The 56199-nt window shown below is 51.0% G+C and overlaps 3 protein-coding genes across 4 annotated transcripts; 2 read left to right on the top strand and 1 right to left on the bottom strand.

Annotated features, from left to right (window-relative positions):
- Positions 1 to 5824: 5824 nt before the first annotated feature.
- On the bottom strand, positions 5825 to 12455 carry MPST (mercaptopyruvate sulfurtransferase). 2 transcript variants are annotated; one of them, XM_059186876.1, is made up of 3 exons: positions 12319 to 12455; positions 9135 to 9771; positions 5825 to 6351 (listed from the first exon to the last, which is right to left on the bottom strand). In XM_059186876.1, exons 2-3 carry the CDS (start codon positions 9727 to 9729, stop codon positions 6053 to 6055), a joined length of 894 nt encoding a protein of 297 aa, XP_059042859.1. In that variant the 5' UTR covers positions 9730 to 9771; positions 12319 to 12455; the 3' UTR covers positions 5825 to 6052. The 2 variants fall into 2 exon arrangements, with proteins under 2 accessions (XP_059042859.1, XP_059042858.1); XM_059186875.1 differs by having other exon boundaries at positions 12222 to 12337.
- A 98-nt stretch (positions 12456 to 12553) lies between these two features.
- Positions 12554 to 24956, top strand: TST (thiosulfate sulfurtransferase). Its single transcript, XM_059186874.1, has 3 exons — positions 12554 to 12694; positions 13374 to 13989; positions 24486 to 24956. The coding sequence occupies exons 1-3, from the start codon at positions 12599 to 12601 to the stop codon at positions 24782 to 24784; spliced, it is 1011 nt and encodes a 336-aa protein (XP_059042857.1). The 5' UTR covers positions 12554 to 12598; the 3' UTR covers positions 24785 to 24956.
- Positions 24957 to 27521: 2565 nt separating this feature from the next.
- Positions 27522 to 55350, top strand: CIMIP4 (ciliary microtubule inner protein 4). Its single transcript, XM_059186873.1, has 7 exons — positions 27522 to 27638; positions 27712 to 27814; positions 32414 to 32473; positions 36675 to 37117; positions 39160 to 39304; positions 54873 to 54983; positions 55184 to 55350. The coding sequence occupies exons 3-7, from the start codon at positions 32452 to 32454 to the stop codon at positions 55279 to 55281; spliced, it is 819 nt and encodes a 272-aa protein (XP_059042856.1). The 5' UTR covers positions 27522 to 27638; positions 27712 to 27814; positions 32414 to 32451; the 3' UTR covers positions 55282 to 55350.
- Positions 55351 to 56199: the final 849 nt, after the last annotated feature.

Below are 56199 nucleotides of genomic sequence, written 5' to 3'. Positions count from 1 at the left end.
TGGGAGATGCCAGAGTGGACACCACAGTGAGTCGGACCAAGGGCCAAGTCAAGATGGCAGAGCTGAACATGAGTATAGGGCCCATAAAGGGCAACCAGGCGGTGAGAAAGGGCTTGGGGCCAAGGGAGTGAGGAACCAGTGGGAAGTGTGAGGGTCGGCAAGCCGGAGGCCCTCTACTTCCCCAGGGCAAGTCTCCGGCTCTGCTCCCGGAGGTGCCCAGAGCAGGTCTTGATGGCTGGGAGCTCTTGGTGGGCCCACTGCTGTCTCCAGCTGCTGCTGTCTGTTGCCACCCATCACATCAGGCTCCTTGCCTCTCCCAGAATCCTGTGCAGCCACGGGCAGGGCCTTTGTCACCTCCGCCTGTCAGAAGACCAAGCACGGGTCTGCTACTGAATTCCTACCCTGACCCGCTCTGCACAGGTGGGAGGGAGCATTTACCTGACACTTTGTCCCCCAACCCCTTGGGGGACGAGAGAAGGGGTGCTTCCTGGAACTCTAGGGAAAGAAGTAAACCCAGGTAGACAAAAGTCATTATCTCCTTGCTTTCTTGCTTTCAAATTTGGAAAAGTCAACTGGGCAGCACCAGAAACAGCCCCTTCCTTGAGTGAGTCTTCCCCTTTTCAATGTTAGCTCTGGGGGGATTACACAAGCACCGAGTCCACACCCTGAAGCCCTTGGGCTCCCACTCAGGCCCCTTTATTCTTATTTGACTTGCTTTCTCTCATGGGCTTGCCACTGATTTTCAAGCCTTTTGAAAATGGGAAGAGGCTGTGGGAGGGGGTGGAGGCTGGCAGCGGAAGAAGGCAAGAAGGAAGCCTGGACACAGCCAGCCTCGCTGGGGTCATAACTCCCCAAGCACCAGCCCCCGGAAGCTACCTGGCTGGCCTGGAAGGTTCCACAAGCCCCTCCTGCCTCATTCTGGGCCCCATATTCTGCAGTTGGGCTCCTGCCTCCGACTAATGATAAGGGCCTGGTCCTCACGCCCTCCAGGACTGCAATCCTAGTCCTGACCTTCCTGTGACCTCTCTAAGCCCCCACCTTCCTTACCTGTAAAATGGAGAAGAACACTATTTTCAGGGTTGTTGGATTAAAGGAACACAAAAATACTTAGCATCCCTCCTGGAGGTCGTGGGGGAAGATTCTGGAGAAACAGGAGGGATTATTAAGGTCTCTCCTAGCCCTACCAGAGTATTTATGTGTATAGGTCAAACATTTACTAAGACCTGTCCATGTCGGTCACTGTGCTGGGGGCAGGAAGCGAACCATGAATAAGGCAGGTCCCCTCACGTGTGTTCAGGGCGTCACAGGGAGGCAGGAGTGAGGGGTAGGACAGAATGTTAGTAATAGTAAGTGACGGTTAAGCATCTGCCTTCGGCTCAGGTCAGGATCCCAGAGTCCTGGGATTGAGCCCCGCATTGGGCTCCCTGCTCAGCGGGGAGTCGACTTTTCCCTTGTCCTCTGCCCCTCTCATCTGCTCTCCCTCTCTCCCTCTCTCTCAAATAAATAAAGTCTTTAAAAAAAAAAAAAGTAGTAATGATGCATGTACGCAGTGCTTTCTGTCCTGGGCTTTGTTCCCAGTGTTTTGTAGGAATCTGATCCTATACAGTGGGTACTGGGTTAGCCCCACATCCCAGATCAGCATCTGGGGTACTCGCCAAACTCACGGCCAGGAAGCAGGACAGGAGGTCTGGGCTTGAATCCTGATCACTCTCACTTCTCTACACGAGGTCTGGAGTCGTGGTCCAGGGAGTCCCTAAAGGGGCTGCTGGCCCAATGCCTCTTGGAGCCAGAACCACCTACTCCCCTCTCTCCTGTTCCGTGTTCCGCCTCTTAGATGCTCCTCATTATACCTGTCGTGGTGTATCTGCCTCTCCTCCCCTCCCTACTGGCTCAGTTCCCGTCTCAGGGTCTGACTTTAGTCTCTATGCCCCCAGATTCTGGTCCAAGGCCTGTCTTGCAGTGGGTGCTGGAGTTCGTGGATGGGACAGGCTGCATCTTCGTATCCTGGCTGTGAGGTGGCAAGAGGTCCAAGGCCGTGGGAAGAAGGGTAGAGCTCCACAGTCCAAGAGAGGCAGAATCTGGAGACTCACTGCTGGGTCTGGACACAGCTGACCCCCTGGTGGTGGCTGTGTACACTGAGATGGGGGACATGGACAGGTAGGGTTAGGGCTCTAGTAGGGATCTGAATTCAGTGGGGATCTGGGTCCTGCAAGCTGCTGGCGGCCCACGTATGGGAGTGACGGGTTCAACAGTAGATTAAGCCACTAGATGAACTTGTTCATTATCCAGAGGGCGTGGGCCCACCTAGAAGCAGGCAGAGACTCTGAAGAATGTGACAGTCACCAGGGAACATGTCTACACCACGTTCCACCCACCCACCCTCCCCCCCAACAGGTAAATATGTTGAAACTTCCGGTACTTAAAATAAGAAAGCTTCAGTAACCTAAAAATTCCATCTCTTCCTGAATGACTCATTCCCCCATAAATTCAGAAATAAAACTCCATTGTCCTCATATAGCTAGCTGGGTTATTCCAGCAGGAGTGACACCTTGTACTGTTCCAAACTTGACCTTACCTGACGTCACCCCCAGAATTTGCTCCCATTTCTCAGACTAGATGACCGAGGTCCCGCCCAGAAGGATCTGGAAAGCAGGCCTTCTGGGGCCTCGTGCAGAACAGATTCCAAGCTCCAGGAGCAAATCAGTACATTGATTCATTATTCAGTCCACTGCGTGTGGGGCGTGGGCTTTGGGCCACGAACCCTCGTGGCAACCATCCAGGGAGTGAGCACACATTCCCGCGCAGCTGGTTCGACAAGGTTGGGCATTGTCCAGCTGTCCCTGACAGAGGGGTGCTCAGCAAATATTTGCCAGGTGGACAAAAATTTCATCACGCTTGTCCAGTGTGGCGAATTCCTGCCTGGAATACACAGGGTGGGTAGTCCAGCGCTGGCAGCGGCCGGGCACCCCCTCCCCGCCGTTAATCATTCTGGGAGTTGAGACTTGCAAGAGGCAGGGCAGAACCCAGTCAACGCCTCAAAATTAAACAGCAGCTCTGGGAATCCTAGAAAGGCAGGGCTCAATTTCCTTTCTCCCGCCCCTGGGCCATTCTCCAAACCTGTCCAGACCCATCTGGGACCTTCCCGGGAGGAAAAGCCTCAGCTTGGATCTGCCTGGGTTCCTGGCTGGGCGGAGGACGAGGATGGGGGAGGAGAGCCTAGCCAAACCCCTAGCTCAGATCTCGCAGCTCAGAGTGTCTGCTCCTTGTGGAGCTGGGAAACGCTTGGCCGTCCTCCCCAAGCTTGTCACTTGCGCTTCCAAACCCTGAGCAACGCTCCATTCTCTCCTTGATCCTCCAAATCTGGAAAACCCACCAAACCCGCAAGAACCCCTGGAGGGGCTTTCTAATTCCAGTTAGGCTCCTCTCTCAAACTAGCTGTGTGCCCTCAGGCAAATCACCCAACCTCTCTGAGCTTGTTTTTCTCACTTGTAGAATGAGTCTGTTGCCACTTCGAGGTCCTCCCCTCTCTGTGGAAATGATAGCACTGACCAGTTTCACTCTCTGGCTGGGAAGCTTTTTGAGGGCAGGAACACAGTTCTGGTTATTTGTTGCCCCCTCCCCCAATGCCGCAAGTACAAGAGACATTCAACATGCTGAATTAAGTAACAGTCTTTTTTTTTTTTTTTTTAAGAGTTTTTATTTATTTGTCAGAGAGAGAGAGAGAGAGAGAGAGAGCGCACAGGCAGGCAGAGAGGCAGGCAGAGGCAGAGGAAGAAGCAGGCTCCCGGCCGATCAAAGAGCCCAAAGTGGGGCTCGATCCCAGGACGCCGGAATTATGACCGGAGTCGAAGGCAGCGGCTTAACTGACTGAGCCACCCAGGTGTCCCAAGTAATAGTACTTAAAAAAAAAAAACAGGAGCACTCGAAGTCACTGTGCCCCGCAGCAAGCTCAACAGTTTCAGGGGATTCTCTCACGAAACCCCCATAGTGCTCAAGGCAAGTGAGATTCCTCCCATTTTAAAGATGAGGAAACAGAGGTTCAGAGAGGCTCAGTGGTGTCCGAGGTCGGGCAGCCCTGAACAGGGTAGCTGAGACAGGAGCCAGATCAGAACTCATCCGCATTTGCGCACAAACCCCTCTCCCTGGAGAGGCAGAGATGTTTCCCTTCCCGAGAGAGAAAAATGAGGCTTATCTGAGCATCAAAGGAGGGAGGCTTCTGGGCTGCTAAATGTAACCTCCAGGGGGAATGGGCTCGTGATGGGGAGAAAAGGTTCCCTCCACGCTGGGATTACCTGGCCACACTGTCCTGACTGCTGGGCTCAAGTGTTATTTGCCCCTAGAGCAGTGGTTCTCAACAGAGTGCTTGTTGCCACCCCTCCCCCCAGGATATTTGGTTGTGTCTGGGGACACTTTTGGTTGTCACAACTGGCTGATGGTCCTGGAGTCTAATGGGGAGAGGCCAGAAACGCTGCTCAACACCCCACAAGGTGCAGGACGGTCCCGGCAACAGAGAATGCTCCCCCCCCCCAAAAGTCAGCTGCACTAGAGTGGAGAAACCCTGAGCTCAAAAAATGGGACACTGCCGGGGCGCCTGGGTGGCTCAGTTGGTCAAGCATCGGGCCCCTTGATCTTAGCTCAGGTCATGATCTCAGGGTCCAGAGATCAATCCCCATGTCGGGCTCTGTGCTCAGCACAGAGTCTGCTTGTCCCTCTCCCTACCCCCCACTTGTGCGCGCTCTGTCTCTAAAATAAATAAAATCTTAAAAAAAAAAAATGGGACTCTGCCATGAGCTCTTGGTTAAATCTTCATCTGAAATCCCTTCTTCTGAAGTATGCGTCCTTCCCATTTTACAGGTGAGGAAATGGACTCGGAGAGGTTGGGACCAACTTTAGAGCTCTCACTCAGAAAACCAGGGTATTGTCCCATTGACTCCTTCATGGCCGTGGACTTGGGAGGTGACTCAGCGTCAGAGGGCGTGGGATGGGGATTGCAGGTACAAAGAAGAGTAAATTCAGAGTCAGGAAACCTGGGTCTGGTCCAGCTCTGTGGTAAACCCATCATGTGCCCTTGGGTAAGTCACTGTCTTCTCTGGTTTTGTTCTTCTGGGTTTCTCCCCAGTACCAACCGATGTTGCCTCTTTGCTACTGAGGGGTGCTTGGGGGCTTAGAGATGGGGAGATGTGACCCAACTTCAGACAGGGGCCACCTAGGGCTTTCTCAGACACCATGTCCATCTCTGCACAAAGGACAAATACAAGGAGGAGCACAGAGCTTCTACAGGAGGCAAGCCTGGGGGCAGAGGTATTCCTTTGAGCAGAAAGGATCAAACCCCCTGGCACCCCCCCACCCCCCTGCCCCGTTGCTCCAGAGGATAGCCTCCAAGTGTGGGATCCCAGGTGGCTGAACTCCAACCTGGATGAACTTAACCCCTCTCTTGAACATCCCAGTGGGGCTAGGACAGGCCTCCTCCATGTGGTACAGCCTCCTGCCGGTATCTATCTCTGGTACAGCCTCCTGCCAGACCTATCTCTGTCTTGACATTGGAAGCATTGTGGACCTGGGTGGGCCTTTGGGTGGCACTCTAGACATATCACAGCAAGATTCATCTTAAATGGCCCGGAAGCCAGCAGTGAGACCCCCAGCATTACGTGGTGGAAGACAGTTTGCTGGGTGCACTCTGGTCACAGGAATGGAAGGGTCCTGGGGCTCCTGTTCTGCTCAGAAGGCAGGGACAGGATCCCCAAACCCCTCAGGCTCCGCAGAGCTCCCTTTGCTGGGCATGCTGGAACCGTCGACTCATCAGGAGCACCAGGCAGACCCCCAGTTAGAAAGATTTAGCCCTTGGCTATTTTATTTCCTCAACAGTGAAACAAGGGACGGCCCCCACGTGGCGTGTGGGGCAGCCGCCTCCCCCAGTGCCCACCACCACCTTCTCTCCTGCCTCCACCGGGAGCCCACAAGTCAACTCCTGGCCTCGCAGGAAGAAGCGCACACTTGGTCAGAGCAGAATCAACAAGGAGGCTGGGCAGAGCTCCCTGTGTCCTGCCTAGTCTCAGTGGGTCTTCCCCCGGCCCTCGGAGATGACTTCTTCCGGCTGGGCGCGCATGTACCACTCCACCCAGGAGCCGTCGTAGATGGCCACGTCGGGTTTGCCGCAGAGGTAGGCCCCCAGAGCCACATGGCAGGCTGTGACGCCGGAGCCACACGTGGCCACCAGTGGCTGGGACAAGTCCACCTTCTTGTCCTGGAACATTCGGTGGATCTCCTCGGGGCTCTTCTCCAGGCCCTCCTTGGTCAGGAAGTCCGTGAAGGGGATGTTCACTGTGCCGGGGATGTGGCCGGGTTCGATGCCTGCAGCGGGACGGCAGGAAGGTGGTGACAAGGACAAGGCCATATGAGAAACGGCCACTGCAGTGTGAGAGCCTCCCAGGCAGCCACAGCACTGAACCCTCTCTACATGCACTGCCCCACGCAGTCCTCACCCCCCAGAAAACCCAGATACCACTTACAGATATCCCCAGTTTACAGATGGGCATGCTGAGGCTTGGTACTGTGCCAGGCCTGGCTGGAATGGGGATCTACGACTTAGACCCCAGCAGAGTCTCACTCTTCCCCTGGATTCCTGATCACCCATGTGCTGGGGGCATGATGGGGGAGGGGAACAAAGATAAACGAGCCCTCCGCCTGGCTAGGACTCCTTGTCTTTACAGTAAAGGAACCGATCGGGCCGGGTGGACAGGCATCGCTGAGCCATTACAAGGATGAGCGGTGTTACAAAGGCCCAAGGATGTCATGGGACACATTATAAAAGATATTAACAGAAACAATAATCCTTGACATGACTGAATACTTACTTTGTGCCACGCACTATTCAGAGCCCCTCCACTGTATCTTCTTCTTTAATACTCCCCCAAACCACGGGACAGAAATGACCACCCCACCCCCCGCCCCCCCCACCCTTTACACAGATGAGGAGACTGAGGCACACAGACTCAGCTGCCCAGGTCAGAGAGGCCCCAGAGCAGGTGCTGCTAACGCAGGGCCATGGGGGCGGGGAAGCAGGGAAGCTTCTCTGAGAAGGTGCTGTGAGTGAGTGGGGGTCTGACACATGGACGGGTTTGGGCAGTGGGTCTGAGAGCACCCCAGACTAGGGAAAGGGGGAGGGAATCGGAGGAGGCAGGAAATCACATGGTGTTTAGAGGGGTTCAAGGTCACTGGGCAAAAGCACAGATACAAGAGGCGCTTAAGGCCCAAGAGGAACCGCCTTGATTAAGACAGAGCTTTGACCATGACTACAAACAGAAACCAGACTTCCATTTTCAAAAAAGATCACTTCGATCATAGCATGTAGAATCTGGGCAAGGTTAGAGAGGCGTTCACTAAGAGGGTCACCTCCCTTAAACCTAATCACTTTGCTTTTACCATCCCCCATGAGGCAGGTGTCATTAATATCCCCATTTTCACGCCAATAACTGAGATTTGCAACAGAATCAACCCTCACAGCCCATGATTCAAAAATCAAGGCTGAATGCCACTGGGGTGGGGCTCTAGACTGGTGGCTTCTGTCCCGGCTTCCCCCTGCAGTGGGAAGACACTCCTCCAGGGAGCTGCAGACCCGTATGGGTAGCTAGGCAGGACTTAGCATACAGGCAGCACTCCAGGTCCACGGGGAGGGGGGAGTGCATCGTGCCTCCCCACGAAGGAAGCGGCTCCATGGGAGACTCACATAGAGACCAATGCGGAGGAAGCAAGAAGAGCAAGCTCTCCCGTCGGGTTGGTCACCGTCAGAGCCGGGCTGTCCCTGTGCCTTGAATCCCCACCAAGCAAAGCATGCTTCCTGCTACACTACCCCACCAACGGTGCCCCTCACTGAGGGGCACACTTGTCCAGGTCTCAGCCCGTGCAGCGGGAACAATGACCATGAGGGGATGTCTGCCACCGAGCTAGATCCAGCCATTGCATGCCCTGGCTGAGGCCAGCTCCACGATGAGCCTGCTAGGGGCATCCCATCACCTCCCACTTTATCGATGAGCCCACTTTGCAGATGACCAAGCAGGACTGAGGTAGCGTCAAGTACTTCTGGGAAGAGTTATAACCATAGAAGCACACAGTCACTCTGTCACCTCCCATCTCTTAGTGACTTTTATGTATGAGACTGGGAGCTGAGCATTTCATCATTTGTTCTCATTTGACATTTGACCCTCATGGTCCCCCAGGCCTGACGCAGGGGCATGGGGGAGGCAATTCAGGGGCAGCCCCCCAGAGGAAGTGGCAAGTTCTTTGCATCCTCCCCAAAGAACACAAGCAGAGGAAAGACTCGGTGATTACTGGTTGCTCACGGCAGTTAAATGAACTGCCTCAAATCCCCCGCCTGCCCCGGGCTGCCTCCTGACCTAGAACGAGGTAGCCATCCTGAGAGCACCCACCTCTCTAAATCACTGAAAAGTTCACACCAACGTGGCCATTGACCCACTCGTTTGTGGGGACCCCTGGCCCCGTCCCCCTGATACAGGGCTTTCCTGCAGTCTCCTTTCCTGGGGAACCAGCTCATAGGCTCGGCCCCCACTCAGGCCAGCAACCACCTCTATTTAGTTTCTCTCCAGCCTGGGGCAGCAATCCCTCCCTCTCTCTTTAGTGCCCCCTCCATCCTGCCCTCTGCAAGCCTTGGTCCCTCCCAGAGACGGTCTACTCACTCTCCCGCCCCCAGACTCCTCCCCTTCCTGTCTGCCTTCGTCTCCAGCAGGATGGCATACACCCAATCAAACCCCATCCCTTTGGGCTTTTCCGAAACTAGGCCTGCCTGCCACCCCTCCGATTCCACAGAGACGCCCCTACTTCCACAGAATCGGGGTAGGGCTGTTTGGTTTCTCCCTCTTATCCAGGGAGCCCTGGGTTCCCGGTGAGTTTGGGGTAGTCCCTGCCCGCAACACGGGTGAAGGTGGGGGTGGGGCAAGTACTACTGTGCACTCTTCAGGAATAAAGCCACTGAAGCTTACGGAGGGAGGCAACTAGAACCCAAATCTCAGGCCTCCACCCCATGCGATGTCCTTTAAAGGCAAGGAAGAGGCAGAGCCCTGGGCGCACCTGGGCCCGCGCCCCAGCTGACCACCCGCCCCTTCGCGCAGGTTTGTTACCGTCTCGAGGCTCCGGCTCGGTGCCCCTGAACCGACCCGCGGCGCGGGCGTCCACCACCTGGAAGCGTCGGGATTCGAGGTTCTCCTTGATGTCCTCGTACGTCTTGATGAAGGCGGGGTCGAGCGTGGCGCGGAACTCGGCGGGCTCCGGACGAGTTTTGCCCGAGCTCAGCGGGAGGCCCAGGCGCAGCCAGTGGCGGAGGCCGCCATCCAGCAGCGACACGGCCCTGTGGCCGAAGGCGCGGAACATCCACCAGACGCGCGGTGCCGCGTAGAGGCCCTGGTCGCTGGCGTCGTAGACCACAACGTGCGTGGCGGCGCCCACGCCCAGGCGGCCAGCGTACTCAGCGAAGTGCGCGGCGCTGGGCAGCATGTGGTCGTAGGGCGACGTGCGGTCGCTGCACTGGTCGATGTCAAAGAAGGCGGCGCCGGGGATGTGGCGCTCCTCGAACTCGTGTCGTGCGTCGCGACCCAGCTTGGGCAGGTACCAGGAGGCATCGAGCAGCTGCAGGGGCTGCCCCGCGCGAGGGGCCCTCAGTGCCTCGGCCACCCACTGCGCTGACACGAGCGCACGGAACAGCTGCTGTGGGGCCATGGTGGCAGCGGCGGCAGCGGTGGCGACACGGGGGCTGCAGGCCTGGGAGAGAGGGAGAATGTCAGCAGGGAACGGACGGAGGAAGAGGCCGGACCGATGTCTGGGAACCGCCTGCACCGCTGGGGCCGGCCCTAGCCCGCAGGGGCGGTGGAGCCCCGGGGAGGGCAGAGTCCAGGGAGCACAGAAAAGCCACGGTGGTGAGCCCAGGTGAACCCAGGTGCAGACTTCGCTCCGGGGGCCTCTCCTCCCCTCCTCCTGTGAGGACAGACACAGCACAGAGCAACAGAATGACCCTGACCCCTTCCAGGGTGCCGCCTGCCCTTCACCGCTGCTGGCTGGAGGTGAGGTGGGGAGGAGCCCCTACCTGCCTGGGCTCAAGACCCCAGGCAGGTAGGGGCCAAGTTTCAGCCCCTCCCCAAGATGCAGCTCTGCTTCTCCTGCCACCCAAGGTCCCTGGTGGGATTCATTCTCTCGTTCATTCATCAAACGTTTATACAAGCAGCCTCATAGGGATAGTGGCCGGGATTTACCGACTCCTGAGCCTCCTTTAATCTCACAATACCTCAGAACACCACAGGACACAGTGTAGGCTCTCAATTAATTAGTGGAACAATTAGCCCCAAGAAGGCTGGCAACATTCTGTTTCACAGAGGGCAACACTGAGGGTCACATAAGTGCACTGAGTTGGCCAAGGTTGGTGGCTAAAGACCTCACACCAGGCAGTGGGACCCCAGACTCCACACGCTCACAGGCAAGCACTGTGCAGGCTCTGGGGGCCCTGCAAGGGCAGATTTGGCCCCTTGAGCCTGGACTTTGTCTCTGAACGTTCATGCAGCAGCTACAACAGTGGTCCTGCCTCACCCCCTCTCCCCGCCGCTCCCCTGCTGGGCCAGCAGATAAGAGTACACAAGCCCATGACAAGCCAAGTCACTGCCTTCCGGGGTCAGGATGCTCTGAACATGCTGAGTCCCTGTGCAACGGCCCCTGGTCCATTAGATGGCTTCCTGCAGGTCTGAGAAGGGTGCCCCCTCTGCTGGGGTATGTGACCAGGTGAGTGGGATGTGAGTGACAGGTCGGCCCCCACTTCCCCTTTCAGCAGGGCACCACCTTAAGATCCATACCCAGCAGTCCTGCCATGGTGGGGGGGGGTGGTGGTAAAGAACAGGTGCTTTGTGGGCCCCGCCCCAGGCTCAGCATCGAAGCCTTTAGAGGGTTTCTACGAGGATGCCTGTTTTCTGCAGGAGGCGACTGGAGATGGGAGTGCCTTGCCCTTCCTCACACAGCTGGTCATGGGCAGCCTTGGGATCTGAAGCCAGAGCTGGGCTATTGATTGGCAGTTGTCCCATAGGCCTGAAGGAGGCAGAGGAGGGTCTGGGAGAGCAGGCTGTGTGTCACTTAAGGGCGCAGACCGGGGCCTTTGGGTGCTGGCCAGGCCTGGTCCCCTGCAGATGCTCTGGGAGTGAAGGAATCCAGGACACACGGGACAGCCCCAGGCCCATCTCAAGAGCACACACACCTACACTAGGGGAAGCCTGGGCAGGGCCAAACACGAAGTTCAGAGATTCTCCACGGAAATGCCTGTCAAAGTACACGTTTGCCAATCTCCTGTGAGGATATGATGACTTCAGAGTAAAAAGAATTTTTAAAGAGGGGGGGGGGGTGAGAAAAGCATCCAGGCATATGTCACACATCTGTATGCAAAACGCTGAGCAGGGAGCAGGGGTGGCCCACCAGCTTGGAGGAAACAGTTGTTCCCTTTTCAGGAATGATGTGAAGTGGTTATGAAACACAAACACAACCATTGTTAAAAAATGTAATGATACAAACTTATAATCAAATAGATTCATTAAAAAGAAAGGCTTTTTTTTTTTTTTTTTTGGAATTATGAGTCTTTGGGGGTGAGCCAGGTAAACAAAGGCAACAAGCAGGCCACGTGGGCTTCAGATCTGAGAATTAACAACTGCGAGGGGGTCGGGGTCTCAACCCCACTGTGAGCCCCTGGGGTAACTCACTAGGCCCGTCTTTCTGGTCTTTAAATAAGTTTCTGGCCTGTACAACAAGGTTGTCGTGGGAAGTCTGAAAACCTTAGAAGCAGCAGGCCTTGACCAAGGCTAGTTTCGTTTCACTACAGCAAGTTCTTTGCCAGTTACTTCCCTTGGAGCCTCTGGGTCACTTGGCATTGTCTCCCTGGCCTCTCTGTGGGGTTTTATTAGTCCTCCCCCCTCCCTCTTGCTCTGTCGGGTGACACCAGCTGACCCGACCCCCCCACCCCCCTACCCCAGCTTCCCACCTGCCGCTCACGCCTAGGCCACGGGGCAGGCCACCCCGAGCGGCCTGCGGACAGCCATGCTTAGGGCGAACCCAGGGCCGCGCCTTCCCTCCTGGACTACAGCCCCCTACTCCGCTCAGACCGCGCAGGGAAGCCCCGCGCCGCGCACCCCAGTGATCGACCTCCCCCTAAAGAAAGGCAAGCGCGATGCCGCAGCAGTTACCCGGGTCTCGGGCTCTGGGTTTCCGGGATCGGTCATGGCCCCAGCGCAGGGCGCCCCCTCCCCGGGCCCGAAGCCGTCCCCTCCTCCCGCCACCAACCTGCGACCGGCCAAAGGGAGGAGACTCGGGCACAGCCCACCGCGGTGGCCACTTGGAGCCGCCGCTGCCCGCGCCTTCCACTCGCCCACCCGGGGGGGACACCCGTGCCGCCGCGCCTCGCCCCGCGTCGGCCCCGCGCCCCCCTGGAGGGTCCCCGGGGTCGGAGGGGTGCGACGCGCCGTGGGTGGGGGGCGGCAGGGGGCGGGCGCGGCGGGGCGGCGCGGCGCTAGGCCGGGGATCGGCGGGACTGCACGCCGTACCCCCCTCCGGCGGCGGTGCGATGGTGCAGGCCGGCCAGGGAGGTGTGGGCTCGGGGTTTGAACCAGCCAACTTCTCCAGCGGTCAGGGACGAGCGCCAGGGCGGCAGCGAGGGCGAGTGAGTGCGGCCGGGTGGGGCGGCGGCCAGGCGCCCGTGCCGCTCGGGATTGGGCCACCTGTCTGGCCCCTGCGACCTCGGGAAGGGTACCCCCGGCGAGAGCAGGGCAGGGTGCCCGGGGAACCTCGGACCCAGCAGGGGCAGAGGGCACCGAGCTGGGGCTGGGCGCGGGCTTTCTGGAGGCGGGCGAACCCTCCCGGGCTGCTGAGATTGGCTGTGGGGGGGCTCGCCAGAGGTTCGGGCGAGCGCGTGTGCGAGCCCCAGCGACCCCTCCCCCGGGCTCCCTCTCCTCTCCCCTCCCAGCCAAGGGGGTTCCAAGTTCAACAGGTTCCCCCCTCCCCCGTCCTGGGCATCTTTTCGCCGCTCTTTTCTGGCAGGATCCCGAGGACGAGAACTGTAGCTCCCGGGACTGAGCGCCCTCCCCGCCAGCTCCCCCTTCTGGGGAGCTCCGAGGCTCTTGCCCGCCCCCTTCTGCGCGGGGAGGGGCGGAGCGGCCTTTCCTGGGACAAATGGGCAGACCTTTCCCGCAGCCTGCCTCGAGCACCGCAGGCGGGGTTGCTGGGCTGCAGCGAACACACCACCCCCGGGGAGTGCGGTGGGAAAAAGCTCCTCCCAGACCCCGCCCCGCTGGACACCCGGACCTCATGCGGCTCTCTTTCCTGGTTTCCACCCGCGCCAGGTGATGCGCAGAGCTGAAACCATGGTTCATCAGGTGCTCTACCGGGCGCTGGTCTCCACCAAGTGGCTGGCGGAGTCGGTTCGGGCTGGCAAGCTGGGGCCGGGCCTGCGGGTGCTGGACGCGTCCTGGTACTCGCCGGGGACCCGCGAGGCCCGCAAGGAGTACCTCGAGCGTCATGTGCCCGGCGCCTCCTTCTTTGATATAGAGGAGTGCCGGAACACAGAGTCGCCCTACGAGATGATGCTGCCTAGCGAGGCCCACTTCGCCGACTACGTGGGCCGTCTGGGCATCAGCAACCAGACGCACGTGGTGGTGTATGACGGTGACAACCTGGGCTGCTTCTACGCGCCCCGGGTCTGGTGGATGTTCCGTGTGTTTGGCCACCGCACGGTGTCGGTGCTCAACGGCGGCTTCCGAAACTGGCTGAAGGAGGGCCTCCCGGTGACGTCGGAGCCCTCACGCCCGGAGCCGGCCGTCTTCAAAGCCACCCTGGACCGCTCCCTGCTCAAAACCTACCAGCAGGTGCTGGAGAACCTCGAGTCTAAGAGGTTCCAGCTGGTGGATTCACGGTCCCAAGGACGGTACCTGGGCACTGAGCCAGAGCCCGACGCAGTAGGTAGGTGTCCTGGGGGGTGGGTGGCTCCCGGGGAGTGATGCCCCTATGGAATAATGGGGAGTAAGGATGTCTGGGACCTCTCCAGGGGTTGGCTTCAGTTCCTTGCCCCCCCTCCCATAGGTAGGTCCTGGTCTACATCTGTGAAATGAGAGAGCAGAGCCAAAGCTAAGAGTTATTTCTGCTTTGATGCGCAAGGACCTACCTCTCTGTTCCCATAGCCGCGTGCTAACAAGCAACCTAACATCCCTATGGGGTGGCATCAGCAGAGGTGACTGGTGACATCTCTACCCACATCCATGCCCAGGCACAGCTCCTGGACATGCCCAAAGGTGTGTCCATGAGCTCACACATGTGTCTCTGTACAGAGGCTCTCAAGGACACCTAGCTTCCTAGGGCCTCCCTTAGTTTCCCAGAAAACCTGGGTAGACATCAACAGTGCCCTGCCGGCAGCACCCCCCACCCCCCTTCCAGCTCCCTGGGCCCCCTGACCTTTCCAAACAGCTGCAGTCTGTTTGCAGAGCTATAAAATTAGCTACTGTTTCATGCGAAGCCCACAACACATTAACTCATCCAAGAAAGCTTATAATACGCCATGGAGGAATGGAAGGAGGGAAGACCTTCAGTTACTTGCTCAGTTAAGTGGCAGAGTTGAGATTTAACCCAGTGCTGACTAGTTTCATACTAGTGCTCTAAACCAGGCACCCACAGGGAGATGACTCATCTGGTCCTTTGGACAAAGGGGAGGTAGGGAGGGTTCCACATTGCTGGAGGTGGGGGGAGTCTCAGGAGAGGAAGTGCTGAGTTCTAGAACCTCCTAACAGAGAACCTTAGCAGTCTCACCATCACCCTGGCTGGGTTTCCTGCCTCACTGCTGTGGGGGCCACTCCAAGCTGACTCGAGCCCTGGGAGTGGCCAACACCTCCCGGCTCTGTGCTCTGTCCTTGGGCATGGTCTGCAGAACCTAGGTCCAGTGCAACATTTTTCCTAACTTGTTGAAAAATGACTCTTCCTGTCTGCGCCTCTGAGGGAGAGGATGCTGTGAAAACAGTTCTGGACATTCTTAGAGCTGGAGGTCCTGAGAGGTCACCTCATCGGACAGAAGGGAAACTGAGGCACACAGAGGAAGTGGCAGGTCAAGGCCCTGTGGCTAGTTCATGGCACAGCCATGGCTTTCCCCAGGCCCCATGTGTTTCCTGCCCACGTTGCTCTCTGGAGGCGTGGAGTTGAAGAATCAGAGACTTCCAGTTGGACCCCCTACAGACCTGGCCTTGGTCCAAGATGCCTTCCCTCGTTGGAACTTATGCTGCCATCATGGGGAGGAATGGTAGAATTATTTCCCTTAGCTCCTTCTTGGCTTGCCCTGAGCAAGCTAGAAATAAGCCAAGAGGATCAGATCCCATCTCCTCACTCCTATTCTAGGATGAGGGCACTGAGGCTCAGAGAGGGGTCCCTCCCCATCGCCCTTCTCCCTACCTCCTATCACCTCCAGATCCTGGGTCCCGGGGAGCATGGATGCTTCCTCCTGGGAGGTCAGCCCCTCCTCTGTGGTGAGACCTCAGTCAATTCCTTGACCTCTCTGGGTTCCCTTATTTTAAAACAAGAAGAGGAATGCCAGCCTTGCCCACCTGGCTGTGTACTTATTGAAAGGCAGCAGTGGCTGGAAGGGTGTTTTGAGAAATGGAGGAGCCACGCCGAGGGCTGGGCCGTCTAGAAAGCATGGGCGTGGCACTTCTTCCCTAAAAGGCTTTGCCAGCCTCCCGAACAACACGTTTTGGGAGCACAGAGGCGCGTGGGGCTCTCTGACTTCATGGTGCCCAGCTTGGCTTGGGCTCAGCTGTCTAGATGGAACCCCCAGGGCCTGTGTGGTTGGCAGAATGTCCTGGTAGAGGAGCTGGGAGTGGGCCTTGGACTCCCGATGGCTGCTTCCTGCTGACACCGAGACAAGCACCTTCCCCAGCCCCAGCGTTATGCCCCAGTGCCTTTGGTCCTGTTTGTAAGGAGCCCAAGGTAAGAGTCAGACAAATCTGAGTTTGCATCCTGCACTGGGCAGCTGCGGGCAGGCCCTTTCCTCCTTAATGAAAGGAGCATGCTCACCTTCTAGAACGCTGGGGGAAGCCAGCAGAACAGGTGGCAGGCGAATGCAACCAGGGTTTGTATAAGCCCTGTTCTCTTTTCCTCCGGCCTCTGCCTCGAGGGCAAGAAGGGTGAAGAGGGAGACTGACCCCCTCATGGGCACTTCCAGCTGCAGAATGTTTGTGTTTTGCATATTCTCTCCTTGAAGCCACCCTGTGCTGGGAGGAACGTGGGAGTTAGGACCGATCCGACTTTGCAGGTGGGGAAGGGGAGGAGAAGGTTCTCTAAGGAGGCAGAGTGGCCAAGATTTGACCCGAGTCGGCAGGCCTCAAAGTGAGGCCGTTTCCCAAGGCCACTGCTGTGTAAGCAAACACAGGGCCTGGGGGGAGAAAGGTCACAGCCTCACAGTGTAGCGTTGCTTCATGGGATCCTGGGGCCCCTCTGCCTGTGTCTCTCCCTCCCCGGCACTGAGGGCTGGTGTAGGATGGGGGCAGGAAGCGTGCTGAGCTGACTCCCAGTGGCCCAGAGCTGCCCACTGGGGCATCCTGCCCTGGATTGCTTTGTATCTATAGGAGGAAAGCAAGAAAGAGCGAAACGGGTTTTCCTGGCCTGGAAAACCCACACCGATCAGCGGCCTGCTGCTGAGTAGGGGCCTGCCACTGAGTAGGCCCCCCACTAAGTAGGGGCCTGCCACCCCCTACTTAGGATACTTCACAGCCTCCTCAGGAGCTGGGAGCTTCCTGGGGTAATCTGAAGCGGCCCCAAGATGCTGAGGGCCAGGAGAGACCAAGGGAAGAGTAGGCCACCCCAGGTCGGTTGGTGGCAGGTTTAATAAGGGAACGTAAGGGCTTGTCTTGGGTGGCCGGCTGCAAGATGAGATTTCCACACCCGCCTGACAGATCTTGAAAGCTTATACGGAGGCCTTAACGGGTCAGTCCCTTACACGCTGTCCAGCTGGTCTCAGAACCACATTCAAGGCTGTGTCCTTGGGGCAGCCTCTGAGAGCGGGGAGGCAAGCAGAAGGCACATTCCAAAGATGGGAGGGGGAGAGGAATCTCCAGTTGCCCCAGTCCAGCTCATGGGTCAACTGGTGGTTCTGTCCTCTCCACGACCTCCCCCCACAAATTCTACCCCTCATGTTGGCTCCTAGGACCTGTCACACCTGTCACCCCCCCACCCTTCTGCACTGTGCCCTGAACAGTCAGCAAGAGGCTTTATGAGCATGTTGGTGGCTCCCTTGGTGGCTCTCTGTGTTGGAGGCAGGGGCCACAGCAAGAGAAAATACGGGCACATACAAGAGAAAACACAGTCAGACAGTGCTGCCACCATCAGAGGTTACATTTTCCATCAAGAGACCCATGATCCAAACCATTGATTTATAAAATCCCCTGACCTGGGAGTCGGATCATTCACGGTCTTCCCTTATTTTCTCAAGTGACTTTTTTTTTTTTTTTTTAAGATTTTATTTATCTCAGAGAAAGAGAGAGAGAGAGTACAGAGGGAGAGGTAGGATCCTGAGCAGAGAGCAGGAAGCCTGACGGGCTCGATCCCAGGACTCCGGGACCATGACTGGAGCTGAAGGCAGATGCTTAACACACTGAGCCACCTAGGTGTCCCTCTCATATGGCTCAGTAAATAGACTCATAGACATAATAGACTCATAGACATAATAGACTCAATGACGTAATAGATTCATCAGATATGAACACGGCAGCATTCTGTTTGGATAACGGCACAGGTGGCTCCTTACCCGGCAGTGATGGTGTCTAAGACCATCCTGCTTTGGAGGACAGCTTTTCCTGCTGAGGATAGTTTGATGTTCAGTAAGGACAGGTGTTGTTGGCCATCATTCGAGGCTTGCTGGGTGAATCTCGTTTGGTCAGGATGGACAGCCCAGGTCCCCCTCCTCTTCCCCTCTTCCAATGGTGCTGTTCTGTTCCAGGTGTAATGCATTTTAGCAGGTCTGCCTTCTGGCAAAGCCATGAGATCCCTACGAAGAGGGAACACTTCCCCCCTCACCCAGGCCCGAGAAGTCACTCGCCGTCCTGGTGGGGCATCTCATTGCCAATTCCAGCAGGTGACATCTCGCCCACGTGTGCTGGGCTCTGTTCTCAGCAGCACAGCACGTCGATCCGCAGGGAGCAGGGACAATGGACATCCCCCTCCACTTCCGTGCATTTATAGCGCTGGGTGTCTGGGCAAGGGTCCCCAGTCTGGGCAATGGGGCAACAGGCCCTGCTAGTTAATTGTTCATACATAGGAAAGCCTGGGACATGGCTTCCCTTTTTATCAACCCACCTGCTGGCAGGTTATAGGAGAGATGGGGACCACCATTCTAGGTCGTGTTCTTTTGCCCAGTTTTGCAATAAGACCCCCAATCGCTGTCTAGTCAATGAGAGTAGCTAAACACCATGTTCTGCTTCTCTAATCCCCTTGTGGTGGCAGCCTGGTTCATAGTCACCAGGGAAGGCGGGGGGTAACCCGATGTGGTATCCACACAAACCGGGCATAGGGAAGAGGGAGCAGCATAACCGATCTGCCAATCTGTCACCAGTTGGGATTTCTGGTGAATGGCCCCAGGCTCCTTTGCCAGTTGCCTTGTGTGTCATTTACAAGACACAGGACATGCTGTCACTGCATTAAAAAGTCACTCTATGTCAGGGCCAAGCCAGCATCCTTGGCTATATGACAGCCCACCTGGAAGCGATGCATTGTTCCATGCGTCCAACCTGTTCTATGTCCTGAGGAGCCAGTCGATAGGGATCGTCCCTGGGCTGGGGCATCGGTTTCTTGACTGCCGGGCGTGGGTGTCAGTGCCTCACGAGCTGGGAATTGGAAAGGTGAAGACTGTCTCAGACTCTTGCAGGCAAGCCCAAACAGTCCCTTGTCTATCCTGACCCCATAAGGGCCCACTCGTGGTCATCCACCCCTCAGCTTCCCATTGCCCAAACTATAGTGTTAATGTGGTTGAAGACCAGGACTCAGGGGTGACTACGAGTTCAGCCCACTGGCTGCCATGACTGCTTCCTCTGAGCGTCCCCATCCGGAGGTGCGCTGTGGGCACTGTTAGGAGCCTGTGTTCTATGGGGGCACACAGAGGTTTGGCCCCCATCCAGAGCCAGGACCAAAATCTTAGGGGCACCCCCTCCTGTTGTCTCTGCCACGGTGCCTGACCCCTATTTCCCAGAGTCCCAGACTCATTCACTCCAGTGAGAGCCTTGCTTTGGAAATGCCCAGAGACTGACTATGTCATTAATATTTTTACCTTCTCCCTGATCCTAGTCACCATTTCTTTACCAGGTGGCAGAAGGGACAGGAGCACTGTCCTCAAAAACCCTACCATCCCTACAAAGGCCTGTAGCTCTTTCGTCTTCTCGAGGGTTGGAAGGACTCGTATCTTACCAGTCACAACAACGAGGAAGAACTGTGTCTTCCCTGAGCAAAGATTCCCAAAAACTTTATCACAGTGCCTGGGCCTTGAATCTTCTGCAAGTTCACCACCATTCTTCCCACACAGATGTTCAGCAAAGGCTACAGCATGTCCGGCTGCAGATAAAAGTTTGCTCACGTTAATATTACGGCGTCAATGTAATGGGCGCATTTTACTGATGTGAGGAAGGAGAGTAGAGACCGTTCTCGGGATACCATCCCGTGTAATTAATCCTTGCTCAGGTCACTGGTATGATCTTTATTCGTCTGTCTTGCCTGTGAATCTCCCTAAACAGGAGACCCCTTTGCAGGAAATGCTCTAATGAGAATTCATTCTCATGCAATTGACAAGGGAATGTGGTTCTTTTTGTGATAGATCTTTTCAAGTAAAAACCAAGATTATGGTTGGTAACATGATACCAGGACATATCAGATTTTTAGGAATTTTATATACTTTCTGGAACACTCCTATTAATAACTTCCATATAAATAGTTCCTAAGGAAGGATGAACATTACTGACAACTGACGATACTCCCCATGTAAGTTAACATATGAAGTGTCTGATTAGTTTAATACTTCTCTCTTATGAGAAGAAAACACGAATCTTTCGAGCCTGTCCAGGAAAATCTCCAAGTTAGTTCAAGATCAGTAAGGCTTCATTTAGAGTTTGATTTGGGGGAAGTTCGTCAAAAATACCAAAGATTTTAAAATACATGCTCTTATAGGATCACGGATGGTTGTGAAGCAATATTCAGTTATCCATTTAACCAAAATGACAATTAAAGGCTTCAAAGGTAAATAGGGAAATTGCATACTTATATAAAAAAAAAAAAAGAAAACCAAAAACCGAACACTTAGCTCTTTTAAGAGAGAAGACTCCATTTTCATAGGTAATCAAAGGCCTGGTAAAGACTGCATGAAACATAGGAACTTACTTTGATAAAACAGAATCTTTGTTTTCTAAGTAGGTTACCTAAAAGGCAAAGAAAATACTTTCACGATCCCATCAAGAACAGACCAATCATCCAAGAAAACTTTATCCATTATAGCAGATGAGAGAAAATTAAATTTCAGTTTCACATGAGTTCACTTTGATATACAGTTTGTTTTAAAGCTAATTAAATAGTGCTCTTTTACAGATTAATTTTGGTAATACCTTCAGGAGGTAGAAAAAGTACATATTAACATATAGGCCTATGTAAGCATACAGACAGAGATCCCATAACTTAGCCCTCGATAAGTCATCCTGGGGAGATGTGGGCTAGCCTTTGGACAGAGGACCTTCTAGAACAGTCTGTACCCTCCCAACCCCCAGATTTTTTGCTACAGTCTCTGTGGGTACTGTTTTGGTTATCTCCTGGGGTGTTTACATTTCAAAGACATAAGATTTGCAACTTTGGGTTTAGTTTTCCCCTAGGTTTAGGGGCAATTGCTATTAAAAATGTTCCTTTGTATTAGGGGCAGGAAGGCATGAGGGATCTCTGCTTCCCTCAGCCATAGCATTTTCATTCCCGCTGCTGCTTGCCTGGCAATCCACCTCTCAGGGCCCTAATCAGCTTTTCTCACAAGCTCTTGTGTCTTAATCCACAGCATCTCATGCCTTCTTCACCCTGCCCACCCCCCCAAAAAAAAGTTGCACCAAGATTTCCAGCTGATTTCTACTCTCCTGCTCGAAGCCAGCAGAGTAGTGGACACCTGCACGGCCTTCTCTAACCCCAGCTCTTCTTCCAACTTTCTAACTTGACTTTGAGCCTCTGGCTGGGCACCAGTGTCCTGCTGAACCACTCCCAGTAGAGGCCAGTGCCCCGTGACAACCGTTCGCTTCATTTCTCTGCCACAGTGCTGTGCACAGTATCTCGAACAAGCACAGGAAAGCAGCCAGAGTGTGGGGGGACATTCCTGGACTCAAGCAGGGGTCCATAATCCCCTAACATATGAGCCACCCCTCCCCACATAGGGGTCGCTGGCCGATGTAAGGTTTCCTTCACAGATGCCTCTTTCCCAAGGCCCACTTTTTTAGTCTCCTGGCTGGCTGGCCAACTTTTAGTTCCCAGCCTCTCTGGGGTAATCTGAAACCAGCCCCAGAGGCAGAGGGCAGGGAGAGGCTGAAGAAAGAGGCAGGCCACTCCAGGTCGATGGGTGGCAGGTTTAATAAGCAAGGGAACTTACAAGGCTTGTCTTGGCTGGCCATACCATGAGATTGCCGCGCCCACCCACCAGATCTCAACAGTTTATACAGACACCTTAACTGGGGTTGGTCCCATACACACTGTCCAGCTGGGCTCAATACCACATCACTATCGCAAGGCCAAGTCCTTGGGGCAGCCTCTGCGAGCGGGGAAGGCAAGCAGAATGTCCAAGGGCAAGGAGGTGGGAGAGGAACCTCCAGTGGCCCCGGTCCAGCTCCTGGGTGAACCAGCGGCCACGTCCTCTCGATGACCTCCCCCCACCACTGGCATCTTCTTGGCCAAAGCTGGAGCACAAAGTCCCAGGTCCCTGAATGGGAGGAACCTAAGAGTTCATCTTATCCATTTCCCTGCCTCAGTTCCCTTTTCTAGACAGGCTCAGGGTAGCCCCAGAACACAGGTTTTAGGGTCAGACAGACCTGACTTCACTTCACACACCTGTGTGTCCTAAGCCAAGTTTCCTTTTGTCCCATCAGAGCTGGGGGGATCATCCGGCTTTGTGAGGATTCGGGAAGACAAAGCTCTTGAGCTAACCCTTGGTCTGGTGCCTGGTGCCACAGGTCTGAGCATGGTGGCCTGCCTGCTGGTGGGGGTGAGGGGGGAGCAGAAAGCCTTGAAATTGCAGTGGAGGTCAGACTTGGGGGAAAAGCAGCGGGAACCCCCACTTCTGGGCCGGCATGCCTTGCCTTCGGCTGGCTGTTCTCCAAGGTTCTCTGGGCTAGATTCATCTTGGCCCTTGTCACGTACGGGCGGTCAATGCCTGCTCATTGAAATTCCTCAGACAGGCCCTGGGCCCTCTCTGGCAGAGGTGAAAGGCGGACCCCCGCCTCCTGAGGCTGGCCCAGTTTGGGGAAGCCTGCATCACAGAAGCCCCCACCCCGACTTCTTTGCTCCCGAGAGGTGCCTTTTATGTAGTCAGAAAAAAGCAGTGAAGCTGTTTTCATCCAGGATGAGAGGAAAGAAGCAAAACAACATTCAGAACTTAACAAACGCTTGCACTTCCAAATGCACTTAAATTCAGCCCACTGCCTGGATGCCGAAAGATTTTTAAGTTGGGTGTCTTGGCAAAGGATGCCTTTGAAGCCAACAGATCTGTTGTTCCTCATTGGTAGGGTCAGCACGCATCCAGGCTCAGATTAAAATTTCCGGACACAAAAGGACAGCAGGAAGAAATCACTGTGGTTTCTAAGTTAGGACATCTGTTTAATCAAAGGATCTCTTGACTCATGTCCGTGAATCTGGCAAGCCTCTTTGGCTTCAGGGTCCTGGGACTGGGATGTTGCTGGCATGTTGTACCCCGACTGTGCCCGGGGTTACTAGGGGCTTCTACCTACGGTAGCTAGTCTTCTCCATAAGGCTGAGACGTAGATGGGGTTATCTCCCCCATTTCACAGATGAGAAGACTGAGGCTCAGGGATTCAGGGCCTCCTGGCTACACCCTGCCCCAATGTGTGCCTTGGTCTTGTCCTCTCCCTCCCACTGCTGCCCTCCCTGGTCCTGCCCTGTCCCATGGTCCAGGTTTAAGGGGTGTAGTGGGGAATTTTGGAGGAAGGGGAGCGCAAAGAGATGCTCAAATCTGTCTTGGGCCCCACTCCCCATATTCAAAGTCTGCCAGGGTGTGGGGGTGCTTGAGGGAGAGAGGAGCGACCTTCGGCATGCTCAGGGTGGGACGGAGACCTTGGTCTTGCAGGCAGCTCCAGCTCTGGCCTTGGCCCAGACCTCTTTGCCCCCCCACCCCTGCAGACTGTTCTGAAACCAGATTTGGCAGAGGAGAGAACATTCCAGAATTGACCCTGGAGCCAGCTCAGACCCCCATTCTACTTCTATCCATTCGGGCCTTCTACTTCTAATTCGGGCCTTTCAGCTAGGAAGGCCCGAGGAGACCACACTACCCCCACCTCTTCCCTCCCCCGGGGTGGGTCTTGAAGTGACGGGAGCATCAGCATCTGAGCATGGATGGACCAGGGGCAGCAGCTGGTGCTTTGCTCCTTAAAATAGCCTAGGCCCATGGAGACTCTCCTTCCCATTTAACCCCTGGGGAAACTGAGTCTCAGAGAGGTGACATGCCTTGCTTAAGATCACCCTTCTGGTAAGTAGCCGAGCTGGGATTCGAACTTATGTCTAGCAGCAGGTCACATTTTCTTTGACAGGAACATCAGAGGACTTGGTGTAATCCTGGGTCTGCCTTTGCCTCCCCATGGGGCCTTAGGTGAGCCATTTCATGCTGCCAAACCTCGGTGTCTACATCTGTAAAATGGACATTCTATTTTATGCATTTATATTATATTAATGAATCATGTGGTTATCCATCTAGCATCTGCCTTCCTTGCTAGACCGTAATCTTCCCGAGAACCTGGACCATGTCCACTGCTGTGTTCTTAGCAATTGGCCCCCGCACGAAGCATTTGCTTCTCAATAACCCTATGAGATAGGTATGTACCATTGAGCCCATTCTACAGATGAGAAAACCGATTCAGAGAAGGGAAGCATTTGCCCCAGATAGATGTTAATAAAAAGGCCAGTAAATGGCAGAGCTGAGACTCGTCTCTGTCCTCTCAAGCAGGGATGCTGTTGGACATCCCAACCTCGGGGCAGGTTTTGGGGGAGGGAGCCCTTCGCCTTCAGTCTCCAGCATTCCGTGGGGGCGGGGCCAGGATTCAGTTGAACTCTGAGAAGGGCAAAGGTGTTATTTTGTGTGTGAAGCTCCCTGTCCTTATGGCCATGGCCCCAGTGGTTCCCACCCTCTTTCCCCCTCCCCCTTTCCTGCTCCTAAACCTGTCCTTCCCTCTGTCCTCTGCCGCGCCCAGGACTGGACCCGGGCCACATCCGCGGCTCAGTCAACATGCCGTTCATGGACTTCTTGACCGCGGACGGCTTCGAGAAGACCCCAGAGGAGCTGCGTGCTATGTTCGAGGCCAAGAAGGTGAACCTAGCGCAGCCCCTCATTGCCACGTGCCGGAAAGGAGTCACTGCCTGCCACATCGCCCTGGCCGCCTACCTCTGCGGCAAGCCGGATGTGGCCGTCTACGATGGCTCCTGGTCCGAGTGGTTCCGCCGGGCACCCCCGGAGACGCGTGTGTCCCAGTGGAAGCGGGAGAAAGCCTGAGTGGCGGGTCTCCTCGCTGGCAGGCAGCCCCTGTCTGTTTAGTGACTGCAGCCTGACATGTCGTGTGTACCTCTTTAGCAAAGGACACTGGGTTTTAGAATTGCTGTGTAGAGCTTTCCTTCTCCCCCCCCCCCCCCCCCGAAACACTGGAATAAATTGCCTTTTCTGAGTAGCTGTGTTTGCCTGCCTCTCCCTGGGTTTCACAACCGTTCCACATACTCCCAGTTCCTTCATGTTCCTTAGAACCCACCGAGGCCACAAACCTCCAGAGCAGCCCCTAGCTGGGGAGGCCACACTGAGCATGCCACCCTATTATTTCATTCTGGCAAAGGAAGCCACCGTTGTCCCATGTCAGGTACAGCATACTGGGACCTACCTGAAAGCGGGATGGAGAAGGTGGCGAAAATTGAAACAGGCTGGCTGGGGTGCCCGCCGTTCCTGCTATAGTTGGAGGAGAAATAGGGTGGGGGACATCCGGGCTTCCAAAGCCGTGTCCCCCAATACAGGTCCTGGGGCCTCTGGGAAGAGGCGATGCTCAGAAGCAGGCCTGAGGAAGATGACCTCCTCCTGGTGTGTCCTTCCTGTCTCACACCTGACCCTCCAGGGAACACATGAAGAGAGCCTAGAAAAGCAGCCTCAACTCCGGGAGAAGGTTCCAGAGCCCTGGCACTAGGAAGCTATGGTAGAAGACAGGACCCACATGGCTGGATTTTGAGTTTCCTAAAAACAGGCTTTCTGAGCCTTCCTTTGGGGCCATGTGTTGGGGGGCCCATAGCTGGTTTACTGAATTAAGAAGCATCAGGTTACGATCTGCTGAATGAGCGGGCACAAGCCACCCCCGCACCCCACAGGGTCAGCAGGTAGCCGCCTCAGCATCCGAGTTCCCACTTGGGAATGTGAAAACCCTGGGTTTATTTTGACGGAAGACGCAGTTTCAACAGAACCGCACAAAAGAGGGTAAGTCACAGGATTTATCATTTATAGATCCCAGACATGGGTAGGGGGTGACGAGCAAGGGGAGGGCAGTCCTCTGTCCCAGGTCACGCGTGAGCAGGAGAGACGGACAGGGAGCCTATTACTCATAAGGCGGTTAGGACCGAGGGCACTGACTTGCCACAGGCTCAGCTCAAAGTGTGTATTTTACTGGGCTCCCTGAGAAAAACAAAGCTGGAATTGGAGATGAAATCCTAAGCTTGGGCCCTTGTCTACGTTGAGTCCGGGCACAAAGAGGGTCATCCCATTGTCAAATGTCTGGGCAGTGCCTTAGGAGGGCTGTTTTCCCACTGGCTTCGCCTAATGGGGGTCCCCTGCTTCCACTGGGCGGCCTTCCTGGGCCAAGACAAGGCCACTGAGGGCCAGGGACCAAGTCCGTCAATGACACGCCCCAGTCCCCAGCCCGGCGTTGGGGAGGGCAGGTGCTCAGTAAATGCCGTAGAGACTGGGTGTCGGAGTGGGTGAGACTGAAGGCCTGCGGGGTCTGCGTGGAAGAGAGCTAGAGCTGACCCCTCCTGCCTCCATACGGTCCTTGTCATGCCAGCTTTAGTCTCGAGGGGCCAGAGAATCCAGCCAAGCCACGCCCAGACCCCTGATCCCAGCAACTGTCCTAGGGAATGTATGAAGCTGCTAAGTTTGCTGTAATATTGTCACTCAGCAATAGATAATATGGGAGTGCGAGCAATCCCAGGAGACCAGAGAGGAGGCAAGAGGTGGCAGTGGTCTGGACTGGGGGCCGGGGCACCAGGGCGGCGGGTGGAGGTGGCTGAGGGGGTGCAAGCCTGGTGTACTCCGAAGGCCTTGCTGATGAGTCGCTTATGGGGTTAGCTGTGAGTTATAGGTGACATCTCTCTGTGGCAAGCCATGCACTAGGCAGTGCTCGGAAGTGACTTCGCTCAGTCCTCATTCTCACCCTTGGCAGTGAGCTGTGTCTCTTTCACATGCAAGGAAAGCTCAGCCAAAGAATCCAGCCCAAGTCACCCTTTTTTAAAGTGGTAGGCCCAGACTCAAGGGCCCTGAGTGTCACCACAGTCTCTGCCTCCCCGGGAGCCCCTGGAAGGCTGGCATGAGGAGGCAGTCTTTAGACCCCTGCCCCTGCTGAGCAACAGCCAGATTGGACTGAGCTGCTGCTGGCACCAACTGCAGAAGCCACTGAGCTCTTCATCTTCAGTAGCCCTCGTGGTTTGAACGGGGGAGAGCAGACTCTCTCTGACACTTCCTGCTCTCATTTTACTGCTCAGTCCCTCATCCCTTCTCTGATCCAGCTCTGAGAGCTCCCGGTGCACCTTTCCCTCTCCTCCCCACTCCTCTTGATCTTTATCTATGCTCATAAACACGTCCACACCTTTAATATTCAAGTCCCTTCTAAGCTGTTAAACTCCTATGCATCCTTCAAAGCCCAGTTCAAATGGCCCTTCAGAGAACCGTGACTCTTTTCCCCAGACAAAACTCATCATGCTCTCAACTCAATCCTTTGTTGTCCCAAGATCTTCCTTTCCACCTGAAGGCACTGAAGCCCTCACTGCCTGACACACAACCTGACACACGTAAGGGGCCCTGGAAACATTTTGAGTGGATGAGAGAGTGAATGATGTCTGAAGACTCTTCTGCCCCCCCCCGCCCCCCAGTACTGGCTTTCCCTGGCCTCAGTTCCCTAGGGTGGGCCTAGGAGCCCTGTGAGGTAACAGAACCCCATGAACAGTGCTCACCATGGCAACTCCAGGAGCAGAGAACGGCTCCTCCCTAGCAACCACTCAGGGGTCTTAACTAGAGCTTCAGCAGTGTGGATCTGCACTCCTGGGCTGCAGCACACACCAGAGTGGTTCACGTGTTTTCTGACGTTATGAGATAGAGTGGAGAGGTGAGGCAGAGACCTGTGAGGTGGGTGGGGGTCTCCCAGGACCAGGGATTTCATCTTCCCTCTCTCCATTCAGGGCTGCTCGTGAGGGAAGAGTACCCAGAAGCAGCTGGACCTCCTCCCCCATTCTCCTTGACTGACATCTCTTGGGACCTTTCTCTCCAGACCAGAGACTGGCAGTGAGTCCGCCCTTCTGCTCAAGCCAGTACAGGCTGCTGGGGGCTGGGGGTAGCATTAGGGGCGATGGGACATAGCCATGGGCGCTGGGGATGGGGAATGGAGACAGGGAGCAGACAGCTCGAAGATGTCGGGCTTGGTTTTAGTGCCACCTGGCTGGGGTCCTATGTCTTTTCCGAGCCTCAGTTTCTCCATCTATGAAAGAGGGGGAGTTAATATTTTCTCCGAACACCTGAGTCCTTGGGAAGATAGACTCATCTACCAGATGTGAGAAGGTGTAACATATGAGCTATATCAGTTATCTCTTGCCATGTAACAAATCACTCCAAAACTTGGTGGCTTTAAGAACATTTTTAAAAGGCCTCTGCCTTCAGCTCAGGTCATGATCCCAGGGTCCTGGGATCAAGCCCCACATCAGGTGCTCCGCTTAGCAGGGAGTCTGCTTCCCCCTCTCTCTCTGCCTGTCTACTTGTGATCTCTATCTGTCAAATAAATAAAATCTTTAAAAATTTTTAATTAATTAATTAATTAGTTAATTTGGGGTGTGGGCAGAGGGAGAGGGAGAGAGAGAATCCCAAGCAGACTCCATGCTCAGTGGGAAGCCTGATGTGGGGCTCAATCTCACAACCCTGAGATCATGACCTGGTCCGAAAATCAAGAACCAAATGTCTAGCCTACAGAGCCACCCAAGTTCCCGTAAGTTGTTTTGTTTTGTTTTGTTTTGTTTTTTTTTAATCTCACAGTTTCTTTGGGTCAGAAATACAGATGCAGCTACAGTGGATCCCCTGTCTCAGGGTCTTTCACGGACTATAATCAAAGCGCAACTAGGGAAGGACCCCTTTCCAGACCATGCATATGCTAGGACTCCGTTCCTCATGGATTGTTGACCTGAGAGCCTCAGTTACCCAGGAGCTGTGGACCAGGAGCCTCCCTCAGATCCTGTATGTGGGCTTCTCCAGAGGGCAGCTCATGACATGGACCCTTCTTCTATCAGAGTGAGGGAGCCAAGGAGATCCTGAGAGAGTGTGAATGAGCCAGAGTCACAATCTCTATATTCGATCTTCATTGACCCTGGAAGCAGCATCCCATCACATATCCTGGTGGGTTAGAAGCCGAGTCAACAAGTCCAGTCCCCACTCAAGGGGAGGGATGATACAAAGGTGTGCATAGCAAGAACAGGATCCTTGTAAGCCATTTCAACTGCCATCTAGGTCCCCCCCCCCCCCCCAGGTCCCAATAATATACAGCCCTTCCATATGCCAAATACACTCATTTCCACCTGAGATCTTGAAAAGGTTCATTCCATTACAGCATCAGCTCTAAATCTACAATCTGGTTCTACAAATCAGGCTCTGGCAGGGATAAGACTCCTTGGGTGTGATTTCTTGAGCTCAGTCCCTCCCCAGCAGTAGATCTTATGAAACTAAGCTACCAGTTTTGAAACTAAGCTGCCTATTGTGAGCACACACAACACGAAATGGTGTGGCAGACCTGGGATAAAAATGATAGACACCCCTATTCAAAAATGAGGACGCTGGAGACACAAAGGAGTCACTGGCCCGTAGCAGTTTTGAAATCCAGCCAAGGAAATGTTGAACTTTTCCTGATTGGGTTTCAAGGCCTGGGAGTAATTCTCCATGGTTCTCAGCTCTGCCCTACAGGTACTGGTTTTCACTCCCTAACTATCCTTTTAAAAATAAATAATATAATATAATATAATATAATATAACAATATAATATATAAGTAAGTAGAATAAAATCACGTGTGTATGCTGAGTAATATGCTTCTACTGGTAGAATTTGAGAGTCCACTAGTCTCTCCCATTTTGTACTGTCTCTGCTCCCTTTGCTAGTGCTTTTGCCGATATGGTTTTCTCAATAACTGAAGCCTAAAGAGCTTGCCCCACTAGACAACAACCACGCTCCTCTCTCCTGGGGCTCCTGCAGAGAGACAGCACCCTTAAGCTTCCTAGGGGCACTATTACCCCACTGGGGGTCTGTCAGGTGCATCCTTATCTCTTTAAAGGGTCCTCTGTGAAGCATGAATAACATGCTTTTCCTCTTTATAAGCTCCCCCCCCCTTTTTAAAAAAAAAAGATTTTATTTATTTGAGAAAGAGAGAGGGAGGGCACAAGTTGGGAGAGGGAGGTGAGAGAGAAGCCGGCTCCCCACTGAGCAGGAAGCCTAACGTGGGGCTCGATCCCAGTGCCTGGGGGTCATGACCTGAATGGAAGGCAGATGCCCAACTGACTGAGCCACCCAGGTGCCCTATCTTCATAATCTTTTAACAAAAGGTGGTACAGTCACATCCTTGGCTACATTTTCCTAACAGTGCTCTGAAGCCATTTCTTAATGTTAGCATCTTCTGGCGCTTGGAGAAGATGAGAATTTCCAGAACTAGTAAGTCCTGCCTCTTTTATGTTTAATGGTCCTTCCTTCAATGCTTCTTTCTTCTCTAACATTTCACTACAAACAGGAAGAAACCAGGAGGCAACTTCCCTGCTTTGCTTGGAAAAACTCCTTTGCTAGATACCCATTAGTCATGGGTTCTGCTTTCCACATAACTGTCAATGACAGAGTCAAGGTCACATCTTCCTCCAGGTTCTAAGAACATGTTCCTCATGTCCTTCTGTGCTAGCTATGGCAGCATCCTCCAAGTCCAGATTTCTACTCATTATCTGTTTAAGGCAATTTAAGCCTTTTTTCTTCAAAATCCACCCACGCTCCAACCACTGCCCAGTTCCAAACAAACACCCGCATTTTTAGGTATTTGTCACAGCTGAAACCCATTCTTGGTCCCAAAATATATGTTAGTGAGCTACTGCTGCATGACAAAGCTATTGCTGCATGACAAAGCTTAGCAACTTCAAACTACATGCTTAAAAAAAGTACAAATCTGTTTTCTCCCAGTTTTAATGGGTCAGGATCCTGGGTGTAACCTGGCTGGGTCTTCTGGCTCAGGGTCCCCCTTGAGCTGTAATTAATATGTCAGCTGGGCTGTGTTCTCATATGAAGGCTCAACTGGGGAAGGATCCACTCCCATGCTCCCTTGCAGGGTAAGATTCATACAGTTCTTTGAGGACTATTGGACCGAGGGTCTCTGTTCCTCATGAGCTGTTGGCTTCTCCATGGGACAGTTCAAAACGTGGCAGCTGCTTCCACCAGGGCAAACAAGCCAAGAAGAGCCAGAGAAAGAGTGTGAATAAGACAGAAGCCACTAATCTAATCTCAAAGTGACATCCTCCCCCCCCCTTTTTTTTGTCATGTTCTTTTGATCAAAAACAAGCTGCTAAGTCCAGCCCACCCTCAGGGGGATGGGGTGGGGGTACTAATGCTGTGTAAGAATTGGGGGGGGGGTGGGATCACGGAGAGTCCTGTCAGAAGCTTCACAATCACATAGTTACCACTACACAATTATTAAGTGTCAACATTATTAGGGTGTTTTGCTTTGTGATTTTTCAAAAGAATAAAATTGATCCTTTTTTAAAAAGATTTTATTTATGTATTTGAAAGAGGCAGAGAGCACAAGTGGGAGGAGATTCAGAGGGAGAGGGGGAAGCAGACTCCCCACCAAGCAGGGAGGCTGACCTGGGGCTCCATCCCAGGACCCTGAGATTCTGACCTGATCCAAAGTTAGAGACTTAACTGATGGAGACACCCAATCATGCCTAAAATTGATCTGGTTCTTAGTCTGCTCTGAGCTTACCAGCAGACCAGCTTGCTGGGTGACCCAACAAAAGTCACTCACCCTCTCTGGGCCTTGGTTCCTTTATCCATAAAGTGAAGGGGTTGGATTAGTTGATCCCAAAGACCCCTTCCGGCTCTGACTTGCTACTTCTATGTTATCCTTATTCCAAATATACTTTCTGCTTAGGCCTAGGGACTAAGAATCCACTGTATGCGACACAACATTTCGCTTTTTCATATTACGAGATTCACAAAAATCTTAAGACACTGCAATAAAATCAGATATTTTGAATAAGAAGAAGGTTACTAGGAAAAGGAATACAAACCTGAATGCCCCAGGGGCTACTGGAGATGCCAGAACTGCTCTTCTTCAAAGGCCTATTTTGTGATGCGTAGACTGAGGTCCCAACAGCGTGGTTCCTGATCTCAGCTCTCCTATTGGCCAAGCTGGTTCCTTTCCCTGGAGCTTGAAAGACCAGCTCTTAGAATGGACACAGTCCTCCTTCCAGGGAGGCAAACAGCCACCAGGACAAGGGGCTTGGGACAAGGCCTCCCACAGCCAGATGCCTGATGGGGGATCCCAGGGAAGCGTTGGGTGGTGCAGAGCAGGGACAAGGTGGAAGGAAGAGGGTGCAGAGGCCAAGAGGAGCTCAGGGCCCCCAGGCTGTTCGAGAAAGTTCTTTGAGGCACTGGCATCGAAAGTGACCTGGGCTTTTCCAAGAGTGCAGAGTCTGCAGGCGTCCAGAAGGCAGGCCAGGGAGGATGGGGCATGGCAGCAGGGGGTCTTACTGAGTACCAGAGAGGACTGGAAACAGCTTGGAGGGCCCTCTGGTCAGGGGCTGGACAGATGGTCACAAGCCTCCCTGTAGACTGTGTGTCATCTGAGATGACCAAATGTGTTTCTTTGTCTACAGGGCTAAGCTTGGAATTACCTATCCCAGAGCAAGAGTCAATGGAGCTGGGCCACCGAGCAGGTAGGACAGGCTGACCAAGGACCAGAGCTTCTGGAAGGGTGCCATGTGGGCAGCAGGGAACAGGCCCTTCTCTTCCTCCCTCAGTCTCGCCTGGGCCTCTAGACCCACTGCGGGGCCCTGACTTCCTCTTCATTCTATTTGAAGACAGAAATCAAGGGGAGGGGAATAGTGCTGCCCACCCCCCGCCCCCATCCAGCCGGCGACTATGGCCCCAGTGTTGTGTCCCTCTGTGGGACTCAGAGGGGAAGTGTGCACTCAGAGGGCAGGGGTGAGGGAGAGCCCGGTGGGGGCTGGGGCTGGCTTCCGGGGGTGGAGGGTAGAAGGTGCATGTCAGTCTTGAGTGAGCCCGGCCCACCCAGGGAGTGGTGTGGCCCAAGGAGGGATGAAGGGAGTGTTCTGGGCACAGGGAACAGTGTGGGCAAAAGACTGGAAGTGAGATGTCTGGTGCTTTGGTGCAGCCTAGGGAATATGGCCAGAAGGCAGGAGAGGCAGCTGGGCCTGATCCCCGAGGTGGGGGCTCTGCTTTCAATGCAGGGGTGACTGGGTCAGGTCAGCTCTGACAGGGGCCCCACAGTGAGTGGCCATCCAGTGAGACTGGTGGGAAATGGCTGCTGGAAGCTGTCTCCAACAACCCAAGGACCCAGGCTTATTAAACCCTTGGATCCCAGCCCTCCCAAGGAGGTTCGGATGCAGGCGCCGGGAGGGGCACACGGACCTGCAAATGTAATGGGTGGGGGATTTGGCGGGGGGGATTCTGATTAAGGGCCAAGCCGGGAAAACTGACCACGGACCATTTGAACCTCACACTAGCAAGTGAAGCTAGATTCGCTTTGCCCTTTTTCCTGCAGAAGAGCTGGGGCAGAGCTGCAGTGAGGCTCCTGGGCCACCAGGCCACACTCATTCATTCAACAAACCCTGAGCTCCAAGAGGACAGGGGTTGGCCCTTTGGTTCCCTTTCATGTCCCCAGTGCTGGGCACAGCACCTGACGTAGGTGCTCCCACAGTGTGTGAATTGGGTCAGTATCAGCCTTCGAAGCCAGGACCCGGCCAGTGAAACGCTCATCTCCCCGCAGGGTGGGCAGGGGGAGCCGGGAATTCTGCTATAATGTGCTCATGGATGAGGCAGTCGGGAGCATGGCCTGGGGAAAACCCAGAGCTCTCTTGCTGGAGTCCTGAGCCTCACATCCTGTTGCACCCGGGGGGAGGCCCTTACTGTGCTGGGCCGCAAGGCCCCCGGAAGCAGGTGGAGGGACCATGGCGGAGCTGGCGGATGCTGAGTGTGTCAAGTGTGTTTCAAGCCTGCCCCCTCTCTACCCTCCCCATCCTGAAAGCCTCGGGTGTGCCCAGAGGCTCCTGTTTGCTTGGCTGCCTGCTTGCTGGGGCAGCACCAGGACTGGAAGGACAGGAGGCTTTTTGGTCAGCTGAACAGGTTTTTCCCTCTGCCTTTTGTGTCGATGACAAAGGAGGAAGAATGGAAGGGCATCTGATATCCCTGGTGGGGGAGAGCGAGGAGGCAGGCGGGCTTGGATATCAGCTTTCTCTGTCTCCAGGGCCCCTGGGAAGGGTTTTCTGCAGATCCCCACTGCCACTTGGTGACCGCAGTGCAGGGTCTGGTGAGAGGGAACTAAAACCTCCAAAGGCCAGCAAGACCTGCTGCTTTCTAGCAGACTGCTCTGAAAAGGCAACCTGGGGTAATCAGAATGCTCAGCAGCAGGACTGCTGCTGAGCCCTTCCTGTTTGAAAGGGAAGTCGGGTCCAGGTCCTTGTCTGCTGCAACAGGTTGATCCCCAAGGCCCAGTGGGACTTTTGTTTGTTTGTTTGTTTTTAAGATTTTATTTATTTATTTGCGAAAGAGAAAGAGAGAATGAGAGCACAAGCCAGGGGAAGGGCAGAGAAGCAGACTCCCCGCTGAGCAGGGAGCCCGACAGGGACTCCATCCCAGGACCCCGGGATCATGACCTCAGCCGAAGGCAGATGCCCAACTGAATGAGCCACCCGGGCACCTCAGTGGGACGCTTTTTAACAGCAAGTTACAAAGCAATCCATAGAATCCAATCTCATCTAGAAACAAAAGCAAAGCAAAACCACAAACCCTTCAAGAGGCCTGGAGGAACCATCTAGAACATTTTGGAGGGCAGCTCACCAAACGTGTTTAGAGCTGTCACCTGGGTTTGAAGATGGGGAAGCAGGGGGTGAGGCCAAGGCTGTGGTGGGGGTGGGAGTAGGGGATGGGGGCAGAGGAAAGGTTCCTCTTCTGTATTTCGCACAGAAAATACCAGAAAGAATAACCAAGGAAAAATTTATACACCACCCCCCCCACCCCCGCCCTGGGTATGATCACAAGTATCGTGTTACATAAATTGAGTCTCCTGAGGCTGGTTCTCAGATACATTGTTACTTATGGGATTTAGTTACCACAGAGAGAAAACCTTTCGGGTTAGACAAAGGGTCACCCACTGTCAGATGCCGCCTGATGTCAGAGGTGTGATCATGAAAAGAAATGGCGTCTTACCCTGTCGAGGCCGTGTTCCTCTGGGTCCGCCCCCCGCAACAGCCACCCCACCCCCCGCTCCCCAGCTGGCAGACGGATTCCACCTGCAGCTCCAACGCACAGGACTGTTTGGTGGGCGCTGAGGGGGATCCAGGATCCACTCACCCATGGACCCGTCTCAGTGAGACCGCCACCCGCCACCTCCCTTCCTGGAAGGGACATGAGGAGGTCTGTAGCCCACAGGGACGGAGAAAGGGAAAGTCCAGGATCGTGAGAGGGGCGTGGGGTCCTCGGCCAGGCCAGCCTGGGGTGGAGTCAGGGAGGACTTCCTGACAAGATGGCATTAGAAGGAGCTGAAGAGGGTAGGATTTTGGCTCATGGAGAAGGAAGGGTGTGCCCTCAGGTAGCAGAACCAGCCTGGGCAGACATGGGAGGTGGCCACACGGGTGGGGAGAAGGAACAGCCAGTTTGGTGGGAGCCAGGGATGGGTGAAGAGAGGGAGGAGGCCGACAGGCTGGGAGCAAGAACCCTCTGGGGCTGGGAGTCGGGGCCAGAAGGGGAGACCCGTGGAGGTGTGAGAGCGGGGAAGTGGCTGGGGTGACACCCCCTGAATAGTGACAGTAGCAGAGGGAAGTGGGGGCTGGGCGGCAGCTCTGAAGGCAGAGAAAGACCTGGCCATCCTGCTCCATGACTTGGCCAAAAGCCAAGATGCCCGTCTGCCAGCTCCCATGGCTGTGGTTTCCTTCAGTGGGTGGCTGGGGGGTTCAAAGAAGGGAAGGGAACGAATCAGATGGAGCTAGGTCCACTAAGGCTCAGAGACATCAAGGTCACACAGCTAGACCTCAAGGTTGCCACTCCTATTGTCTAAAACAATATGGGATGATCCCGTCTGCTGCGAGGCTTGGCAGACTGAACTAGCTTGTTCCTCTGTCTCTCCTGATTTCTCACCTGTGCTTCTGGATCCTGTGATTTCTCTCTGTCCCCGTCTCTTTGATGCAGACTGGCTGGGTCCGAGGACCCAGAGGGGTTCCTCCAGGACCAGCCAAGAGGGTCTTTGGCTTTGCACAGTATAGAAGTCAAGTGCAAGCCAAGAGGAAGTGAGAGCAGAGTTTACTGAAGACAGAAAGAGAGTGCGCAGATATGGAGTGTCTGGAAGACTCGGAAAGGAAAGGAGAGTGAGTCCCGTCTCTGCACAGGGCTTGGGGTTTGTACTGAGGACGGTGGTCCAATGCCTGTCTTCTTAGGCATCCAGGAACAAAGATGCATGTTTAGGTTTCCCCCTAAGTCATTTACACCTGGAGCCAGGGGTCTTGGTGAGTCAGTGGTCTTGGAAAATGTTCACATCACTCCTTACATACTATCTATTGTGCTGGAAGACTCAAAAAAAAAAAAAAACAAACAAACAAAACATTAAATCCTTGACCTTTGCGAGGGCGACATGCACTGTCTGTTCTGTAAGGCCCATCTGCGTGTGTGGGGCAGGGGAGTGGGGGGAGGGGGGAGGGGGGTCCAGGTCCTAGCAAGAGTAGAGGCAGCAAAAGGAGCAGAGGAAGCAGTTTCTCGTGGGGTCCCTTGTTTCCCTCACCTTCTTTTGCTGCTCTGGGGCTCTGGGGCTATCTCTTTCTCCTCCCCACCCCCATCACTGTCTCCCTTCCCACTCCGCATTGTGCACTTGTCTGTCTGCCTCCCTCCCTCTCTGCCCCTGTTCAGGTACAACCACTTTGCCCAGGGCCCATCTGAATAGCAAGGAAGACCAGCAGGACACGGAACCCTGGAGAGCTGCCCCCAGTCCTTTGGATACCTCCAAGTTCAAGTACCAGGCCCCAGTCTCCCCACAGCAGACCCTGCACCGGGAAGGCAGCTCCCTAAGGCAGGTCCACCCGGAGGAGGTCCGGACTCCACCCCCATCTGTCATCAGCAGCAGCCGCCTGTCCTCGGGGATGGACCCACAGCGTGGGTCCCCAAGGAGGGGAGGCTATAGACCCTCCTCGAGGGAGAGCAGGGCTTCCTTCCGAGAGGGGGCTCAGCCGAACCAGGGCCTGAAGGAAGGCCCCAACACAGGAGCCCAGGGCCCGAGAAGCAGCATCATTCCTGACAACATTCGTCACAAGTTTGGGAGCAACGTGGTGGATGACCTTGTCTCAGAGGAACAGGTATCTGTGCTGGCACAGGGGCTGGGAACAGAAGGAAGGTTATACATTGAGACTTACAGGGACCCCTCCCCACCCCTGCCAGGGAGCCTGCTCTTGAGCACAGAGCTCTACAATAGTATCATTAGAGAGGAGCATTGACTATGCCCTTGCTAGGTGCCAGGCAGAGCAAGTCTTCACAGAAAATGATTCATTTGATCTTCCCCATGAGGAAGGTATTATTAACACCATCCTATGGATAAGGAGCCCCAGGCTTAGAGGGGTTCAGTGAATTAAACCCATCCAGCTCTATGGGATAAGGATCCAAGCTGCGCCAACATATTCTGGGTGCCTGGCCCTTACTGACTTTCCAATTATAAGTCTGCTATTGGACTAGATGCTTTTTACTTGAGCAAGTCTCCTAAAGGAGATGCTGCTGACTAGGGATCAGAAGACTTGGGTTTGAATCCTGGCTCTGCCCCCTGGATGCTGGACGACTTTGGGTAATTCACTTCCCCTCTCTGGGATCTTGTCTCTATCTATGTAAATGAGGCCTTTGGACTAGATTAGGCTGACAAATCAATGGCATGCATATCCCAGCTTTCCAAGTCTGTGTGCATGGCAGACATCACTAGTCGATGCCAGCATCTTTCCCCCCACCAGATGAGTGATTCCACAGAGTTACTACTGATCACCTGAAAGTTGAGATAAAAATTCCTATTTCTGGTCAAATGCTAGGAGGTCTTCCTGTTCTGGCATTTTGAGACATTCTGTCAAATCATCATCTCAACCTCATAGTGACTATGTTTTACACTAGGCCAGGCTCAAGATAGAGCTTCTTTCTGAACATACAGTACAACAGAGGTTCAAAGAGGGGACGTGATCAGCTTGGGGTCACCCTGAGCAAGTGGAATTTCCAGGATCACAAAGACTGTGGGCAGGGTCCCCCTCGACTTTGTCATCTTAAGGTGTGGTGACCACACCCGCCTGCTAATTTGGGAGGCCACCATCCTGAATGTCCTGTCCTCCTTGGAAGAACTTATCCAAGTTTGAGCCTGGCTCTGTGGTCACAATCTCCTCCTGCTGTCTCAGCTTTGGCAGCTGTAATTTCTCTCTCTGGCCTGGGCTGTCCTGGGCTTGAATTGAGAGATCTGTTTTTTTCTTTATTTTATTTTATTTTTTTTTAATTTTATTTATTGATTTGACAGAGACACAGCAAGAGAGGAACACAAGCAGGGGGAGTGGGAGAGGGAGAAGCAGGCTTCCTGCTGAGCAGAGAGCCCGATGCAGGGCTCGATCCCAGGACCTGGGGATCATGCCCTGAGTCGAAGGCAGATGCTTAATGACTGAGCCACCCAGGTGCCCCGATATTTGTTTTTTCTATCTAGCTTTGACACATCACAGGTGTCCCTGAGCCAGTGACTATCAGAGCAGGAAGCTACTTCAAAGACCATCCAATTCTGCCCTCATCCCCATTTTACAAGTAGGGAAACTGAGGCCCAGAGAGGCCCAATGTTAGCTGCTGCATTATCGTAGAACTGGGACTTGAACCCTGGTTTCCTGGCTCCTAGGCCTGGGCTCAGTCACTCTGAGCCTCCCAGGTCCCTCGTTGGTACAGGAAGGAGTAGGCCCCAGTGAAATCTCAGGAGCCCAGAGCTGACTTGGGGGATGACTCAGTTCTAGAGGCAAGCGGGTCTCTGCGGTTCACCAGCTATGGCCACACGTGCATCCTGCCCCAAGGCCCAGCTTCCTCATTTATAAAATGGCAGGGATAATATTACCTTATGAGGACCTCTTCTGATAGGTATACAGTAGGCGCTCAAAGCAGGGAGGAGGTTCTATGATGGTTATCCTCCTCAGCGCCCGTGTGGGAGATGGGGTGGTATGAGGGGTGGAGGGTCTTCAGCTCTCCCAGCTCCCCAGCCCTGGGCCTGGCTCAAGGCTGCAGGGCAGGGGTGGGGTAGGGGGTGGTGAGGACGGGTGAGAGGGAGGAGGAGTTGGAGGGGAGATAGGGGGCTGATCCTGCTTCTCTATCCCTTGTCTCTTCTCCCTGGTTGGCTGTGCAGGCTCGAAGGGCCATCAGTGAGGTCTTTGAGGGCCAGCAGAGGGCAAACTCATGGCCCAGCAGGACCCAGAGTTCCGTGGAAATGACCTCCATCTTCTCAGACTACTATGACCTGGGCTACAACATGCGATCAAACCTGTTTCAAGGTCAGGCCAAAGGGCAGGAGTGGGGGCTGTCAGCACCTGTGGTCCCCAAACCACACGTTCCTAGACCCCTATGGGGTCTGAGACCCAGGACGCATTCCTGGTGATGGGGAACACTCATTGTGTGGCCACCAAGGGCACTCTCTGGGCCCTGTGCCTTGTGCCGGGAATGGTAGGCCCTGGGCAAATCCGTTCCCACTGTGCAGATGATCGATCCCAGCTGGCAGATGGCTCCTCACTCCCCAGGTACCTCTGGTGTCCTAGTCTGCCAGAGGGAGGCCCCAGGCACCCCTGAACTGGGTGCCACAGTCACAATATCAGTCTTCCTAGGTTCAAAGTGCAGCGCTCCTGCTTCCTGGGTGTGGCCTCGGGTAGGATCCTTCCCCTCTCAGGGCCTCAGTCACCTTCCTGGCACCGTGGGGACAGTAACTGTGGCCCTCACTGGGTCATTGACAGGACTCTGAAATGCCACTTGAGGGCACTTGGCTTGGGGTTTGAAACAAGCAGCCAGCAGGCCATTGTTTCGCCTTCCCGGAGCCATGCTGGCATGGCCTGGGGAGAAGGGAGGGTTGGAGCTTCGGACGTCAGTGTACAGTGTTTCCTGAGGGTCAGCCATCATCCTGTTTCTTCGGGGCTATTAGCTCCATTTCACGGGCTCATTGGAAACAGTTTGCTCAAGACCTCTAGGTACCAGGAAGTTTATCAGAGCTCAAATCCGGTTTTCTCCTGCCTCCGAAGCCCCAGAGTTTTTCCTCGGCTTCGGGTCACCTCCCCAGCAATGACCCTGTTCCCGTAGTGGTTTACTGGCCGGCTCAGCTGGAGGTCCACAGCCGGCTCCCAGGGACTTCTCTCGGCCCCCACGTTCAAGTCTCTCCTCATTGCCAAACATGACTTTCTTCTGGTCCCCTTCTTCCTTCCTTCCATCCCACAAGGCCCTCTCTCATGACCCCAGGGCCTGGCAGACCTCCTCACCGGGCTCAGATCCCCGTCACCCAAGGAACCAGACAGCCACGGGAAGCCTTTCTGGCTTTTTCTTTGAGCCTGGAGAAGGGGAGGTGCTGGAAAGGGAGAGAGAAGACAGCTCAGATTGTCTTTTGTTCTGGGCCTTGGGGTTCCTGCCTTCCACTGGCCTCCATAATAATCATCACCCGAGGGTGTGCACAGCTTCATACCCAAACATAAAAGAATTATCTAAAAGTCATCTGTGCACGTTTTGCCAATCTGAGAGAGACAACCTTGGCAGCTGGGCCCGGGGTGGTGCTAGAACCAGCGCAAACCGGCCTGCACCCACCTGCTTACAAGAACCCATTGTTAAATTTGCCCTGACGGATGGGTGTGGCATTGGCCACGGTAGCATTTATACCCGAGACATTGACAAGCACCATGAATTCGGGCTGCATTCGGCCTTAGCGTCGCTGGGCTTCACCCAGGTCTCCCTCTTGCTTCTACTCAACCCCTCAGCCTTGCCCTTGCTGATCCATGCTGTGGCTGAGCCAGAGAGGAAATCAGACCGGAGGTGGGCTCAGTGGGGGAGGTGGCAGAGAGTCTCCTTCCTTGGCGGGGTGGGGAAGCCAGGGGAGCGTCTCAAGTGGGAGAAGGGCCCTGTTGGTGAAAAGACCCCTTCTAGTTGCCGTAGGGTATAGCTGTGGGGGGGCTGGGGTAGAAATGGGGAGAACAGGGAGGAGTGGACTGCAAAAATGCAGGTGGGAGAGATGATGGTGGCTTGTCGAGGCAGGAAGGAGGGGGCTCTGCACAACTCTGGAGGCATCATCGCGCAATATGGCGGCCCAGGGAAGTAGCGGCGCAGTAGGATTCTGGGTATTTGTGTAAGCTGGAGGAGAGAATACGCTAGTAAATGGGTTTGGGGTGTATGAGAGAGGAATTAAGGCCGATTTCAAGGTTTTTGACCTGAAAGACGGGGAGGATGGAGTTGCTCTTTCCACTGTGAGAAGGTTCCAGGGAGAGTGGGTTGAAGAAATCCGATCCCACACTGAGTCATGAAGAGCATCTTTTATATAGTCTTCTGAAGGATTTAGTTTTGCTTTTCACATTTAAGCCTTTAATCCACCCGGAGTCGATTTCTGTTGTCAGTGAGAAGCAGGGATTCCTGTATAATTCCTCCTTTATGTGGATTACCGATGATCTCAGAAGCTTTTTTACTGGGTAGTTTCAGCCCTTCCCCCAGGGACCCACAGTGGGATCACTGGTATTCACCCAGTTCCCATGTGCGCAGGGGTCAGTTTCCAGGCTCTCCCTTCTGCCCATTGGCCGACTATTGTGCTTTTAGTGACCAAGTAGGAGAGGTGGTCTGGTATCTGGTTGGACAGATATCCACCCACCTGTCCACCGGCCACCACTGGCGAATGTTTGACTGTTTGAGGTCTCTGACTCTTCCATACAGATTTTATTTTTATTTTTTCTTTATTTGAGAGAAAGACAGAAAGAGGCAGACTTCCTGCTGGATGCTGGGCTGGGTCCAAGGACCCAGAGATCATGATCTGAAAAGAAGGCTGACGCTTACCTGACTGAGCCACCCAGGTGCCCCTTTTCCATAGATTTTAGAACTGCTTGTCAATATCTACCAAACAAAACAAAAACCCTGTAGAGATTTTAATTGGAAGTCTGTTGAATCTACAGCTCAAATGAGGGGCAATGATCGGTTTTATGATAAGGAATTTTCCAATCCACAAATATGATGGGTAGACCCACTAATTTAAATCTTCCTTCTGTAAATTACATTTTATCATTTTTTTTTCCTATAAGGACTATGCAGTTTTTCTTTGTTCGGTTTCTTTCTTTAATTTTTTGTCTAAATTTTAGTGAACATACAGTGAAATATTGGTGTCAGGAGTAGAATTCAGTGTATCGTCACTTACATACCCCAGCCAGTACAACAGCTCATCACAACAAGTACCCTCTTTAATACCCGTCACCCATCTGACTCATCCCCCACCCCCTCCCTCCACCAATCTTTAGTTTACTCTCTATCGTTGAGAGTCTCTTATGGTTTGTTTCCCCTCTCCTTCCCCCTGCTTCCCATGTGTTCATCTGTCTTGTTTCTTAAATTCCATACATGAATGAAATTACATGGTATCCATACATGGTTTCCATGCATGGAAATTACATGAAATTACATGGTCTTTCTCTTGACTGACTTATTTTGCTTAGCATCATACCCTCTAGCTCCATCCACATCACTGCAAATGGCAGGATTTCATTCTTTTTGGGCGGCTGAGTAATATTCCTTTATATATACACCACATCTTCCTGATCCATTCATCAGTCAATGGACATTTGGGCTCCCCCCATAATCTGGCTATTGATAGATTATGCTGCTATAAACATCAAGATGCATGTACCCCTTCAAATCTGTATTTTTTGCATTCTTTGGGTAAATACCTGGTAGTGCATTTGTTAGGTTGTAGGTTAGTTCTATTACTAGATTTTGAGGAACCTCCATACTGTTTTCCAGAGTGGCTGTACCAGTTTGCATTCCCACCAACAGTGTAAGAGGGTTCCCCTGTCTACACATCCCTGGCAACACCTGGTGTCTCTTGTATTGTTAATTTTAGCCACTCTGACATAGTAAGGTGATATCCCATCGTGGTTTTGACTAGTATTTCCCTGATGCTGACTGATGTTGAGCATCTTTTCATGTGTCTATTAGCCATCTGATGTCTTCTTTAGGAAAGTGTCTATTCATGTCTTCTGCCCATTTCTTAACTGGGTTATTTGTTTTTGGGGTGTTGAGTTTGATAAGTTCTTTATCGATTTAGGATACTAACCTTTTATTGGACATATCGTTTGGGAATATTTTCTCCCATTCTGTAGGCTGGCTTATAGTCTTGCTGATTATTTCCTCTATTGTGCAAAAACTTTTTATCTTGATGGAAGTCCCAGTAGTTCATTTTTGCTTTTGTTTCCATTGCCTCTGGTGATGTCGGTAAGAGGTTGCTACAGCTGAGGTCAAAGAGGTTGTTGCCTGAATTTTCTTCTAGAATTTTGATGGTTTTCAGTCTCACATTTAGGTCTTTCGTCCACTTAGAATTAATTTTTGTGTATAGTGTAAGTGAGTGGTCCAGTTTCATTCTTCTGCACGTTGCTGTCCAGGCTTCCCAACACCATCTGTTGAAGAGACTATTTTTTTTTCCACTGGACATTCTTTCCTGCTTTGTTGAAGGTTAGTTGACCATACAGTTTTGGGACCATTTCTGGGTTCTCTATTCTGTTCCATTGGTTCATGTGTTCGATTTTGTGCCAGTACCACACTGTCTTGATGACTACAGCTTTGTAATAGAGGTTGAGGTCCAGAATCGTGATGTTTTCAGTTTTATTTTTCTTTTTCAGAATTGTTTTAGCTATTCAAGGTCTTTTTTCATTCCATGTAAATTTTAAGATTGTTTGGTCTAGCTCTGTGAAAAATGGTGGTATTTTGATAGGGATTTCATTAAATGTGTAGATCGCTTTGGGTAGAATACATGTTTTAACAATGTTCTTCCAATCCATGAGCATGGAATGCTTTTCCATTTCTTTGTGCCCTCTTTAATTTCATAAGTGTTTTGTAGTTTTCAGAGTACAGATCTTTTAACTCTTTAGTTGGGTTTATTCCTAGGTATCTTATTGGTTTTGGTATAATTGCAAATGGGATCAATTCCTTGATTTCTTTTTCTGCTGCTTCATTACTGGTATATAGAAATGCAACAGATGTCAGTACATTGATTTTATATGCTGTGACTTTGCCGAATTCTTGAACTAGCTCTAGCAATTTTTTTGTGGACTCCTTTGGCTTTTCTAGAGTATCATGTTGTCTACAAATAGTGAAAGTTTGACTTCTTCCTTGCTGATTTGGATGTCTTCTATTTCTTTTTGTTGTCTGATTGCTGAAGCTAAGACTTCCAGTACTAGGTTAAATGGTAATGGTGGGAATGGATATCCTGTCTTGTTCCTGACTATAGGGGAAAGGCTCTCAGTTTTTTCTCATTGAGAATAATATTAACTTTGGGTCTTTTGTTTATGGCCTTTATGATGTTGAGGTATATGTTCCATCTATGCCTACTTTGTTGAGTTGTCAAGGGAGTTTTTAAAAAAATATTTATTTATTTGACAGACAGAGATCACAAGTAGGCAGAGAGGCAGACTGGGGGTGGTGGGAAGCAGACTCCCTGCTGAGCAGAGAGCCGGATGTGGGGCTTGATCTCAGGACACTAAGATAATGACCTGAGCTGAGGCAGAGGCTTAACTCATTGAGCCACCCAGGTTCCCCGAGTAGTTGAGGGTTTTTTATCAAGAATGGATGCTGTATTTTGTCAAATGCTTTTTCTGCACCTATTGACAGGATCGTATATTTCTTATCATTTTTATTTTATTAATGTGTATCTCGTTGATTGATTTGTGAATATTGAACCAACCCTGTAGCTCAGGAATAAATCCCACTTGATCATCATGAATAATTATTTTAATGTCCTGTTGAATTCGATTTGCTAGAATTTTACTGAGAGGTTTGCAGCCATGTTCATAAAGGATATTAGGCTGTGATTCTATTTTTAGTGGAGTCTGTCTAGTTTTGGAATCAAGATAATGCCGGCTTTGTAGAAGAGTTTGGAAGTTTTCCTTCCATTTCTATTTTTTGGAACAGTTTGAGAAGAAGAACTCTTCTTTAAATGTCTGGCAGAATTCCCCTGGGAAGCTATCTGGCCCAGGACTTTTGCCTGTTGGGAGATTTTTCATTACTGATTCAATTTCTTTGCTGGTATAGGTTTGTTCAAATTTTCTCCTTCTTGTTTCAGTTTTGGTAGTTTGGAAGTTTCTAAGAATTCATTCATTTTTTCCAGATTACCCAGTTTGTTGACATATAATTTTTCATAGTATTCTCTTGTAATTGTTCATATTTCTGGGGCATCAGTTGTGATCTTTCCTCTTTCATTCATAATTTTGTATTTGGGTACTTTCTATTTTCTTTTTGATGAGTCTGGCTAGGGGTTTATCAATTTTATTAAGTCTTTCAAAGAATCAGCTTCTAGTTTCATTGATCAGTTCTACTGTTTTGTTGTTTCTATACCCTTTATTTCTGCTCTAATCTCATCTTCTATTGATTTTAGGTTTTATTTGCTGCTCCTTTTCTAGTTCCCTTAGGTGTAAGGTTGTGTATTTGAGAAACTTCTTTCTCCTTCCTCTTCTTCCTCTTCCTCTTCCTCTTCCTCCCCTTCTTCTTCTTCTTCTTTTCTTTTTTTGAGACATTTCTTTCTTCTTGAGGAAGGCCTCTATTACAATATACTACCCTCTTAGGACTTCCTTTGCTGCACATCAAAGGTTTCAGACTGTCATGTTTTCATTTTCATGTGCTTCCATGTATTTTCTTTTTATTCTTTACTTTCCCAGTTAACACATTCATTCTTTAGTAGGATATTTTTTAACCTCCATGTATTTTAATTTTTTCTTGTGGTTGACTTCAAGTTTCATAGCATTGTCTAAAAATATGCGTAGTATGAACTCAATCTTTTTGTAGTTGTTGAGGGCGGATTTGTGACCCAGTATGAGATCTATTCTGGAGAATGTTCCATGTGCACTCAAAAAGAATGTGTGCTCTGCTGTTTTAGGATGAAATGTTCTGAATATATCTGTTAAGTCCATCTGGTCCAGTGTGTCATACCTTGTTAATTTCCTTGTTGATTTTCTGCTTAGATGATCTGTCCATTGTTGTAAGTGGGGCGTAAAGTCCCCTACTATTATTGCATGATTATCAATGAGTTTCTTTATGTTTATTATTAATTGATTTATATATTTGCTTTATATATTTATATATATGTTTATATATTTGATTTATATATTTGTTTATTATTAATTGATTTATATATATGCTCCCAAGTTTGGGGCATAAATATTTACAATTGTTACGTCTTCTTGATGGATAGACCCATTAACTATGATGTAACGCCCTTTTTTATCTCTTATTACAGTCTTTGTTTTAAAATCTAGTTTGTGGGGACCTGGATGGCTCAGTTGGTTAAGTGTCTGACTCTTGGTTTCAGTGCAAGTCATGATCTCAGGGTCATGAGATCAACCCCTGCATCAGGCTACACACTCAGTGTGGAGTCTGCTTAAGATTCTCTCCCTTCCTCCCACATATACTCGCTTTCTCTCTCTAAAATAAATTTAAAAAATAAAATCTAGTTTGTCTGATATAAGTGTGGCTACTCTGGCTTTCTTTTGATGTCCATTAGCGTGATGGATGGTTCTTCAAAGATTCACTTTCAATCTGCAGGTGTCTCTTTAAGTCCTAAATGAGTCCCTTGTAGGCAGCATATACATGGATCTTGTTTTTTTTACCCATTCTAATACTCTATGTCTTTTGATTGGAGCATTTAGTCCATTTACATTCAGAGCAACTATTGAAAGATATGAATTTAGTGCCATTGTGTTACCTGTTGGGTTGGTGTTTTTGGTGATGTTCCCTGGTTCTTTCTAGTCTTTGTTGCTTTTGGTTTTTTTTTCTCCATTCAAAGAGTCCCCCTTAAAATTTCTTGCAGGGTGGCTTAATGGTCACGAACTCCTTTAGTTTTTATTTGTCTGAAAAGCTCTTTTTCTCTCCTTCTGTTCCGAATGACAGCCTTGCTGGATAAAGAATTCTTGGCTGCATATCTTTCCCATTCAGCACTTTGAATATATCCTACCGCTACCTTCTGACCTGAGAAGTTTCTGTGGACAGATCTGTTATGAACTTGATCTGTCTTTCCTTGTAGGTTAAGGATTTTTTTTCCCCTAGCTGCTTTCAGGATTCCTCCCTTGTCTGTGTATTTTGTGAATTTGATTATGACATGCCTTGGAAGTGGCCAACTTTTGTTGAATTTAATGGGAGTTCTCTGTGCTTCTTGGATTTTAATATCTGTGTCCATCCCTTGATTAGGAAAGTTTTCAACTCTAATTTGTTAGAATAAACCTTCTGCCCCTTTTTCTCTCTCTCCATCTTCTGCAACTCTTATGATATAAATGTTATTACGTTTTAATAAGTCACTGAGTTCCCTAAGTCTGACTTTGTGGTCCATTACCTTTCTTTTCCTCTTCTTTTCAGCTTCATTATTTTCCATAATTTCATCTTCTATATCACTGACTCATTTGTCTGACTCATTCATCTGCTTCATCCATCCTCGTTTTTATGGCATCCATAAAATGCATCTCGGTTATAGCATTTTTAATTTCAGCCTGACTGTATTTTAGTTCCTTTATCTCTGCAGTAGGGATTCTCCAGTGTCTTCTACAATTTTTTCAAGCCTGACTAATATCCTTATAATCATTGTTTTAAATTCTGGTTCAGGCATCTTACTTATATCTGCATTAAATCCCTGGCCATGAGTACTACTTCCTATTCTTTTTTCAAGGGGGTTAATTTCTCCATCTTGTCATTTTGTCCAGAAAAGAAAAGGAGAAAAAACAAACAAACAAACAAACAAACAACAAAACAAAAAAGCAAAAAACCCCCTAGATCCTAGGTGTTTTGGTCTGCTTGTTAAAAGATCTAGATCCAAAAGTAAATAAAATAAAATCACTAACAATTTTAAAAAATAATAAAATTTAAAAAGCAATTGAAAAAATAAGGAAGCAAATGAAAAAATAGTAATAAAAAACAAAGAATAAAAATTAAAAGGCAGCTAGATCCTCTTTCCCCTAGAGCTGAAGCTTTGCAGCCGCCATCAGCAGTTGACTTGGTGCCAACGAGTTGTTTGTGCTTGTCTTCTGTGGGAGGGGCCCGCTGACTCTCAGGCTTGTTTGGGAGGAAGTGCGACTCCGGAGCCCAGGGCTCAATGTAAACAGTTCCAGTCTTCACCAGGAGGCGCTGTTTGACTCCCTGAAGGCTTCGAGCCCTCAAGGTGGGATGGGATGAACATGTCCCCCAGGTTGCTAGTCCCCGAGCTGAAACTTTGCACGCCCGTCCTTCACGGAGCCCTCACCGAAGAGCGGTCAATCACTCTTGGCTCCCCAGTTTCCATCAGAACTCTGTGTTCATCCTGCTTCTGTCTGAGCTGTTTCATGTCAGGCAAGAGATGGGTTTCCCCAGGGGCCGGTCCTCATGGGCCTTTGCCATCTGCTGACCCATCCCAGGAAAGCCGTTGCAGGACCCCACAGCGCTGCAACTTTATGGCAACGTGGAGCGGAAGGGCAGAGCCTAGACTGCTGCTCCCTGGTTTCCTGCTCCTGTGCCCGGGATCATTACAGCGCTTAGGCAAGGCTCATTCTTCCTGTGACCCCAGGGATCCCCAGACCACCCTGTCACTGCTGGGACTCTGCCCCACAACACCGCCTGAGCCCCTTTAAGCCAGGCACGTCCCCCACGGTAGCGGACTTCTCAAAGTTCTGATTTTAAAAAATCTAGATTTTAAAAGATTAGGCTTATACTACTGATAATACTTTGTGGTAGCCTCGTTGGGGGGTCGGGGGACGGGCTCCCAGCCCACGGCAGTCTTCAGCTTGTCTCCTCCCAGCCAACTCTCCTCCTTCCAAAGCGCGGTCGCTTTTCTACTTGTAGACTTGCAGTTTCTGTTCTCAGACTTCTGATTGACTTCTCCCGTGCTCGGAATGATTGGGTGACCATCGAGCAGTGTTGGAGGGAGGAGCTAAGCTTAGGGTCCCCCTACTCTCCAGCGGTCTTAAACTCCTATGTTAGTTTTTTGTGGTTTTTGTTTGTTTGTTTTGTTTTTTGTTTTGCTTTTGCTGCTTCTTACAAATGGTGTATTTTTAAAAATGACATTTTAATGATTTTTTTCCTTTGATCTGTTGATGTGGTAAATTTATATTAGCCAATTTTCTAATAAAACCAAATTTATCAACCTGCATTTAAACAAGTGTAGATGCATTCTCTTTTTAAATTGTGAAAACTGTTGGGGTACCTGGTAGTGCAAGTGCCTTTGGTTCTTGGTTTCAGCTCAGGTCATCAGCTCAGGGTCACGAGATCGAGCCCCATGTGAAGCTCCACGCTCAGTGCAGAGTCTGCTTGAGATTTTCTCTCCCTCTCCCTCTTCTCCTCCCAGTCGTGCTCACTCTCTCTCTAAAATAAATAAAAATCTTAAAAAATCTTTAAAAAATTAATTGTGAAAACTATCATCCATGTAGAAGAGTATGTATAATTTATGTGTGCAGTTTATTTATTTTTTTAAAGGATTTACTTATTTTGAGAGCATGCATGCACAAGTGCAGGGAGGGGCAGAAGGAGAGCGAGGGAGAGAATCTCAAGCAGACTCCCCACTGAGCTTGGAGCCCCAAGTGGGATTCGATCTCATGACCTGAGCCAAAGTCAAGAGTTGGATGCTCAACCGACTGAGCCACCCAGGTACCCCAACTATGTGTGCTATTTACAGCATGATAGTAATAGCTCCCTCTCCTGCCACCTGTCAGGTTTAGGTCAGATTTCACAGCCCCTTGAGCACAGTCCCTTGCGCACTTCTCCTGCTGCAATATCTGCCTTTTGCTAACAGTTCCTCTGCTTGTCTTTATAGTGGGACCCCTACATGTGAGCCCCTAAGCAATGTTAAATAGACCAATCTGGATGGACCTCACAGAGAAGGTGACATTTGAGTGAAGACCTATAGGAGGGGAGCAGGTCAGCCAATGGATTGCTGGGGAAGAGTGGTCAGGCAGAGGGACCATGACCATGCTGGGTACACTGGCTCTTCCTGGGAGCCATTGTAGAATTTTATACGTTTCAAAGGATCCATCTGGCTGTTATATTGTGAGCTTGGACAGAAGAACACAGTGGGCATGATTAGTAGCAGGGAGATCAGATGAAGGTAGGATTTTCATGTAAATGGCTCCAGGCTGGTCCTCTCTCCACCAGTCCACACCTGGGCTTTGGAACACCTTTGTACTTTGTAGAAGGAGGGCTGGCCTGTGCATTCTCTCTGCCCTGCCATCTTGGGCCAGTGCCTTTTGCTCCAAGTCTGGGCACCCACCCAAAATCTTGGGCTCTACATCAAGCTCCTAGGTAACCCTACTGTGGAGCCTCTAATTCGATTTAACATAAGAGGTGGGTCCCATCTTGGCTGGGACAATGGGGGAGGAGCAATGACTCAGCCAAAGAAGTCCTCTTAGAAATATTCTAGCCAGTTTCCCAAATCAGAACATCTCATACTCAATGCTGGTGAATCCTTCATCAGATTTTTAGAAGCCTACTTGGAATTTCCATGGAGAAATCTAGAGGAGTGGGCTTCACAGCTTGCTTTCTGATCTCTGTTATGCTTGGGTTTTCACTCCAAGTTCCTTTTGTTTTCTTTTTTCTTTCCTTATTTAAATTCTAGTTAGTTAACATATAGTATAGTATTAGTTTCAAAGGTAAAATTTAGTGATTCATCAGTTGCGTAGAATACCAAGTGCTCATCATATCATGTGCCCTCCTGAATGCTCATCACCCGGTTACCCCATCACCATCCCCCTTCCTTCCAGCAACCCTCAGTTTGTTTCCTAGAGTTCGGCATCGATTATGGTTTGTCTTCCTCTCAATTTTCATCTTATTTTATTTTTCCTTCCCTTCCCTGGTATTCATCCGTTTGGTTCTTACATTCCACATATGAATGAAATCATATGGTATTTGTTTTTCTCTGACTTATTTCACTTAGCATACTACCCTCTAAGTCCATCCACGTCATTGCAAATGGCAATATTTCATCCTTTTTGATGGCTGAGTAATACTCCCTTGGATAAACACCTTTTAAAAAAAGATTTTATTTTATTTTATTTTAATTTTATTTATTTATTTGACAGAGAGAGAGATCACAAGTAGACTGAGAGGCAGGCAGAGAGAGAGGAAGGCAGAGAGAGAGGAAGGGAAGTAGGCTCCCCGCTGAGCAGAGAGCCCGATGCAGGGCTTGATCCCAGGACCCAGGGATCACGACCTGAGCTGAAGGCAGAGGCTTAACCCACCGAGCCACCCAGGTGCCCCTAAAGATTTTATTTTTAAGTAATGTCTACACCCAACATGGGGCTCGAACTCACAACCCAGAGATCAAGAATCCCTCATTCTACTGACTGAGCCAGCCATGTGCCCCCTCAGTCTAAATTTCTTTCCTCCTTCCTTCCTTCTTTTCTTCCTTCTTTTTCTTTCTTTCTTTCTTTCTTTCTAAGATTTTATTTGAGAGAGAGAGCAAGCACAAGCAGGGGGAGGGGCAGAGGAAGAAGCAGACTACCTGCCAAGTGTGGAGCCTAACACAGGGCATGATCTCAGGACCCTGGCATCATGACCTGAGCCGAAGTCAAATGTTTAACCAACTGAGCTATGCAGGTGCCCCTCAAATTTCTAACTTAACATTCTGTCATCTAAGTATTGAAAGCCATAAATGCCAAACAATGGAAATTTCTCTAAAACGGTGGATTTCTAGCTGGATGGTGTTTGCATTAGTGAAAGTGGCTTGTCATGCTTCTCTCCTTTGAAATTGCTAGAGACTTGCTTTATAGCTCAGCGGACAATTTTTGTAGATATTCAATATGTATTTGAAAATAATCTATTGCATTTGGAGTTCCATGTTTGTCTAATAGAGAAGGCTTGTTAAATATTTCTATGCACTGAGGTTATGGACATTGGGGAGGGTATGTGTTATGGTGAGTGCTGTGAAATGTGTAAACCTGGCAATTCACAGACCTGTACCCCTGGGGCTAATAATACAATTAAAAAAAAAAAAAGTATTCCTATGCATGTCTTCTAAGGCCTTGTTAATTTCCTTTGCTTGATCTATTAATTACTAAAGATGTATCTTTAGATCTTTCCCGATGACAGCAGCTTTGTCAATTTCTCCTTATAGCTCTGGCAATTTTGCTTTATCTATTTTAAGCCATTTACATTTAATAAGATTATTCTAATGCAGCAAGTTCAGAACTATTACATCACCTGAATGAATTATGGTAGTTTTTATTTATCTCATATTTTTATCTCACAATGCCTTTGCCTTACAGTCTATTTGCCTGATATCAACAAAACGTGACCAGAGTGCTTTTGGTCAGTATGGGCTTGGCATATCTTTTTCTGTACTTCCATGTTTATCCTTTCTCTGTGTCCTTTTGTTTTAAGTTTGTTTTACATACTGTATATTTAGAAAATATCTTCTGTAGCCTGATCGTGTGCTTTTCATCAATGGGGATTAGTCTATTTATATTTACACTAATCCCCCAATACATTTGGAATTACTTCTATGACTTTATTTTGTTTTCTGTTGGTGCTGCTTTTTTTCCTCCTTCCTTGTTTTGCATTTGAGTGAAGTTTCTTTTTTTCTTTCTTTCTTTCTTTTTTTTTTTTTTCCAATTTGTGTCTTTAATCTCTCTAATTTTTAGTGGTTACCTTTGACATTTTTACACGCATAGCTAATACATTCTAAAGTTGAACAAGATATTTAGGCTTTCCTGAATAATGTGAGGACACTTACAAGCTTCAGCTTTATTCTTTCTGCCACCATCTCAGCTTACATGTTATTATTTTACAGAATTTTAATTCTACAGCAGCAAAGTAATTTAAGCTGTGGATTCTGGGTACACAGGGTCTGGCTTTGGGCCCTCAATCTTTCACTTACCAGCTGTGTGACTTTAGACAAGTAACTCAACTTTTCTGTGTTTCCATGACTTCAACAGTAAGAGGGGGATAATAATCATACTTCTCAGGGTTATTGAGAAGTTCCCATGAGCAAGTTCTATCAGGCTCTGAGAATGTGCTTGGTGCACTGTAAATCTTCAAAGATGGTTAGAGATCATCGTCATTATTTTGCCCCATAACTTATAACCCACGTGTATTATGTATAATTTCTGTATATAGATATGTATTGATATAAATATACATCAAGGTATGGCCACTTTAAAGATTTCTTTGTTTCTGGTATTTTAAGTTTTACTTGGATGTACCTAGCTAAATAATTCTTTTTACATATGCTGATTGGGAAGCTGATTCTTGAATCTGAGAATTCATATATTACACCAATTCTGGAAAAATTCCCACTATGATTATTGTTTCAAATGCCGCCTCTCTGGTTTCTCCCGTCTCACCTTCAGAACTCCACTTACACATGTATCAGAACTTCATCTTAGCGTTTTCATATTTTCTCCATTTTTTCCCTCCTCTGTGCTGCATTTTGGTTAATCTCTTCTTTTTTTTTTTTTTCTTAAGCAGGCTCCATGCCTAGTGTGGAGCCCAGTGAAGGCCTTGAACTCATGACCCTGAGATCAAGACCTGAGCTGAGATCAAGAGCTGGATGTTTAATCAGCCACCCAGGTGTTCCCGCCGGAACCCCCAGCTAGTTACTTTAGCTATATCTTCCATTTGACCACCTTTTTCTTAGTTGCACCTAATCTGCTATTTTCCTTGTCCCCTAAATTTGCTTTTAAACATTCCGATGCCAATTTACAAACTTAAAAGAAGAGAGAATAATTTAATGACCATTATGTTGCATTTGTAACCCAACTTCAGCAATGGCCAGTCTTATTCTATCTTTTCTCCCATCCACCCACCTGCCCACCCCTCCTTATTTCAAAGTAAATCCCAGACCCCTTATCATCCATTGAACTTATTTTCCGATTATTATAGGTTTTGTTTCAGAAATCCCATTTACTTTTACTAATTTGTTCTTTCTGGGTAATTTCTTCTTCTTCTTCTTCTTTAAGATTTTATTTATTTACTTGACAGAGATCACAAGTAGCAGAGAGGCAGGCAGAGGGAGAGAGGGAGAAGCAGGCTCCATGTTGAGCAGAGAGCCCGATGCAGGACTCAATCTCAGGACCCTGAGACCATGACCTGAGCCAAAGGCAGAGGCTTAACCCACTGAGCCACCCAGGCGCCCCTGGGTAACTTCTTATTCTTTATTGATACTTTTATTCTCTCTTTCGTGACTTAAAACACTAAATACACTTATATTCCATAACTGATCATTTGAATCCTTGCTGTCTTTTGGGATTTGGTTCTCTGATATTTCTGCTGACTCTTGACCTTGATAACTTATTTCTTTGTGTGTGTATTTTAACTGTACACATAGAAATGCATTTTCTTTGAATTTAAATTTTAGTTAACATACAATGCAATATAGAAATAAATTTTCTTTTTTTAAAAAAGATTTTATTTATTTAATTGAGAGAGAGAGAGACAGAGATAGCGAGAGAGCATGAGCAGGCAGGTTTTCCGCTAAGCAGGGAACCCAACGTGGAGCTTAATCCCAGGACCCTGAGATCATGACCTGAGTCGAAGGCAGACTCTTAACTGACAGAGCTACCCAGGTGTACCTAGAAATAAATTTTCTGAAAATAAAAGATATTATTTGTTCTGGGCCAGGTGCTCCAGCAAATTTCCAGCCATGTAATCTTCCCAATCTTACAAGAAAATTTTATTCCTTTGAATAGATGAAGAGACCAAAGCTTTGAGAGGTTAAATACTTGCCTGAGGCCACACTGTTTACAAATGCCAGAGCTGGTGTTTGAACCCAGGCCTGCCTCTCCACAGCCCTGCCCTCCTACATGCCACCATCCCTCGGGGAAACTGACACCCAGGTATGAATCCTTGAGTGTCTGACCTCCGTTGACTTGGGGCTTCTGGGGATTTCTTCATGGGGTTCCACAGGGGCCCCCGAGGAGACGAAGAGCCTCATGAAGGCCTCCTACACCCCTGAGGTGATTGAGAAATCAGTGAGGGACATAGAGCACTGGCATGGCAGGAAGACGGATGATCTAGGTACGTGGTGGTGCTGGGCTGTGGGAGGTGGGTGCTCCCCTACCCAGGCTGAATGTGTTGGCCCCAAGGTGCAGAGAGAAACCAGAGCAGCAGGTAGAGCTCTGGGCTGGGCCTGGGAGAGACATGGGTCACCACTGGGAACCAGACACTCCAGAAGTCCACTGGGTAATCTAGGATGGCTCCTTCCCTGCTCTCTGCAGGACGGTGGCACCAGAAAAACGCGATGAATATGAACTTACAGAAAGCACTGGATGAGAAATTTGGAGAAAAGAGCAAAAGCAGGAGCTCGAAGTCCTAGATACGACTGGGAAGAGTCGCCCTCCGCTCAGAGCGAGCACCAATAATAAAAACACACATCTGAATGTTATCCTCCTCTTGTTGCCTCCCTTCCTGTTGGGGTGGGGGTGGATGTGTGGTGCTGGAAAGACCAGCTGGGGGAGGAGAGAAGCCCCAAGAGCCCAAACCCTCCCCAGATCTTCCTCCTAGACCTACACCCCTTCCCTCACAATCCCAGGACAGGATGTGGGAGCTGAGCGCTGCTTGGCTTCCCCATCACGTCCTGTGGGAGGGGTCTCACGGTGGAGCTTACCTTGCATGACCTCCCTAGCTGAACCCCAATTACTTCCAGACATAGTTCCCCTCCCCCCGCCCCACGGAGCCCGTGGACTTCAGAGGAATCAGGCACCCCATCCCCCCCATACAAGAGTGGGTTTGATTGGTCTCGGGGCAATTCTCATCTCTCTCCCAGTGCACACGAACTGATTGGTTCAGAAATGGGCGTGTGACTCACTTTGGGCCAATGACTTTCAAGGAGAGGTGCGGGTGTGTGGAGCCTTCTGGGAAATTCTTCTCTCCTCTGGGGGAGCTGGGAAGCATCCTCCTCTCCTATTGTGTTGAGTGAGGATGACGCAGTGAAGAGGGCTCCTGGCGGAAAATCTGGGACCGGTGGAGTTTCAGACGCTGGGGTCCATCTGGGTTCTTCTTGCCCTCACTGAGCTGCTCCATCCACCTGGCCAGAAGCTGCCACCGCTGGACTTCCTGTAACGCAAGCCTGGACAACTTTTCACTGTTGAAGATAATCATCGTTAGCCAGGCAAGGTTCCTAGTAACAACAGGGGAGGCACCTGGGAATTGGGTTCCCAGGGAGAAGTCCCCCAGAGATGGGGTTCCTGTTTTTAGACCCTCATGTCTACCAGCTGATCCTGAAGGGCTTTAT

Source organism: Mustela lutreola, chromosome 8 (assembly GCF_030435805.1).
Source record: "Mustela lutreola isolate mMusLut2 chromosome 8, mMusLut2.pri, whole genome shotgun sequence".
Classification (NCBI taxonomy): domain Eukaryota; kingdom Metazoa; phylum Chordata; class Mammalia; order Carnivora; family Mustelidae; genus Mustela; species Mustela lutreola.
Note: the sequence above shows the minus strand (reverse complement) of the source record. Positions and strands in the feature narration are given on the sequence as shown.

What these genes read in the sequence shown, in the direction of transcription:
- TST (XM_059186874.1), top strand. Translation starts at nt 12,599, where the DNA reads ATGGTGCAGGCCGGCCAGGGAGGTGTGGGCTCGGGGTTTGAACCAGCC. An exon ending in CAGGGCGGCAGCGAGGGCGA is followed by an intron (nt 12,695 to 13,373) that starts GTGAGTGCGGCC and finishes CACCCGCGCCAG; the next exon opens with GTGATGCGCAGAGCTGAAAC. An exon ending in GCCAGAGCCCGACGCAGTAG is followed by an intron (nt 13,990 to 24,485) that starts GTAGGTGTCCTG and finishes TGCCGCGCCCAG; the next exon opens with GACTGGACCCGGGCCACATC.
- CIMIP4 (XM_059186873.1), top strand. Translation starts at nt 32,452, where the DNA reads ATGGAGCTGGGCCACCGAGCAG. An exon ending in GGAGCTGGGCCACCGAGCAG is followed by an intron (nt 32,474 to 36,674) that starts GTAGGACAGGCT and finishes GCCCCTGTTCAG; the next exon opens with GTACAACCACTTTGCCCAGG. An exon ending in CAGGAAGACGGATGATCTAG is followed by an intron (nt 54,984 to 55,183) that starts GTACGTGGTGGT and finishes TGCTCTCTGCAG; the next exon opens with GACGGTGGCACCAGAAAAAC.
- MPST (XM_059186875.1), bottom strand. Translation starts at nt 12,257, where the DNA reads ATGACCGATCCCGGAAACCCAGAGCCCGAGACCCGG. An exon ending in ACCCAGAGCCCGAGACCCGG is followed by an intron (nt 9,772 to 12,221) that starts GTAACTGCTGCG and finishes CCTCTCTCCCAG; the next exon opens with GCCTGCAGCCCCCGTGTCGC. An exon ending in CGAGCCGGAGCCTCGAGACG is followed by an intron (nt 6,352 to 9,134) that starts GTAACAAACCTG and finishes GTCCCGCTGCAG; the next exon opens with GCATCGAACCCGGCCACATC.